A 72089-nucleotide genomic window follows, 5' to 3' on the forward strand; every position below is an offset into this window, starting at 1 on the left:
CAGATGTTAGTCATAGTGGATCTTGCAAAATAGTGGAACGGTAAGTCCTAATCCTATTGCTTATTTGTTGAAGTTCAAGGTTCCTACAGGGAGGTTTTCCATGTCTCTCGGCTTTCGAAGCCAATTTCAGGAGTATGATGTTAGTCTATGGGGAATGAAGGACTGGCTGTAATTAGTTGGGACTTTTGGGAGAGACTAGGCACTCTCAAATTGCCTAGTAGGATTTAAGGAATTTAGCCCCGAAACCCTAATAGGAGACGCAATAGCGGTTTGGGGCCACAATTTGTGGCCGCAAAACCGCTATTGCTGACAGCGGCTCGCAGCCCAAAAGCGTCACGCTGAACCCTACCACCATTACGCTATTCCGCTATGGTAGCACTATTGACAACATAGTTCAATCTCCTAGTAATTTTGTTCATACAGCTGCACCTACAGGCTCAAATTACCCCAAAATGGTTACCCTTCAGATGATGCTTATAAAACACTTGTTATAACATCAATTGATAAGTTAAGGAAATAATCTTGATTTTCACTATGGCTTCAACTAATTTGTAGGAAATACGGTTAGCCAAAATGATGAAAGGGAAGAATAAGATTTGGCTTACAGGACTCGCAATAATCTATTCAAATTGACCTCACAGGGCTATGCTCCTATATTTCATTTATGATTTAAGGATGCTTTTGAGGAAACAGAAGAATGTGGAATACTGGATTGTTCCGTTTTTTAGTCATGCAAAACTTACTTCCAATTACTCGGGCACTCTTCATGCAGGGAACTTACAATCCCACAAGACCTTTTTGAAAGTTTTGTGGCTCATCCAATGTTAACATGGTTCATTTGTACTGTTGTTCTTTATAAGCTTAATACCTATGATGTACTTTGACTATAAGTCCTCACAAAGCACTCTCCCCTTATGTCCACACCATGTTCTTGTTAATTCTTAATTTATTAATCAGGTATTCCTTAAATGATTGGCTTCTAAATTAACTGGTGTAAATTAAGACTATTTGATGTTTTAGTTGAAACTTAGGTTTGGCTGCAATAACCGATCAAGCTGGTTAATGCAACCATTTTTTTAAATAAAGATATTAATTAATCAAAGATCATTTTAATGATGATTTCAATAAATTTAAATTAACATAATAAATTCCCCCATCCTCAGTAGTGTTTGCATTTCGGTTCATGACTCATGAATTAAGTTTCAAGGTAACAAAATATTTGGATTGACCAACATATAAGTAAATTATCTGTTAACAGGATTGATATTAAACTTAAGAAAGAAGAATAAAGAAGAATATATGCCTTCACAATGCTTGTTCAAAAAGCAAACAGAAAACGGCACAAACATGAAGACAAGATAAAAGTGATATTTAACACTGATACACTATGATGCTACAATCTTCGCTCTAAATTAAACGACGCAAAGATAAATAAATAGAGCATGTGACCAATAGTGCTGGTGCCTATTAGAAGAAACCACACATTTTGATTATAGATGTTTGGTGTTGCAAAATACAAAAAACCAGTCTACATACTTTTCAGAGTTTAATTTCTCATTTCCATGAAGAGAAAACATCTTTTTATATTTCCTAAACTGAAAATTTCTTACCTATAATCATCATCAAGACATAATGTACAACTTTGTTAACCTTGTTTCACTTCAAGGCACTGCTGTTATTATCGGGAGCAACATAAAATGCCTTTGACGCGGCTATGGCAGAATCCCCTCTCTTGACAATTTTCTCAAGCTCCTCAACCTTCTCCAACAAGGATGCAACATTTGAATTGGTACTTTGAACCAGCTTGTTTGCAGTATCTAGAGAAGTACATAACTGAACAAAGAATAATAAACCACATTATTCACATAATAAGCTGAAGGTATTGAAAGAAAGAGAAAGATAACCAGTAGGAAAATCTAAATTTAACTCCTCTAAAATGAACAATCCCTCATCATTGGTTTTATCCCACTAGGTTTTATAGGAAAGGTTTTAAACGAGGCAGTGGCTTGTTATCCTCATGATTGTTACCTTGGGTTTTGGCTAGTCCCACAAGCATTTTCCCTATTTTTATTTTAATATACTTGTTAGGGTGCTGCAAATGATAGTTAGTAGCTACAGGATGCCATACAATGCTTATACACCTAATGCTTTATAAATTAAATATATTAATACCGAATAAAGTAAGCAATTTCACACACCAAAGGGCAGTCCGGTGCATAAAGCTCCCGCTTACACGGGGTCTAGGAAGGGGTCCCACTATTTGGAGTATTGTACGCAACCTTACCCTATCTTTTACACAAGAGACTATTTCAGGGACTTGAACATGTGACCTTTCGGTCACGCGACAACAACTTTATTCACACACTAATGGGAAAAAAATTGTTTGCATTCTGATCATAAACATAACAAATCATGGTTATATTATATTATTATAATTTGTCAACAAATTGATACTGGGTCTTATGTCTAGCTTGCACGACTTAGAGGAGCAAACCCCAAAAAATACGGATTTGGATCCTTTGCTGCTGCACCGTGCAGTCCACCCTAGAGCTATTGGATGTAAGTTATGACTTCATCTCTTAGATCCAATGGCTTTGTTGTGGACTTCACAGTGCATGAGCCACCTAATCCGAGGAGTGTCCGTGCTTCATAGGTCCAAACACGAAAAATACATATCAAAGGAACATTAAAATCCTCTTCCCCTCCCTCCCTTGATGGCCAGCAATAACAAACAACAATTAACAATAATAACAGTAATAACAAACAACAATTCACAATATTAATTTCTATCCAATATGAGTGAAAAAATAATCAGAGGAAAAGAAACCTTCAATGTGAGAGAAGTCCAAGAATGATCAGTGGCATTGAGCGCGGAATTAAGGTGATCATAGTTTTCCTGTAACAACATTAAACGTAAGTTAGAGAATTTGATTTTGGGGGAAATAAGAGAAAAAGGAATAAGAAAAAGAAGGAACCTGAAAGAGTTTGGTGAGATGAGGAAGTGGTTGGGGAAGAGCGTTGTTGTTGAGATCCGAAAGAGAAGAAGAAGGTGAGGTTTTTTCTGTTACTTCTTGTTCATTTTCTTCTCCAACGTCGCTGAGAAGATCTCCGATGCATAAAAGGGGACCTCCGATTCCTCTCATTTTTTCTCCCAATCTGTGTTTTACTAGATTGTTTTGCTGACTTATTACGATTAATTAATGTAGAGGATTTGGATTTGTAGACAAAATATTTTTCTATTATAAATAAATATGATTATGTGGGTGTTCCGTGATGACGAGAAACTAGCTTATAGCTCGTTAGATAAACTTATAAGCTTTGTTGGATGAAAACGTGATGAATTTAAACCTTTAAAATACCGATATTTTCATATTTATAACATTGACGACACCAAAATTATTGATGAGATATACACTCTTTTTTAAGGAGATTAGATGTACACTTGAATAAAATTAATTTTTCAACATGTATCGAATAAATATCGCACTAAGATGGAAAAATAAAAAACGGGTTGCATAAAGATCGAAAATCAAAAGAAACAAGGTTATGCTAAGAGGAGGAAATCACAAAAACAAACGAAAAAAGATCAAGAATGTGTCAAAATCACTTATTTAACTAAAAGAAGAAAAAAAAACATTTTTGGATGAGTGATTTCGGATTAAATTTGACCATAAATCGAAGGTGAAGAAAACACGCAAAAGGAGGGTTTGAATCGTGCTTACACTTTTTGTACTCTTTAAAAACTCCAAATAGCAACGGAATGTAAAGAGGTGAGAGAAAAAATGACACAGATAGTTTATCTTGGTCCACCCTCAACTCCGGGATTACTTCAAATCCCCATGCACATCCAAATGATTTTTCCAATATAATCAAATATTGATTACAACGGCAATACTAAGACAATCCTAAATTTCATTGTCCCAACCTAGAGGACTTTCTAATCTTAATCAACGGATATACAACGACAAGTTGTTTACAAAAGATAGTGTTTACGCAAAGTAAACATATATGGAGCACAATACACTTAGAGTGTATTAGGCTTTAATTATAATTTCGACAAAGCTCAATTAATACAATCAATGAGTTGACTTTTGTTCTTTAGAGAATTAAAGTCATTATCTTCGGCATGGAGATTTCGACATGGTTTGGGACTTAGCATTTGGAAGAGTTCAATAAGCTTTGAAGTTCGACAAAAGGCTATTCGGAGAGATATTTGGACGAAGCCAAGCGAGTTGTTGTCGAAGGGAAAGTATTTGAATTCAAAAAAGCAGCAGTTTTCTTATCGAAGACGTGTGGGACGGGCAATTTTCGATGGAAGAAGTGCAGTTCGTGGCGTTAGCTTTTTGCGGTTATTTTCACTATATATAAATAGTAGTTTTCATATGAAAAATAGGTCACAAATCACTTATAGAATTCTAGCACTCAAAGTACAAAAGTCTAAAGAAAATAGTCATAGAGAATGTATGTAATCCGATTTGTCAAACCACCTTTACATTAATGCAATGCAATTTACCTTTTCTTTAAGTTTCGGCGTTTTAAACGTTTAAGTCTTTTACTTGCATTTCCTTTACTTTTCTCTCGTCAAAAGATAGTTGTTTTCATACCCAACTCCGTCTTGTTCATAAAGTAACCTATGAATCCGATGAACGTTCACACATTTTCCGGAAAAAGATTGCATAACATGTCTTAGGACTTCGGTTTGATCCTCGCTTGTAATAATCAAAACTAGTCTTCTTGTTTACCAAAAACACCAAGAAACAAATTGGCACGCCCGATGGGACCCCGTTCGTGCAATTTTTGGAAGTAACTTCCATAACTTTTCGAATTATTTTCTAAATATTCTTGTGAAAACCGTTTTCTAGAAACTTGTAACCGTTTTTGGTGAACTTTTTCTCGGAAATACACTTGTGTGTGCATGCATTTAAGAAGTAGTAATGTTTTGAAAGTAATGGCTAGACCCACCAATAGTGGTACTTCGCGTCATCACAATCATCGCGGTCGTCCTTCACAAGCACAATCTACGCAGCATCCGCCTCAACGATGAAGTGGCGGTATGTCAACCATCATGGGGGCAACCATGGCTATGCCAGCTTCAATGGAAATGGGACTAACCGCTCCTACAATCGTTTCGACAACTATTGCTCCGTTGACACAACCGTAAATGGGGACCTTTGTGCCTCCATTCACTATTGGTGTACCCATGTCTACTAGTACCTATAAGTTGTAGATAAGCCGTTTTGAAAGAGTTCGGATTATGACTTGGTGAGTTCCTTATTTAGAACCCACCCTTGATTAGGTTTTATTAAAAATGCATGTTAATTGCCCCAATTATTTGTTAATGATTGTTTGTTGTGATGGTACTGGTATTGGGTCATGTTTTTAGAGTATTACTTTTCCCACCCTATGGCCTCCTCGCGCGCCCGTAAAAATTCCAAATACCCCCGGTCCGGATTACATTTTCCGAACCGTATTGTTAGTGTTTCCGGATTATACAATCCGGACCAATTCGATATGCATATTTTGTGTCTTTCTTTGATGTCAAGGGTCTCGTTGGCCGTTATACGACCCTCGCATAAGCCGCAAAGCAATTGCGGGGTCGTATGAGCGGTCAACAATGACCATGACACCACAAACTCTCGTAAAAAACTAAATACATACGAAGAAAATTGAAGAAAAGTGGTGAAGTGTTTTCCGGAAAACTTAACTGGACCAGATGCTATACGCTTTTTTGTGTCTTTCTTTGATGTCAAAGGTCTCGTTGACCGTTATATGAACCCCACACAAGCCGCAATGCAATTGCAGTGGTTCATAGGAACGGTCAACAATGACCATGACACCACAAACACTCCTACAAAACTTAAAAAATTTGAAGAGAATGGAAGAAAATAGGTGAAGTGAAGAATGATGGTGTTTGTTGAAGATGGAAGCCTATTTATAGCCTTAAACAAGTCCTAGGTCATTAATACAACCAATGAAAACGTGGTAGTAGTTGTAACCGTCCAACCACTAATCGCACTAATCCGGAAAATATATTCCGGAATTTAAAGGTTCATTCCGGATTGTATATTCCAGAACTCCTCGGTGTCATGGCCGTGGTCCGCACCACACGTTTTTGTCGGTGGTCAAGTCAAAAACGTGTTTTACCACGTTTTTTGACCGCATTAATGGTTTCCCAACCATTTTTCACCCACCCCTCCCTATAAATACCCTTCCAAACCCCACCATTTCTCACACCATCCCTCTCCTCCTCTTCTTCCTTCTACAACCATGGTTTTCCATCGTTGGCCTTTCATAGATAAGGGCCTCGTTGAAAACTTTCAGGGTTTGTATGAACGGTCAATGAGGATGGAACCGCGCCGCAACGAAGGGCGGTTCATCCGAGGGTCATGTGGGGGTATTTGTTTCTTCTTCCCGCCCTCCTCTTCCCTCCTCCTCCGGTTTTCCTCCAATAGCCAAGCTACCGCTATGTCCTATCACATAGTAGTGGTTAGGCTCTTAGGAGATTAGAATTAGGCTCTTAGGAGATTAGAAATAGATTTAGGATGTTATGTAATAAGCTTAAAAAGCTTGAAAATTATTGTAATGTATTGTTCATATATTAATAAAATGAGTTGTTTTTATGTTTCGTGTCTTTTTATTTATGTTTTTTTTATTTTATTCGCATTTTATTTTACGAATTGTAGAGCTTAAAATTGCAAAAGTTCTGCTAAAATACTATTCCAGCATTTTAAAATCCGGAACTATCCGAAGAATACTAACAATAAGTTCCGGAAAAACGAAATCCGGACTAGGGGTAAAATTGGAAAAAAATAGGGTGCGCGAGGAAAGGCATAGGGTGGGAAAAGTAATACTCATGTTTTTAAGTATAAGTTGGTTGCAAACTATTAAAATAAGTGAAAAGTTGTTTTTTTGAAACCGGTAACGAGTTACACTCTGGCGGTCCGAGTGTGTAATGGGCTACACAAATTGTGTAACGGGTTACACCTCTAGTGAAGGTGGGTGTGTAACGGGTTACACAGAATGTGTGGGTGTGTAACGGGTTACACGTAATGTGTGGGTGTGTAATGTTGAAACTTTAGAAATATTCCCTTTTATTTATTTGTAACCAACTAACATGTGATTCCAATACCGGTTCAAACACGACATCAATATGTTAACTTGAGTGCCATTTTAAGAAAAAATATTATATGAATGATTAATCTTTGGGTAGGAAACCGACTGATATGTATGAGATTGTATTAGGACATGATTAATATGCTACCCGAATAATTACATGTTAAGACCGGATCATTACGTCTTTATTACAAGTTTAAGAATAAGTGTTAATTATGTAAGTCGTATCTTTTGTTGTCCATGCTAGTGGGACACAGAGATTGACGCCAATGAGATGGGGCACTTTTCGTAAGGATGACCCGCACGACGACAAGAGGGGGTCCGATGTTAGCCTAATATGATATGATTTTTCACCGGTTAGCGTGGAATGTGGTTGGGGTTACTCCACTCAAGGCATTACCCCGTAAAATGAACTCATATAATTTGTTTATCACACACTAACCTTCTAACATAAATATGAAAATATGAAATGAGCAGGGACAAGAATTATATTAGTATACGGTTAGGGATCCTAGATTTTCCTCGATCGCTAAAAAAAGCATAACATAACATTAAATCCCAATTAGTCATATGTTCGCAGATATGGCGATCATAGGTTTCCCGAGATTGCTCGCAACCTAGGATAGGTAGAACTCATTGAGACATTTTGTCCGACCCTAATCCCTTTATTTTATTTTAGATATACACAGGGGCGGCTACACCCCGCTAGCCTGGGGTAGTGCCCAGTGCTCGCTTCTACTTTGTTTGCTAAAAGCCCAACCTAATAGCCCATTCCTACTTTAAAAAAATGGGCGTAATGGTGTTATTTTTTTCGCGCGTAGTAAAAATTACAACCCTTCTCCTTCGTAAATAGTAACCGTGCGACTCTCCCTCTCGGCTCTTTGTATCTCTCGTTTCACTTTCCTCTCCCTCTCTCTCTCAACTAGCAGCACCTCTCCCTCTCTTAACTCTCGCCTCTCTATTTCATTTTCATTCCTTCTCCTCTCCTCTCCTCTCCTCTCCAAGCCTCCACTCTCCTCCACCAGGTTTGTTTTTCTCTCGTTATTTTTTTTATTTGTTCTATTTTATTGATGCTTGTTATTTGTTAATGGGTGAATCAATCAAGGAGTTGATTATTAAAATTCCAAACCACAATTTAGAATTGTTGATTTATCCCCAATTTTGATTTTCCAAACCCTAATTTAGAGTTGTGCATTTTGTGTGATCAGTAGAAAATTATATGAAATGATGAGAATTAGAATTGTGATTAGATATTAGTTTGCGAGAAACCCGCAAAGACCATGTACAAACCTTCATTGGAGGAACCAGCTTTTGCTTGTTTACAATCTAAGTTAAATCATTGTTGCGTTCGATTAGTATATCCTTGTTGGTGTATCCTGGTTAAGTATATGAATGCTTAATATTAGTAATATTAGCTGGTTAAGTATATCCTTGTTGATGTTTATAACTTAGGCAGATGAACCGAACTTGATTTCAACTTTTTGTTTTGTTTTGTGGATGGTGAATGTAGTGTAAAGAAAAGAGCCAAACGCCGTAAGTGTAACCAAGCAAAGTCAGTGGGCATTGCATTGTGAAATTAGTTCAAAGTAAGATTGTAACACCCATACTAGACGTATCTAGAAAGTCTAGCATGTGCGTTAGTTTAGTACCGGATACATTAAAAATTTACAACAAAACAACTACGAATGAATATATATACAACCAAATGCGTTCGTACATAATATTACAACTCAACTTTTCTAAAGATATTATGAATGCATCCTTGATTATCCATCTCTTCCTGCAGCGGGTACGAACGAACACTTGTCGTAACATCCATTCAGCTACTAGCTTGCTAATCCAACCTCGTTTATCCGAAACAATAAGGATTGGGATGAGACATAATGTCTCAGTGAGTTCCCTAAATCCTAGGCTATAGGCAACCTCAAGGGGAAACCTACGGTCACCACGTGCCTACATTACAACCCGACGGCTGATTATACGTGTGTGGGGACTTGCATACTTAGACGGTCGTGCATAATAGGGCCGTCTTAGTCTTATCTTACTTGTTATAGGCTTCACTTCCTATACGTGTCATGGCGGTCGAGGGGAATCTAAAACCGCAATGCCAAGAATACGCTCTACGTATCAAGGCCTAAACATACTATAATCATGACACCATTCTAAACCGGACGGTTAGGGGAGACCTAAGACCGTCATCGGCATATTTTTTCTATTTGCTCTAATGCATAATACGATGTTTCTAACAACGTATCATATCTTGCTATCATACTAGTTTTGACGATCTACGTCTATGTTCTACTATTCTTGACGATCTACGTCAAGGCTCTATGACATAACATAAATATATCTAATAAATATGCACAATCAGATTCATTCATGAAGTTAGCGTTTAACAATCAAACATTATCTCGAGTTCATTTTACGGAAAGCCCCGAGTGGAGTAACTCCGAGCGCAATCCCTATCTATCCGATGGAAACCTATCTAAGGTAAACCAACGGCACTCCCGCAGTGACGTGCGGGATCCTTACGGCTAACCCCGTTTCACCTAATGGAAACCTCTTGAACCAACCTAGTGTGGACACAAGAGACACGACCACTACCTCTTGCTTACTAAGTGACATGCGGGTTCCTTACGGCTAACCCCGTTTCACCTAATGGAAACCCCTTGAGCCAACCTAGTGTGGTCCCAAGAGACATGGCACAATTAACTTAATGTCTTGGTCTATAAATGCATGAGTAATAAATCTAAGCTAGCTATCTCTTTTACCTCGGATGCCTATACGATCCGACTAGTAGGTAAACTATATGCTTGCATAACTTGCTATGTGAAGAGATATCTAATCAATTCACGTTTTACCATACTCGTATGGTCACTCTAGCTCCTATACGAAGAGAATACTTTATCTCACTTTGCACCATATCAAGCATAAAACTCATGTCTAGCATTCTATTTCTTTGTAAGCTATTCTAGTTCTTGACAAGCTATGTCAAGACTCTACTTTTATTCCCCCATCTTAGTTCATCGCTACCCCATCATGCTTAGCTCTCTAGTGCCATCCTTGTGATACATGCTAAGATTGCCATGATTAATGATGCAAGGATCAATTGACGAGGTGCGCAAATTTCCAATAATTTCTAAAGACCGAAAATGCCAAAACCCAAGACTTAAGCCATTTAGAAAATTCTATGATTTCATAAAGCCAAGTTTGTTCCAAGCTTGTAAAATAAGTGAAAACAAGGAAAGAACACTTTGAAACGATCGCTACGGACCCCCACGCGATCGCCCCCAAGCACCCGAGCGCAGAACAACGCGAACGTTGTCCCGTCCGGGGGCGCCCGGCGCCAGGTTGGGGCGCCTAGCGCTGGCTCCCTGACTTGTGAGCGCCTAGCGCCCTTGTTCGTGCGCAGCGCCGCGACCCCGCGTTTTCGCGTGTTCCGGCCGCGGGTTTTCGCCATTTTCGACCCAAAACTCGTCCAATTCGACCCCGTAATGCACCAAATACATCCAACAACATATATAGACTTATTTAAACATAACTCATGGCAATTTTAACATATAATCACCTAGGATTGGTTTGGGGTACTAAAGTTCCATAAACACTAAACTAACATAAATCATGATTTCTTCACAAGATTATACAAACCCAAAGGTAGGTATTCTATCTATGGAACTCACCTTAACATAATTCACACATGATTCCCAAGCTTCAAGCATTATCTTCACTTTACATGACCAAACCCTAGCCCAAAATCCAAGTTCAATCCTTTCTCTTTGTTGTTTCTTACTCATGAAGCTTCTAAGATCCTTGCTTGATCACCAATTGCATGATTTTGGAAAGCTTTGATGGCCTAGAGAGGGAGAGAAGGGCGACATCTTAGAGAGAAGGAGGAGATAAAATGTTTTCTCAAACCTAGAGAGAGAAAGAGCAATGGAAAATGAAGATTTTGACCCCAAAATCACTTATATACCTCCTTGCGTGCAAATACCGAATCACCCTTGCCTCGTGCGTGTTAAATCCGACACCGATGCTTAACTTGTATTAAGTTGACATCACATAATAAATATTTCCATCAACTTACTTTTCATAAACTTTCTTCCTCCGGCACGCTTGACTAATAATATTCGATACCGATAAGCGGGATATTACACTCTACCCCCTTAAAAAAAAAATTTCGTCCTCGAAATTTAGAAATCATCTACAATCATCGCAACTATAATCTGGCCTCCTTTGATTTTAGTTATACAATATCCGATCATAACCACTCTAGGGAGGTTGTAGAATACTTTTCTCAACAAAACATGTGATTCTTCCGCTTTCTTATTCTCGCGTATAATTGAACACGGTCTCTTCAATGTTACTATCTTCCTCAATCACGTAACTATCCGAGAACATAGTGATTAAAACTAACTCTTGTGATATGAGGATTGCTTGCTCGGATCTATGCCTTCTCTCGCTTAGCATGAACTCGCATCTAAGTAAATTTTCTCTATCTCGAATCACTCGGGGGATTTGCCTTTAAACCGGAGTTCTACCGATATCCAGGTTTGCCCCGCAAAGGCTTACGTGTATCTAACACATCTTATCACGGATACATAATCCGTCTTACCGCTCATTGCGACTTATGCTTCTTACCGATGCTACTTATCTTGATGATTCTACTTATCTCTAATCATAGTCTTATGAAACCTTTCTATTTCTTCATAATCTCCCCGTACCGCAATTCATGGGTAACTTATCTAGCTTGGCATGAAGAAGTGAAATCAACTACACCGATTCATCCGACAATCTATTAACTCCGTCCGGCGGTCCACATGCTCTTGAAACTTTCTAGTAAGTTCATTTGCACTTGCATTCTAAGCACAAATCTGTGCATCTCGTACGACATGAGTATCACATGGGTTTTGTCATTCATAAAATTCTATCTTCTAGTATTGGCATACTTTCTAGCGCCATTGCTTGTTATTTAATAACGATACTCATTCTAGCTTTTGTTTCTAAGAGTTTCTAAACTTTGGTACATAGGTTCTTGGAACGAATAGATGCATGACTAGAAAATATCATTTTAAAACCGAGTCTATACTAGTACCGCGTAACCACAGGGACGAGTCTCTATATCCGAAAAAAAAAGTTTTATGACTCTCCTTCACACTTGTCTCTAACAAGCCGGTTCCGAAGTATGTACGTCTTAAGGGAACTTACTCGCTTACGACGTATCTCATCGATTTTAACAATGTGAAATTTCATGTTTTTAAAATAAACATCGTTCCCAAGTTCCTCAATACCAATCTTATCTTTAAAAGTTATAAAATCGTGGCTTCGACACCATTCTAGAAAGTATCGTTATCATTTAACAAGTATGGTATAAGAGGGTATGTACTTCGTCAGGCATAACTCATCAATCGTACTCCATTAACATAGCATATACTCTTTCGACTAACCAACAACTCTTCTATGAATTAGACATCACCAAAAGGCAACTCGGTTAATTCATCCGTGTTAACTCTAGTCTTTCTCATCTTACCTCGAGTGAAGATGCTTTCTTTAAACTTTTACTTTAATCATTACCGGCTGCATAAGCATCTATTCTTACTTAACATAACGAGAACTCCTCGCTTTCCACATAATACTTTTCACCGAAATGGTATTTCTATCCGGAACATTTTTCACAAAGATTCTTACTACAAAATTCCATGTTCCATGGCTACCGTTCGCAACTTAATTAATTAACTTCCGTTGCGCTACTCCCGATTCCCACCGGTTGGCTTCAACCAATACTCGATCCGTTGAGACGAGTGAACTTTATTCTTCTATTATTACATCGATATCTACTTGAACTCTGCTCGATAATTCTATGTTGCATGCTACTCGCAACCTCATTCTACTCTTTCTGGGTAAGATTGAATCTCAAGGAAACTTACCTCTGGACATATCAATGTCACACTTACTCTTATTCCGGAGCAACTTAACTCAAGGAGCACATCTCTCGCTATTACATACCTACTATTCCATGGAACGCTCTTACATCCTCCCATGGTAGACTAATCTTGCATTCGGACATACTTCCTTATACATCTAACATTGTATCTTCACATCTCGCATACTATGTTTTGCTTATTCATTCCTATGCGTGCTCGTTTATTTTCTTTAAAAGAAAACTTCATAAATTAACACACGGGTCATTGACGTTGATGATTTTCTACTAAATAAAAACATACACTGAATCTAGGCTCCGGTTGTTACTCTAAATTCACAGACGAGTTGGTAACACGTATGTGTCATCAAATCTTAGTCCTAGTGAGTTTAGCCCAAACTACGCGAGTCGTAACAAACCGGTACCTACAAAATTTCATTTTGAATTTCAAAAATATCAACTTCAATCACCCATATGCGTATGTCTTTCTAAAATCATGTAAACTTTACAACTTAGCATCCTAACGAGCCTTCGCAAGTTCATCAAGCAAAACATAGTTTTGAGGGGTACTCTTAACTCGCGATATCCAAAATCCTCGTGATTTCACATCCGTGACTTCCATTCTAGATACCGGTGCCTCTAAACTCTTGGTCTAAACTCATTCTTATCTCTTGACACATTAACTTCCAAAGTCTCAAACCGAATCGATTTTCGTTGATGGTTGCCCATGCCTTTTCCTCTTTTGAAAACTTTAGGGGGTGATATGCATTCGTCACTCGATATAAAAAAAACAATTTCTCATTGCATAACAGATGGTGAAGACAACTCTCCAATAGTCACCGCATTCCCTAAAGACGAACTGAAAAATTTCGCTCCGGTTCGCTATTGATGAGTTTCTTCAAATTCTCAATTTTTTTTTTCAAAATATACTTTGCATAATTTTTTTTTTTATCTCAAGTAAATCAATGCACATCAGTCATTTCCAACATCTAAAATATATCCTACTACATATGCATGGCAAGCATCAACCTAATTCGATACAATTCTCGGCACTTTGGAAACTAATGCTTCATTCCCGTTAACATAAAACTTTCACTGAATCCTTTTTCTACTACGAGTAGCTTACTTCTGCGTTACCGCTTAACGTAGCTTCCCGAACACTAGAACCTCGTTCACTTTGAACATTCAAGTCCATAATCTCAATAACATAACGCTAATCCCGAGAGTCTACTAATCCCGTCAACTTACGTCGATCGCTTTCTATCTTGTAGCCTTGCGCTTAGTTTCGGAATACATTTCCATTCTAACTACGACCCTTACCGAAGCTTCGTGTCCCGCTAAGATATTTCGTATTCTCCACTTACGGGTATACGAAGTATCATCAACAACTTACCCACGTCGTCTAAGCGCCCCTTCTTAACATTGCCTTACATTCCCGAAGGATTCATACTTCTACTTACTTAGATCACTTGCCACCTACCGGCACGATCAACTTCTTACTAATTCTCATTCCGAGTTCTTACTTCGAGTTCACACTTTCCGGTGCATCTTCTTCACATACTTCGTCCCTCCAGTGGTCCTATTCGGCCTCTCGGCATCCATTCTAATCGTCGAATGCTAAATTGAGTTGATCAGGCTCAACTAACAACAACAACTAGAACATTTACCCGGAACCCAATGGTCCCACTACCTTAGTTGTAATTTAATGACCCAAGGCACGATCCGAATCGACCTGCTCGATACCAAATGTAACACCAATACTAGACGTATCTAGAAAGTCTAGCATGTGCGTTAGTTTAGTACTTGGATACATTAAAAATTTACAACAAAACAACTACGAATGAATATATATACAACCAAATGCGTTCGTACATAATATTACAACTCAACTTTTCTAAAGATATTATGAATGCATCCTTGATTATCCATCTCTTCCCGCAGCGGGTACGAACGAACACTTGTCGTAACATCCATTCAGCCTACTAGCTTGCTAATCCAACCCGTTTATCCGAAACAATAAGGATTGGGATGAGACATAATGTCTCGGTGAGTTCCCCTAAATCCTAGGCTATAGGCAACCTCAAGGGGAAACCTACGGTCACCACGTGCCTACATTACAACCCGACGGTTGATTATACGTGTGTGGGGACTTGCATACTTAGACGGTCGTGCATACTAGGGCCGTCTTAGTCTTATCTTACTTGTTATAGGCTTCACTTCCTATACGTGTCATGGCGGTCGAGGGGAATCTAAAACCGCAATGCCAAGAATACGCTCTACGTATCAAGGCCTAAACATACTATAATCATGACACCATTCTAAACCGGACGGTTAGGGGAGACCTAAGACCGTCATCGGCATATTTTTTTCTATTTGCTCTAATGCATAATACGATGTTTCTAACAACGTATCATATCTTGCTATCATACTAGTTTTGACGATCTACGTCTATGTTCTACTATTCTTGACGATCTACGTCAAGGCTCTATGACATAACATAAATATATCTAATAAATATGCACGGTCGATTCATTCATCAAGTTAGCGTTTAACAATCAAACATTATCTCGAGTTCATTTTACGGAAAGCCCCGAGTGGAGTAACTCCGAGCGCAATCCCTATCTATCCGATGGAAACCTATCTAAGGTAAACCAACGGCACTCCCGCAAAGGACGTGCGGGATCCTTACGGCTAACCCCGTTTCACCTAATGGAAACCTCTTGAACCAACCTAGTGTGGACACAAGAGACACGACCACTACCTCTTGCTTACTAAGTGACATGCGGGTTCCTTACGGCTAACCCCGTTTCACCTAATGGAAACCCCTTGAGCCAACCTAGTGTGGTCCCAAGAGACATGGCACAATTAACTTAATGTCTTGGTCTATAAATGCATGAGTAATAAATCTAAGCTAGCTATCTCTTTTACCTCGGATGCCTATACGATCCGACTAGAGGTAAACTATATGCTTGCATAACTTGCTATGTGAAGAGATATCTAATCAATTCAAATTTACCATACTCGTATGGTCACTCTAGCTCCTATACGAAGAGAATACTTTATCTCACTTCGCACCATATCAAGCATAAAACTCATGTCTAGCATTCTATTTCTTTGTAAGCTATTCTAGTTCTTGACAAGCTATGTCAAGACTCTACTTTTATTCCCCCATCTTAGTTCATCGCTACCCCATCATGCTTAGCTCTCTAGTGCCATCCTTGTGATACATGCTAAGATTGCCATGATTAATGATGCAAGGATCAATTGACGAGGTGCGCAAATTTCCAATAATTTCTAAAGACCGAAAATGCCAAAACCCAAGACTTAAGCCATTTAGAAAATTCTATGATTTCATAAAGCCAAGTTTGTTCCGGTTGTAAAATAAGTGAAAACAGGAAAGAACACTTCGAAACGATCGCTACGGACCCCCACGCGACCGCCCCCAAGCACCCGAGCGCGTAACAACGCGAACGTTGTCCCGTCCGGGGGCGCCCGGCGCCGGGGTTGGGCGCCTAGCGCTGGCTCCTCGACTTGTGGGCGCCTAGCGCCCTTGTTCGAGCGCGGCGCTGCGACCCCGCGTTTTCGCGTGTTCCGCCGCGGGTTTTCGCCATTTTCGACCCAAAACTCGTCCAATTCGACCCCGTAATGCACCAAATACATCCAACAACATATATAGACTTATTTAAACATAACTCATGGCAATTTTAACATATAATCACCTAGGATTGGTTTGGGGTACTAAAGTTCCATAAACACTAAACTAACATAAATCATGATTTCTTCACAAGATTATACAAACCCAAAGGTAGGTATTCTATCTATGGAACTCACCTTAACATAATTCACACATGATTCCCAAGCTTCAAGCATTATCTTCACTTTACATGACCAAACCCTAGCCCAAAATCCAAGTTCAATCCTTTCTCTTTGTTGTTTCTTACTCATGAAGCTTCTAAGATCCTTGCTTGATCACCAATTGCATGATTTTGGAAAGCTTTGATGGCCTAGAGAGGGAGAGAAGGGCGACATCTTAGAGAGAAGAAGGAGATAAAACGTTTTCTCAAACCTAGAGAGAGAAAGAGCAATGGAAAATGAAGATTTTGGCCCCAAAATCACTTATATACCTCTTTGCGTGCAAATACAGAATACCCTTGCCTCGGGCGTGTTAAATCCGACACCGATGCTTAACTTATATTAAGTTGAGATCACATAATAAATATTTCCATCAACTTACTTTTCATAAACTTTCTTCCTTCCGGCACGCTTGACTAATAATATTCCGATACCGATAAGCGGGATATTACAAAGATTAAGGCTTAATAGCGGTTTTGGCCCCCTATGTTTACATAAGTTGCGATTTTGGCCCCTAACTAAAATAATTTGATTTTGGCCCCCTATGTTTTGCCCCTTTACACTTTTGGCCCCCTAGGCCAATTTTGACCAAGTCAATGCCGACGTGGCGCCACGTGTGTAATTTTTTTATTTTTTATTTATATTTTTTAATTAATTTTTTTTTAAAAAAAATGTTTTTTAATTAAAAAATTTAAAAAAGTATTTTTTTTTATTTTTTTATAATTATAAAAAATAAAAAAATTACACATGTGGCGCCACATCAGCATTGACTTGGTCAAAATTGGCAAAACATAGGGGGCCAAAATCAAATTATTTTAGTTAGGGGCCAAAATCGCAACTTCTTGAAACATAGAGGGTCAAAAACCGCTATTAAGCCTAAGATTAATAAATCAATAATGAACATAACTCCAACATCATTTTAGAGCATCGATCTATAACAGTTACCGGTGACTAATGTGGTGTTTATAACTTATGACTATTTATGTATATTATGTCACATGTGAATTTGCGATAAATTTTTCGCCTGTGCTCTATATAAATCCCGGCTCCGCCACTAGATACACGAAAGTTGCTCGCAAGCAAGATTGTTCGTGTTTGGGAATAGGAGAAGAAGTTAGACGATTTATGTTTACTTGTCTTATATTAGTATAAGATTTGTCGGTTGTTATGTAATATGTACTTAGTGTGACTTATGTATGTAAACACAAATGGTATTTTATGTATAAGACGAGTAATTCTATTTTTTTTCCATTGTAATTCTAATGTATCTAGTACTATATCTAATGCTTATGCTAAATATTTTAGATAAATTTAATATGAGTGTTACAAGAGTTGTTTTCGAAGAGTTAGTTAACCAACTACGGTTAAGTGCCACCGAGGTTATTACGATAATTTTTTAGTGCCTCACTTTAGTGTGTGAGATGAGCAATTTTCTCTAATTTTAACATTAACTAACCACTCACTCCATTGTCAAAAGAAAAAAAAATCAACGACTCACTCAGGGCAAACCCCAATATCAGCTCTACACAAACACCCAAGCTACCAATTCATTCATCTGCGACTCCAAAATGGGAGGTGGTGAAGAAAAGCATCTCGAAGACTGTTCTGTTTCCAAGTTAGTTTCATTTCATTTCTTCTCTCTTTAATAATATATATTTCTCATCATTCATAAGACAAACCAATCTTATTTCATTCACTGATTCACTTAAACATGGTCTTAATTTTCTTTTATTCAGTAACGATTGTGAAATTGAACATTTGGTTATAAATCTTATAAATATTTGCCTTATGATTATTTGGTGTTTGCATAAACAGTTGTGTTATATGCTCAGTTCGCTGGGTAGGGAATCGGTTAGATTTGGTTATAGATATTATAAATATTTGCCTTATCTCTTCTTTGAGGATCTCTGCTATGGGGTTATAGAAGAAATCCTCTTGTAATACATTCTCTTATGTTTCAATAAAAAATACAATATTTCTATTTCATCTGGATTTGGGTTAGTGTTGTCAAATATCGGCCATGGCGGATATTGGTGGAGAATTTTTGGAAAACTGATATGCCCAATTTGTGATGGATTGCGGCGCCAGGGGACCATACTCAGATATGGCGGTGCCATATGTCGGCCGATATGTCGTATTTTTGGCTTTCCTCCATCAACAACAATGATTTGGGCTGTGAGTTGGAGTGAGGTTGGTGTCTCTTTTAAATGGTTATGTTTTGGTTTAGTCGGGATATCTCCAATGGTTATGTTTTGCTTTAGTCGGGATGTCTGCAGCTGCAGAAGGAATATCCTTAGTATGTGTTAGTGGGTTAAGCTTGACTATATTGTTGGATACAATTGGTACACTTCCTTTGACAGGTTCAGCCGTAATATATATGGACATAAACTACTATATGTTACATGATAAAGCTGTTGATCATCCTGTTGTGTTAAGGGACTCTCTGGTCATGACTTTTGTGTTTATCTCTTCAAGTGTTATCCTAATGTTTCACAGTGATCAGGGAAGACTATTTTTTATGGAAAATCATAGAGTGGATAGTGAACTCATTTTCGGGCTTAGCTATGTTGTTAGTGATACATTGAACTTTCTAGTATTGTCCAAGGGATTTTTGTTGGAGCTTGACCATTCCCAAGATGTTCTTGCTAGGTTGTTTATAGTGGATGGAATTAGAGTTGGTGATGCTTTATGTAATTGTTCATTAGAGTTGCTTATAGTGCATGACATTGGTATTGTCCTACATGAGGTTTTCTGCACTACCTCCACTGTTGTTGCTGCAATTATGCAGCAGAAGCTTCAAATGTTGGCTCTTAACCAAAATTGTGTTGCCATTTTAAGCTACTTATTTGGCTCTTTTCATGGTGCTGTTATGGAGATTATTGAACTTTTCACTCTTACCATCCAATTGTTACCATACACCCATGTTCCATATCTTAGCTTGCCTACTCCAAAGATGTCAGATAGTGCTTGCAATTCTGAATTTTCATGGTCGACTATTTCTCAAATTATAGACCAAATATTCCAGCAAATGGTGCAGGTGAAGCCATACATTACTGAGTTATACAACCCAATGCAAAAGGGGGGCTGGGTCCTTGTTGTAGATGGAAATAATCATGTTGTAGTTGTTATATTAATGCATATGCTACTTGAGTCAGATATTATTATCGGTGGTCACTATTTCTCATGTATCACGGTTTCAATAAACTTCAAACAATGGGATCCTGGGGGTTGTTATATTGAGAAAAGAATCGTCTCACAACTTGTTTTGTTTTTCACGGGAGGATTGGGAGCAATTATGAATTGTTTTTTTGTCCATCGTTTCACCTTGAGGACAAGTTGAGTTTGAAGGGGTGGGGAATGATACACCAACTCTAAGTGAAAGCCCAATCAAGTTATGGACGAGCTCGATAGTGATGAGGAGTCAGATAGCCCAACACTTGAGAAGAAACAAACCAACTAATGTTTTGATCTTTCTATTATTTTTTAGTTCAACAAATTAAGCAAGTTTGTTATGCTACACTGGCATTATATAATATGTACTTGAAACACTTTATGCTTATGATGAATGATAAGAAAATTCTACTTCTCTCTCAAATTTCCTCTTTCTTCTCCCTAATTTCTCAAGGAGTATACACTCACTTGAAGATCTTCATTCTTCTTGGCGATTTTGTTTATTTTATTAGTTTCTTTTATTACATTTTAAGTTTGTTTTTCTGTTATGTTGCAAATGCTATATCCGAATGTGAATTTTGTTTGTGATTTAACTGAACATGGAAAATTTGCAGTGCATTAGGCACTTGGGTATTCTCGGTAGCAGGAGCTTTGCTGGCAATTCCAGTAGGGATAAAGCGCAAATCTCTGGCACCCCTTGTATTTTTTGGCACCACCGGTACTATGCTGGATATTATTATGGGAATTACTGCGTGTGAAAGGGAACATGCCGAGCGACAAATGCAGCTACTTGAAGCTCAAAATGCTGCAGCTGAAACTTCATTGGAGGAGACACATACCGATTCATAACCTCTAAATATCTTGATGTTGTCAAATTTGTTTGGTCATGTAATTGTAACAAACTAAATGCAATTTTCTGGCAGCCTGACCTAATGTGCTCTCAGTTTATGTTTGTTGTTGCCCTTTATCCTCCAACAGTGTAAACAAAAAGGTGAATAACCGAATGAGAGATGTTCTTAGTTTATTTCTCTGTAGAGATTTCAGAAATTTTTAGTTCTTTCTTTTTCTAGTGTTAACAGTAATGGGAAGAAAAAAAAAGGCTTTAATTGGATTCTTCGTAGCATTGCTACCATACCATTAAGTGTGTATGTTTGGTTCAATTTTTTGATGAGTCAAAATTGATTTTGGAGGAATATAATTGATTTTGACATGTTTGATTCCTCTAGACTAAGATTGATTTTACACTTGAATTGATTTTAACTTGAAGCAAGAAATTGTAACTTTTGATTCTATAATTTATTTTTACACTTAAATTTATTGTTTAAATCACTTATAGTCAGAATCAATTCACCTAAATTTATTGTTTAAATATCTATGGATTTGTGGAATCAATTAGTTTACAGCTAAAGCTAACCCTACTTACAATAAGCTTCTAACACTCCCCCTTCAAGATGGAACATAAGTATCTGGCATTTCTAACTTGGAGATTGTAAACAATGACTTTTGCAGAACTTTGGTTGGGAAATCAATTAGTTGATGCTGAGATGATACATGCACCAGTTTAAGGAAGCCATATTGGACATACACACTCTAATAAAATGACAGTCAATATCATTGTGTTTGGATATGTGATTGTGTGTGAAACTGCTGGCAAGCTGTATTGCTGATCGACTATCACAGACCATTGTGGAATTCATGAGAATTTCCAAGGCACAGAGCAACTGGCTAAGCCGTAAGAGTTTAGAATTGAGGGTAGTCTCTATATGCTCCTGCAGTTATCTTACAGCTGCGATTTGCTTTTTGGATTTCCATATTCTGAGGCTTGAGCCATAAAAATGTTGAATCGAGTTTCTATAAACTTGACGGCTCCCTCAATCTTCAATAATTGTTCAAGTATTGCATAATGAGGTGTTCTTGGTTTAGCCGTGATTTAGATTAATGTATTGACAGTACTCTGTATGTTATGTCTTATAGGCTATATCAGGACGAGATATGGTGAGATAGATCAGTTTAACTATCAACCCTCTATAGAGAGAGAAAAGGTCTATAAAAAAATTGGTTTGAACCCAATGAAACTATTGTTAGTCAACAATTGACAGGTATATTTCCTATGACAAAGGTAAATCACATTGCGAGAATGGACCAACATCTCTAATCCAAGAAAGTAATGGTGGTCTCCAATATCCTTGAGCTTAAAATTGGCTTGTAATAGTTTAAGTTTTTACCAACAATGAGTATATAATCTGCACTATTCGAGAAGAATGAACAAATTTGAACCTGTATGCTTTGTAAAAAGGGAATTGTCGTGAGAATATTGAATGAATCTCTGAGCCATGATGGTTGTGGAGAGCTTGTGTTACCATTGTGGTGAAGCTTGCCTATATCGATATAGACTTGTTGAGATGTGAAGCTTGCCTATGTCGATATAGACTTGTTGAGTTTGCATACCAAGTTGTCTCCCTTAATGGGACATCCAAGTGCAAGATTCATGAACCACTCTTCGAAAATATCCCCATGAAGAAAGACTTTATTTATGTCAAGTGGTAACAATCACCATTTTACTGGACACCATAGCTAAAATAACTCATTTTCTTTAAGGGTCATGTTAAGGGCACTAGTTCGTAAAAACGAGTTGAAATTTTTACGTTAAAAAAGTATTTTCTACACTTTTAAGAGTCTGACTCCACAAGTTTCAAAATTTTTTTACTATATTAATCTCCTTAACTAGTGCCCTTTTGGGGGCACTAGTTAGCATTTTCCTTTCTTTAAAGGAAGTGGTAAACACCGCATGAAACTCACACACAATTGTAGGTTCGAATTAGGGTAACCTAAAAATATCGGCATATTGTCGATTGAACTCGATCTACTCTGAAGTGCAAATCTGATCACATCTTAGAAAATACAGGGTTAGGCTTGTTGCAAAGTGTTGTACCCGTCAAGCAGGAAGTCAAGCAGGAATTGATTTCCTTGAGACAAGAGTCTTGGATCATTGATTCAGGTGCAACTTCCCACATTTGTGTCACTAGGACCTTTTACTTATTTAAGACAATTATCAAATAGTGTCTGTTACTTTATCTATAAACAAAATATTTGTGTTCATGCTATAGGGACAATTAATAGCAGTACATTTCTTAATATTGATTAAAACTTGTCCCTGAGAATCAAGCTTTAGAGTCACAAGTAGCAATAACATTGTCATCAATATTCAATATAACGTCGATTACTAGCTCATGTGAGCTTTACTATTAGCAGCTACGTTTAAATGAGTTTGAGGCTGAATCATAGGATTTTCTTTTTTCCTAAGTCAAAAAATTGAAGTTCAAAAAATTCTGAATGATTTTTTTTTTTTTTTTTTTTACAATTGCCCTAGTGGGAGTATATCTTATCCAGTACACAATCCTTAGAAATAAAATCAACTTTAACCTGTCTGCACATTAGGATTCAAAAGAAAGATAGCCTTTCAATGATTTGATACATATTGGATTTTTTAAATCAGATACAACAGAAAATCATTCTCATTTCATTGAATTCAATGAAAAAATAAAATGGTAGTATACAATATACAAACTTTGAATTACAAAGGGACTTATATACAGCTGAAGTCATAGAACTCAACAACTAACGTACTTAACTAACTAACAGAAGCTAAACTAACTTATAACAAATTTCTAAAACGATCTAACAATATTTTAACCTTGGTTCTAATCGACTGTATTCTAGAATGTACAGTTTTGAAGATGCAAAATGAGATGTGAAAGTTCCCAAATGTAATCACTTGGTTCCAAAACAAGGCAATGTTGCAGAAACCAATTCAAATTTTCCATTTTCAACATCTAAGTTAGGATCAACAATGATCTCAAATTTCAGAGGACTGTTCTTTCCTTGCTTCAGCAACAATTTTAGAAAAATTAACCAGACATGATAAAAGTTGAATGGTTTAGTACAAAGATGCTTTCCCTCCAATTCCAAGCTCTTACCCTCCTCTAATGAACTGGCACTCGGAAATCCTTCCCGAGAAAGTCTCAGGTCATTAGAAAGTCTTACATTACAATCTTTATCCTTGCATTTACTTTTTAGATCTGGATTTTGGTTAAGCATTTGTTCTCTATAGCTCGGATAGACCTTTTCAGCCTTCATGTTCCCAAACAAGATTTCTGCTGCCCTGTTCTTGACGAGAACCGGCATAAAATATGATTCGTCCCACACATATAACTGCCAAAATTTGCATCAACAAACGAAGGGATTAGTTAAGCATGTTCAAGATTCCAATTTTAAAAGAATATCACAGTTAAAAATCAGATGCATAAAAATACTTAATTCCTAACTTATGACACGAAAAGAGAGACCACATATTCATATTATCTTACACTTGAGATATCTAAGATACTTTAAAGTGGCATAATGCATAGCAATTGATCAATTTGGCTATGGATAAATTATTTATTTCATTTATCAAAATGATTGACTATAGGCACGTGGAATTAACATCAAGAAGCTATCTTTCTAATTTAATGTGACTATAATAAATGCAGCCCACAAATAAACCTCAAGTCAAATAATGTTAGAATATGATCACATTCACAGTTAGGAGAAGCTAGTATTTACCATGAAAGGTCTATATATTGAGCATACTGCATGGAGGCGGGTTGAACTTTTCGAACAAACTAGTGGAAAAGCATTTTGCTCAGATCTGAAAAGGGGAAAGAATTATCACTGATCATAATGGAAGGCATGACAAGGCTTAAGTTACAATTATAATCAAAAGTTATACTCTGAAACTAAGGGTGAACCACATAGCTGGCAGCCAGTGCACAAGAGATCTTCCTCAAATTTGGAACATCTACTTAGGAAAATCTTCTCTTTCACAGTATCACCAGGAGTGCTGGCATTACGTAACGGAACAATTTCACATATTGATGCAAGGACAGTAGTCTTGCACGATGTTGTTAGCTGCGAGATCTCCATAAGTGAACAGCACTCCGTAGGCTCTCTCTCTTCAAAAACAGTCCAGTTTCTAGGAAGGTACTCTATTTGCTGTATACATTACATAGATTCATTAGTCTATCTAAAACATGCAGTACATGAAAAAGCATACTATTGAACAGAGTAGTGTCTGTAAGTGAAGCAAATCAGCTTATTGGTGAATACCAACTAACCAGATAGGTACAGGGATGTTAACATATTACATTAAAATGAAAGAATTTGCTAGCTTACACAATCGGGCACACAAGGTAACTAACATTTCAAAACAACAAACGTACACAAGGACACAACCCCACTCCTCAAATTTAGACAAGGTTGGCAAGTATACCAACTTGAAACTTGTACTCATTTCATCTCTTTTAAATACACCTATGCTATCGTGTTAATCTTCAAACAACAAAGGTCCTAACTTCCTCTAAACTGTATAATAATGTATGATAAAGGCAGCTTATAACAACATCAATCTTAAAGCATATCAGCAGCCATTAGATGTAGTGTGTGAAGTGTTAATGTTAATTTTTTCGAACTCCCAAGATATCTTCACAGTTTTCTTTTAGTCTGAGATGCTCTTTGATGCAGTGTGGAACTCAGTAAGTTGACTTCCTAGCCGGTTGAATCCCTCATCATTGCACTAGTGAAAAGTGTACTTGCAAAGACACTATAATGTCTAACTGAGATAAGGCTATTTTGCAAGGTTTTTAGTAAAAGGAGTAAAGTGGTAAGGGGTTTACTCCTTATTTATATAGTATTGAAAGTCCGACAGATACTAGTTTAGTTGAGTGATTTGATTGGCTGATCATATCAGCCTGACTTCTCGCAGTCAACTACGGGTGGCACAGATCAGCTAAGATCAAGGAGTGTTGCCGGCTTATGCTGTTAAGATTGTCAACTTATCGTATATGACTTCATAAACTCCGAAATCAATTTATCATTCTACCCCACAGAAAGTCTATTATATGACTAATAGAAGACTGGGGTCGTCATTGGTCAACAGTGTAACACAGTCAATCCCGCTACACAAGCGCTCTAGACTCTTTAGCTATTTTTGGCTAATGAGTGTCATGTCATAAAATTGTACTTCAGACTTGTTGCTCTCACATTTGCACAAAGTTGAACTCTGGATTAGCCTCAGTACACTCCTCACTCAAAATATTGAGACTGCACTTATCTACGAGTGCTTTCTATTACATATATATTAAACATGTGAGCCTACATATGTAATTAAGTATGTATTATGTACAATTCATTATTCGATATCTAAAGAAACCCATTTTAAAGTAATCCTGTAAGAGTCATGCATACAAAGTTTAGAAGCTCAAACCCCACAATTCCTTCATTTCATTATCCATATTCTTTATGCATCCATATATGTTTCTACTCTCTAATTTTCTTCATTCCTTTGATAAGTTGACATGTAACATAACAAGCTCTATGATGGTTATCACTTATCAGATTTATAGCTTCTCCCTTAAATTTCTAACAATTTCCTCAACAATAAATGAACTACGAGATCCCTCAAGCTCAAGCTCACTTAGCAGCACTTGAGTCACTTGCTTAATGTGCTAGTGAACAATGACAAACACATCACTCCTTCACAAATTTTCACAAAAAAGTTACTAGGAAAATCACCTAAATGCATTCCCTAAACAACAGGCATGACTAGAAATGAACAAGATCAACTTTGATCTTATAAAACAGGAAAATGTCATCAGAGAACAGAAAAATGAATGCACTCATAATCATAATATTATTAGAGTACATTAATAAGGCACACATCTAGATTCAACACAATGTAAACATGGAATAAGATTATCTATTCATTTATTCATATAATACAAGAAACATCTATAAAGGCAGATAGAAAGTGTACTTTAGTAGACTGCAAGTTGGTGTTGCAGATGGTGGGCCGAGACTGACGCACCCACTTTATAACCCTTCTTAGCTTCTCCTTCGTGGTTGTAGCAATACGACAACCCGCTATCAACTCTTCAACATCTGTTCAAAAAGTATATGGTCAATATCATATTTTTATTGTTTCCAAGATTGAAATCACTTCATATCCCTTCTTCAAAGAAAACATATCACTTCAGAAAGAAAGAAAAAACTCAATTCCTTCAAAACCAATATTCTCTCTAATATTAATCTTTTTAATAGAAGTGTTACATTTTGATATTTCCATTAGACTAACACTAGCTTGGATTTACCTCCTTTAGAGCAAGTAACCAAAATCAATTAATGAGAAAATCAACTATCGATATTTTGATACTTACACGATTTGTTATGGACGTGCATGTAAAATCATGTGTTTGAGAATATTTCATTTACTCTCTATCCTTTCCATTAGGCAGGTTCTATGGTCCACCTTAAGATGGACTAGTATCGTGATGACGATCAACTAGTATCGTGAAGACGATCAACAAGACCCTTCAAGTAGAAAATCATAGTCTTCTTCGAAATTACGGTTGAAACGTTGACCTAATCAGTGTTGGTTGGGCAAAAATGAGGGAAAAAACGAATGAGTTCAGCTTTTAGACACGCATATATTTTTTCCTTGTTTTTATCGAACCGACATTTATCAAATCATTGTCTTAATCGGGATGACGAAAAGAACCGTGAACTTCTACTTACGAAAGACGATATCTATCATAATTAGAATTTTAAACAATTTTCAAGTGTTGGTCCAATTTGGACCATCTATAAAAGTGGTTTACCTTAGATTTGTTTTCTTTCTTCTATTTGTTACATAAAGGTATGCGAGTTCTTAAAGGACCCTCTTCATAAATGGTCCATTGTAGACCAATACTCAACTATGCTATTCAAAAATAAAAACTCACAACCCTTCTCATATTTATGGCTAAGATGGCGACTTGATTGATGTTGGTTCAATACGAGCTACATATTTATTATCCGCTATGAAGCACGGACACTCTTTGAATTAGGCATGTCCCGGTATCGGACAAGTGCCATGTCATGTCCATGCCGTGTTTGGTGTCCGTGTACGTATCCAAGCTTCATAGATTATCGGATTATAGGTTATTTTAAGCAAACCGTATTCAATTAAGTCACTATTTCAACCATAAAAATGAGGAGGACCATTAACATCTATGACTATCACTAAGTCGATGCATGTGTCATTTGAGTTTTAAACAATTTTTAAGTACTAGTCCACGGTGGACGGTGGACTACTTATGAAGGTGGTCATAGTACAAAGAATTATAACTAAAAAAGAGTGAACATAGTACAAGAAAATAATACATACCCTTTGAAATAAGCGACTGAATAGGATGAACCAAACAAAGCAAAGAAGACCACTGAACAGTTTTAGCCTCAACCACATCACCATATCTAGTAATCATAAAATCTACCACATTTCAAAACAACAACATTAATCATCATGATCATAACATATTCAAATCAAATTAAAAAAATATTAAAAGAAGAATACTCTGTAACAAAACAACATCTCCTGCTGAAAGCAACGACGCCATTTGAGTCTGCCAAAGAGAAACTCCAAAATACGGCGTGGTTTCATCGCCGACTTGAATGTCTGTTCGTGTGAATTCTCTTCCGGTTTTGGAGGATTTGTGGTGTACGGGGAAGCAACGGTGAACGAAAACGAGAAGTTGAACGAATTCACCAATGTGACGAGAGGCTGTGGAGAGATCTATCAGAGGACCGTACCATCCAAATACTGAACCCATTTTCGAACATTCATTTGGCAGGTTGAGTTTATGACGTGTTGTTTGGGACAAATGAAATGGAGTAGAATAAGGCTGAGTTTGTTTTAGATTGTTAAAAAATATTTTTTTTCGAGGTAATGGTCACTTTGGTCTTGGTCCCCCAATGTATAAAAATTTCAAAATAGTCATTAATTGTTGTGTCCTTGATAATAGAATAATCTCTCAATGCTCAAAATAATTCTTTTTATATAGGGACTAAAATGACAATAAACATGTACTTATAAGAATCGATATGACAATAAGTAACTATATCGTAGGACTAATCCGACAATATTAATGAAACATTTTAACATCGTAGACTATTTTGAGTAACGAAGTGAACAATCAGGGACTATTTTGAAGTTGTGGTACATTGATGGACTATTTTGACTACTCATTACACATTCACGGATCAAAGTGACTATTACCTCTTTTTTTATTATTTTTGTCATTTTTAAGTGTTTGTATAGGATTTTTTTAGCCTCCGTGACAGAAAAAAAGTGTTCTTATAGGATTTCAAAATATTATTTTATCAAAAAATCTATTTTCAATCTAAAACGAGAAGGTGATTTTCCCTTCAGATGTTTAAACTCTAAAAAGAAAGAACTAAAGAACGGCTTTTTCACTTGCAAGATATCTAGTCACTTCAAGGCTGGTTGTCCTAATCTTTCTCTTTAAAATGATAAGTCCAAGAAGGACAACTTCAAAAATAAGGTCAAAAAATGTCTCAAGGCTACATGGGAAGATTTTGATGAGGAATAAGAGAATGATGAAGAAGCAAATCTTGCACTCATGGCAAACATTCTCTAGACCAAACTCAAACTCAGACGGTGACAATGATGATGCGGTATTTGTTGAACTATCACGTGCTAAACTTATACCTACCATTAAAGATTTCCTAAAGAAAATTCAACGTAAAACCATAAAATATAATGTTTTACACAAATATTTTAAAGAACTTCGTGAAATTTTCTTAATAGAAAATGTAAAGCTCACGTAAGTAAGCAAATATGATAGTTTGAACATATCAACCATAATTTACTTTACATGAAACTTTATCCTTAAAAGAGTATTTATATACAAGCATGTGTGATATTTCTACCGTATATTATATTTTTCGATAAAATAGTGAAATGTTAGTAATCAATGAACGCCGTTCTTTGTGTAATAAATAGTGCAATTATAAATTAAGTCACCTTTTAAATTTTTAAAATGAATTGAAAAAGTAAAATGTATGTAAAGGTGAGAAAAACACACAAGAATGGGGAGTTGAATTGTGTTGGTCTTTTCGACGATTTCTTTTTCTAACTATTAAATACAACCTGGATAGAATCCGACTCGAGTACGAATGCAACGGAATACAAAACACAAAAATAAAAGATAAGGAGTTAGAGAGATAGAAGACGGACACAAAACAATTTATACCGGTTCCTCCAACAACACAAGGGATTTCATGTAATCACTCGATTACAATTTGCTCAAGGACACGCCAAAAGACTTCTCTTGCCAAGCTGAGTTATGTTCACGGGGACCTCAACACATTGCTCTAATCGTGCAACCAAAAAGAAAGCATTCCTTGACCAAGATGTGAAATCTAGAGTCCAGAATGGACATTTAACAGACTAAAAAAATCTAAAATCACAAATGAAGATTCAAAAAAATAAGGGTTAAATATGTTTTTAGTCCCTATAAATATTTCAACTTTTCGTTTTAATCCCTCTAAAATTTTCCTTCGACTTTTAGTCCCTATAAAATTTTCAATCACTACTTTTGGTCCCTATTTTAAATCTAATTTTTGTATTTTTTTTTTAATGAAATTGTGCAGAAATGTGTAAAATATTCTAAAAAAATTTCCTAAAAAAAAATTATAATTTTTTAACAAAACACAAATTAAATATGAATTTTTAACCATAAAAAATATAAAAATTCATATTAAATTCATGTTTTGTTAAAAAATTCTGAATTTTTTTTTGGAGTGATTCTTATAATATTTTGAATTTTTCTGGAAAATTTTATTAAATAATATGAATTCTACATATGAGTTTACTTTAAAAGAGGGACCAAAAGTGAAGGTTGAAAATTTTATAGGGACTAAAAGTTGAAAGAAAATTTTTGAGGGACTAAAACAAAAAGTTGACATATTTATAGGGACCAAAAACATATTTAACCCAAAAAAGAAGAATAACAATGAGACAACAACATCAACAATAAAAAATATAAATAAAAATACTACAGCAATTGCCATGATAGATTATTCCATTTCATAAACTGAAATATAAATATGTCTTAGAAAACCAAATTTAAAGTACATAGTGGCCACCCAAAATCAAAAACATCATTGGGTCGCAGTCAAACCAAAACCAGAAAGTATGAAATGGTTTCAGCCTCTATAGAAGAACCAAAATACGTGCATGTATTAAGTAGATGGAAGGGGCCAACAAAAACAAGCCCCAATTCCAGTAAAGGAGATTCTGTTAGTAATAGGCACAAATGCCAAACCAATAACAGAAATCCTTAACCTTCTTGTTCATAAAGCAATAGCAAATTTAGGCTATGAAAGTTTCCCACCTATGTCTGTCACTATACACTATTCTACAATGGAGCAAGTCCATTCTATTTAAGAGAGTCTGACAGATTCACCACATTGAATATATAGTACCAAACACGATCCACCACTTTACAACAACCAACTTACCCAAAATAAGAGGTCATGTACAGCCTCACTCCAAAATCAAGAGGCCCGTCATCACCACCAACAGCATGAAGTGCTACTGGAATGGTTGAAAGAAGATGCACAGTGAGTGGAAAAAATGAAGGCTCAATTTCAGTCTGTGAGGTTTCAGATGTTGAATCAGGATGTTTGTCCGTATCAGATACAAAAGCATCCACTTCAATTGCATTATTTTGATTAGAATTATCCATTGTAACTATCAGATCATATGGACATGCTAGCAACACAGATTCTGACAATGCCCTCCAGTTGCCCCTCCTATATGCACGCTTATTAGGAGACATGCTAAGCACCAATGTGGATGTTGCATCAAGCCACTCTGCAGTCAAACCTTCAACTTCATCATAATATATGCGTTTCTCAACCTGATTAAGAAACAGACAATAACCATAAAAAATTGAATGAAGCATTTGTAACAGAAAAGCACGATATGCAAAATAAACTAAATTATGCAAAAACGTGTATATGATTGTATGTTTTAGTTAATGAAGCACATAATTAAATTCAGAATCCTGAAGCACATAATTAAATTCAGAATCAGCAAATTCTAAGTCTGGTTTCTCAAAGATGCAAATCACCTCTTTTTTATTTTTACAAACGAAAACGGAAACTAGAATACATCTAATCAGAATGAATGTTCCTACAACTAATGAACTCTTCATGGATACGAACCTATGCTTCTTTGTATGCCAATAGTGAAATGAAAATAAAATAATTATATGATGGTATAAAAATGAATAAATTACAAAATGATAGTATTTAACGAATTTACACAATAATAAACTCTAAAAATTGTAATTACTGACTACTACTAGGAAAAATGTTATATATGAGACAACCGTAAATACTAGTGTGCAACAGTATGCACATTTCTTATTCCAAAAATATTCATATAAAAAAAAACAATTATTGAACAGTTACTTACAGCTAGCTTTTGAATATAAATTGACATGAACTTTGGGCCTAGTCCTAATACTCTTGCTTCTGATAATATGACCTGCAAAATAGATGAGCTTATTTTAAGCAAAGAAATGTATAGCCAACCCTAGGACTACAACATGATAAGAACAAAAATTTATCCATCACCTATGAAAATGCTGTAAATGTAACAAAAACTACTTCATTCACCAAGAACGAATTAGTGTATCAAATAGTTGCAGATCACAATAGAAGATAACCATAATAGATGAGGATCTTAAAGATAGTCAGCTATAAAAAAATTATATTCATAATTGAGTGGACAATGGGTTTAGACCCCTTCGATTAGTCGGTCCTTGGGCCAGATACCGAGTTTTCAAACAAAAAAAATCCATATTGACATTAGATGGTTGAGCAGATTATGTGCATATAAAATCAAAATAGGACATCAAATCCAGACCGAACACAAATTTTAAGCATGCTCACATTTTACAAGAACAAAAATAAAGGTAAAATTTGCAGAAACTTCAAAAAGATAAATCATGTATTAGAGGAAAAAGGCAAACACAGCAAGAATGTGTTTAATGATTACAAAATCATTAAATTAAAATCAATAATATAAAACCATTGTTTTCAACTGTAATCAGTTACACCAATTATAGAAGTTAATTTTTACCAAAAACTAAATAATATAAATACATCATGAAAGAAGGACGCAAATTAAAATAATGATCATTAAAGCTGTACCTTCTTCTGCTTCAGGAGAAACCACATGTAAACTCTCTCACAGGAATCCTCAACAATTTTACTAGCTAGCTTTCTATCATTGCAATGAGCAGCAATATCTGCAAGTATTTCAGCGCTTGGAACCCTATGCTTCAAAGCTGCAGCCATTAAAGCCTCCCTACATTCAACAGATTCTGCAGCTTTTTTATCAAAGTTGATGCCTGTGAAAAATCTTTTTTCACTCCCACTTTCTTTCCAACCTGCTTCAAATATATTTCCTCAGCTTCTATCGTAGCTAGTAGCGTCCGATGAACAACAATATCTGCATACCGACGTAAAGGTGATGTAAAATGAGTGTATAAAGGGACAGCCAGTGCATAATGACCCCATTCATGTTCATTATCCTTAAAATCACCACTACAGAAGTAAGACGCCGACTGCATTGGTCTTGCAGCATAGGAAATAAGTATATCATAAAGCACAGGGTCATCCTTGAGCTTTTCCTTCATCTGCTCTAAGGACCAACGGATATGACCAGATGAAGAAGTGTCCAAATTTAAACCATGCTTCTGACAAAAAGCTGTAAACTCTCTCAGCTTCCGCACATTAGGTTCAGGATGTCTCCTCAATAGTGCAACATCAGGATATGCTCTACAAATAATTTCAGCTGCTGTTGTATTGGCCAAAAGCATATACTCCTCAATAAGAAGGTCTGATTTTTTCTGTTCAGAAAATGTACTATTATAAGGGATGCCATTCTCATCAAACAGGATAACAATTTTGGGGTTATCAAACCGTAGAGCCCCTCCAGCAAACCTCTTGTGTTTCAAAACATTTGAAATTTCATAGAGACTCTTCAAAGAAGTAATAACATCAGGCCAACCAAAACGGCCATGTAATTTAGGATAGCCATCTTCATGAAAGCTTGAACTCTCAAAATTAAAAGCTCCATCAATTATGTCTTGTGCATGTTCATATGAAAGCTTACAGCAAGATTGAATAACAGTAAGACCAATCCAACGGTCTACAACATCCCCAGCAGGATTTACATCCAGAAGCATGGAAAATGCTAGTCGATCCACTCCAGGATTAAGTGATCCAATATTTTCTGAGAATAATGCAGGCAACATTGGTAACTTCTTTTGCAATAGATAAACACTTGTTGACCTAAACTGGGCTTCAATATCTAAAGCTGTGTCCGGTAGAACAAAGTATGATACATCCGCAATATGGATGCCTACTCTATAATTTCCATTAGGCAGCTTCTCAATTGACAGTGCATCATCCAAATCAGTTGCAGTTGAAGGATCAATAGAAAAAATGCACAAATTTCTAAGGTCAGTTCGACTTTGCAATTCCTTCAATGGTAACTCCGAAGGACCATGCGGCAGGCAGGACAGAGCTTCAGCTGAAAATTCAGACAAACAGATTGCATTCTTAAACAAAATAGCATCTAGGTTCGGCTGAATTTCACTGCCTCGCCCAAAGCTGTGCAAGATATGGCCCTCAGGAAAAGGACTTTCTTCAAACCAATCAACAATTTGTGCAGCTACCAGATCCTTCTCAATTGCAGCATCACCCCTTTTCAGCTTTCTCTTAATGCTCTCTGGTAAATCTCTAACAAGAAGCATTATATTAGGAAACTTTGGATCAATTGGTGTCAGTTGGATATATTCATGCTCAGACACTGAATTCTTATTCTTCGTGGGATCTTTCTTGTTTATTTCCGTGGATAAAACCCATTGCTTCACATTAAGATGACCAACTAAACACTCTCGACGTGGAGACCTCTCAATAACAGCAACCACCCTGCCAGTTGGTCTTTTGGAAGGGAAAGAATTAACCAACAAACACATCTTCTCCACAGCATTCATAACTTCACTCTGTCCACTACCAGAATTAATCTTTATGGAAGCTGGTGAATCACAGTGAGGTCCATCATTGTTATCACGGCCGGTTAGTCCAATTAAACTTAAATGGTTAGGTGAACCCTGTGTAGTATTATTCTCATAAATGTATCTTTTTTCAGGAAATGGATAACTTCTATAAGGGGAGGAGTTGTCAATAGATTCTTCCTTGTTTTGACCAAGACAGCTTCTGTAATTAGAATACTCGTGATCAGCATCTACCTTTTCTATTCCTTCACAATTGTTATCTCCCACTATATTGTCTTCCACGAGAAGGTTACAACCTTCTAGTACTGCATTATTGTTGTTAGCCACATTTGGTCCTTTCATTTTTGTCCACAATGGCAAAGGATCAATCTTAATTGCAACAATATCGCCTTCCACCTGCACAGAACATTCATCGTACATCCATCAGCTATATACAAGCCACAACGGTACATTACAGTTATGCAGTATCAGCTATGGAAGAAGCACTGCTGCCCCGTCTAAAATCCATACCAATGAGAAATTGAAAAAGTTTCATTGAAAAAAAAAAGAAAAAAATAAACGGCGAAGTCATTGCACACTACTTCTAAAAAAAATAATTATTGCGATAGTTCTCAAAAAAATAATTCCAAACCATACAAAGAAAAAAATACACATTGCATAAACAAGAGATGAGCACAACCCAGCATATGGTACAATAATTAAATCTGAACAATTCTGACCCTAAAACAAAAAAAATAACTGACACAAGCAGAAATCCAGAGACTAAGATAACCAGGCAAATGGTAGGTTGATAACTACATTTTAACGGTCATAAATGCATAAAATTCATCAACCTTACATAATTAACGGACATGAAACTAACATGCAAATGCACTTGACAGAGGCCAGATATTTTTTTTTAATGATTTGTATGATACGTGATAACTTGAAAACAAAAAACGCAGTTCCACTGCTAAAATCAACAGATATCAAAAGTAGAAGACTATGTCCAGACTTACAGATCTATTCTGGGCTGGAGCCCCACAAATGAGAATATCTGTTGATACTCCATCAATGCTGCAGTAGGCCTACATGTACATATACAGAAAAAAAATTAATCACCATAGTAATACATTTATGAACTGTGTCTTAAATTTACGTATCACCACCCACAGAAACCCAAAAACAAAAATAACCATCAGATAGATGTCAGTTACCTCAGTTCTGTTGTGAGCATTCACACGAAAGGTAGCTTTGAAAACATCACCCCTCTGCAAATCAAAAGAAATTAACCAAACGTCAACCTAAAATAGTCGAAAATTCATATTGTTCATACATTTGCATTCGCGTGTATGCAAAATTAGAACATTACGAACCTCCAATGCCTTCTCAACAGCTTCAACGGACCAATGTGGACTAAAATAATTTCTTTGGCTAGAAAGACCGAATTTACTGTAACGAGCCGAGTCTTTCTTTTCATTAGTTCCCGATGACTCCAAGCAACCAACGGGCTCTGGCGAATTTTGTAAAACCATTGTCCTTAAATCTAATTGCATCTTCTGCATTTCAGCAAGTGCCACCGGACCATTATACGGAATAAGAGGGATCGAAATCGGGTCATCACTTGGTGCCACTGAATTGCTAACAGATCCAGATGGTTGAACAGATGTTCCATTTTTCCCCGAGCATTCAGGAGAGACGCCAATTGCTTCGTTTACTTCAGATGCTTAACCAGCAAGAAAACAAAACAATGAGGATCAGTGAAGAGAAAAATTGAACAGCAACGTTCTCATCGTTCATTGCATAAATAGAAAAAAGATCAATATTTTTCCACTATTGCATAAATATTTCTTTACTTTCATCTTTAAACAGATTCACATGAATAAATTACTCCATGTTTAACAGACACGGACACCTAACACGACACACATGACACATCCAAACCAGTAATAATCGGAGAAAATTAATTATTCTGTCTGATACTAACACGTGTCAGACACCAGAAACGCCTTTATCAGAGTGTAAGTGTGTCGGACACATGTGTATCCGACACATGGACTAATACCTGATGAAGGAGGATTTTGTTTGCTACGACGAGATCGGCGCTTCTTTTTCTTGTCTTTTTCAACCTCATCAAACCTTTCACCAACCATCGATCCTTCAACCGTAGTTGATTTCATAATTCTCAGAAAGAACAAGAAATTAAGAAACGTAAAAACTAGGTTAGAAAAAAAAACTGGTATCTTCCGATTTATAGATAAAAAAAAGTAGTAATTCGGAAGAACCAGGTAACGAAAGATAGAAAAGAAAAGTGTGAAACAAAATTTGTATTAATATATAAGAAAAATAAAAAGAAGAGAGAAAGAGAGGGTTTAAGAAATAGAGAGAGTGGAAGAAATCGAGGGAGGTGGGTATGGTATGATGAGGTCGAAAATGACGTTATGATTTTGGTCGGCGGAGGGGGACAATGGGCGCCGACTATGCTTTCATTTCTTTCTCTTTCCTTTTTTCTTTGTAAAATCTTTTCTACTTCTTTCTTTTACTTTTATTTTGTGTGTCTTTCCCACTTCCTACTCCACTTCGACCTCACACCTTTTTTTTCTTCTCTTTTTCGGTGCTTTCCTATTATTTAATTGGTTATTTCTTTCTAAAATATTCCTTTCTTCATTTTATTTTAGTAAAAAAACTAGTATAGTTACTGTGCTAAGCACGGGAAATAAAAAACTTTTTTAATCAAATGTATAGATTTTATATTATGTTATTTTAAAGTTATATGTGTGGTTATAATTTAAATTTGATATGAAAAAAATACATCTTAATTTTGTATATATTTTGAAATATCTAAACATTGCATATAACGATTAAAGTATTTGGATTACACCTTATATACAAAATATAAGAAAATTAAGATGATATTTTTTCCATATCAAATTTAAATTATAACCACACTTATAACTTTAAGATAACAAAATCTATACAATTAATCAAAAATGTTTTATTTCCGTGCTTGGCACGGTATAAAATCTATACATTTGATCAAAAATGTTTTATTTCCCGTGCTTGGCACGGGTCACTATACTAGTTCCTAAAAAAAAAAAAAGAATATAAGTTGAAAAAAGGCGACCACAAAGAGAGAGGAGACCATAAGTTTAGTTTTTATTAATCAAAAACATTCATTAAAAAATAAATGATGTGACAGAATACTATTGGACGACTTTGTAAAGTGGTTTACACGGTCAGTGCACCTTAATTGAACTCTGTTTTACTTTTAACCATTTGATTCTTAGGAAAAGAAACTATAATCATCCGGAGTTAAGTAAGAAACGAGTTCTCAAACAATTCGTTTTAGTGGGAGCTTATTAACCACTCGAGTTTAATCACACTTTGTTTAACCGTAAAAAAAAAAATTACTTTGTTTAATTAAACACTTCTTTGAATACTCAAGAGTGTTTAGATGAGATGACTCAACACGTGTCTATTCTAGCTTAACAAAGATCTCAAGTTCAAATTCGGTCTTGGACATGCCGAAACGTTAAAACTCTTTGTCGCTCACTTAGGTCTGCAAAGTTTGAGGGATTAGTCTCTGCAAGTTGCAAGATGTGCAAAAAAAAAAAAAACTCTTATTTGAATAATAAAATTTTCATATTATTAGGAGTTTAATTAGTTTTCTCCTTCGGTGTATAGTTATTTTACACACATACACATCATTTAATGAATGTGACAACTCCCGTATTTTCATATTTATTAGTTGATATAGAAATACATTATTGGATGCATTTTTTATGTAGGCTAAACTGCATTTTTCCACCCCTAACTTTCAAAAAGTTGCGATTTTGGCCCCCTATGAACAAAAACTACAATTTTGGCCCCTTAAAATTTAGCTCTTTTGCAACATTGATCTTTTGGCCAATTTTGACCAAGTCAACGGCGATTTGTCACCTCATTAAACGCGTTGGCAAAGCCAAGTGTTTATATCCTAGTTTTCATTTTTTATTTTTAAAGTCAAGCCCGAAATTACTTAAATTAAAAAAATAAAAAAATAGGGAAAAAACTCATTTCGGATTCAATAATCCGAAAACCCCAAAGACATTTTCGGAACAAAACACACGATTTGTCGCCCGTTAGCGGCAATTTTGGGTTTAGACGTTTGTTTTAGTTCTTTGTTTACACCTTATTTTTTGTTTTGAGAGGATTTTAGTATTCCATTGTACTAGCGGGATCTTGTTAGATTTGTCCGCGAGCTTTTGTGTTCCGTACATGTACAATCTCGACGAGTATAATATTTGCCGTTTCAAGAAAAAAAATCCATTTATTTACTTTTTTTTAATCAAATTCTGTTTTTTATTATTTTTAATTAAAATAAACACCGAGGAACTTTTTACTCGGAGTGTTTTAGTGTTTTAAATTTTAAATATTTGGCGCTTTTTTAATTTGATATTCAAATATTGCCGCTTAATTATGAATTAAAAAATTAAAAAATAACATACATTCCGAGTACAAGATCCTCGGAAACGCTAGTTATTTTGTGTTTGTCAAATCAATATTCCGAGGACATTTGTTCCTCGGAAACCCGGATTGCAACCAATGATTTTCCGAGGACCCATTTTCCTCGGAATAAAGCGACATTCCGAGGAGAAACAGACATTTTCCTAGGAGTTATGGGACTCGAAATTCCAATGATTTCTTGTAGTGCATGAGAAATGAATGTGGTGAGAAAAGTAAAACCCTTAACTTAGAAACGAGAGTTTGCTAGTACAACATGAGCAGCAAAATTGAGGGGACATTTTTTATGTCAATGGCAAACCAAATTGAGAGGAATTTTATTCTTATTAACCAAATCAAATAAATGAATAATTGAATTGATAAACTTGGTGTCCCACGACAATAAAGCTTGAAAATAAAAACTCAGTTCTTCTTTGTGTGAATAAAGGTTGGCAATAAACTTTGTGACAAACAATATTAAACTAAACAAATGAACCAAGCTTCCAATAATGTGATTGAAACAGATTGGAGGAATTGATGACAACATGCATAAATGTCGTAACCAACAACATTGCAAAAATATTGAAAAACAGTTAAAAGTGATCGTCAAGTAAAATGTAAATCATACGCCTCGGTATTTTCTACCGCCAATTAATTGAAGAGAAAATTCCGAGAAGCGTAAATCACAAGAAGACATGATAAATTCATTCATCTTCGCCATTGGGGTTAGTTAATACCAAAGACATTTCTCTTCATCTTTTGAACAGCTTTGTGTTTGATTTGTAAAGATTTTGAATAAGTCTTGGAATTCAATGCTTTAGCAATTAGTTCTCCTAATGGAGTATTCGAATCATCCCCGCTGCGCTTTGATGTAGTTGATTTCTTTTTACTAGGGCCTGCTCGTGAAAATAATTGAGGAGAGGATTGAGCAACATTGTCCTCTTTAGGTACTTGGATATCTTTCACATGACTATATGTAGCTTCTGGTTGCACTTCAAATTTACTTTCCTTTACGATTAGGTCAGATTCTGGTGCCGCAATTCCATGAGATATGTCGACATTATCCGAGTGTGCCTGTCATAAAGCATACTTATGATAAGTTATCAAAGGGTAACCAGGTTTCAAGAACATGAAGCAAAACATATATTTAAACTTTATGAATGATATTATTGTATACACACCACAACTTGATGAATGGTTTAAATTACCTCCCTCTTGTTACTTTTACCAACTTTTTCACCAATTATCACTAAATCCTTATAGTCATCACACCTGTCAATATGCAAAATGGCCTGCAAATGTAAAATACATTCTTCATATAATATAAGACCACTTGAAACTTCTTTCAGAATAATTGAAAATTCAGAAACACTTGTAAGCGTAGACAAACTAAAAAGGCTGGTTTAGATAAAGAAATTTGCAGTGATTGTGCATCTTTCAGAATAAACAAAAAAGCAGAATACTTCTTTGGTAAGATCATCTATTTTATATTGTATTTTTGTCTATGCACCCCACTTGCTTTAAATATACATACTACAAGTAAGTTTTCTATTGGTATTTCAATTAAATAAATAAATTAATAAATTGGACACATGATTAAAATTCAGCTTGTAGTTTCTACAGAAATCAGAGCTTTGTAAAAAAAAAGGAGTCCCAAAGGAATCTCCATTAACAAATTTCCACAAACCTAAACAAACGTGACAAGTAATGAGAAGTTGCTTAGGGCTGCTACTCTTACAAAAAAAAATTCTTTCAAAGAAGTGATTTTCACTACGGTAAACAACATAAAATAGATTTTGCTTTTTAAAATATTTCTAAAACTAATCAATTCTCCTATTACATAATCCATGGAAATAGTTTATAAACAACAAGTGCTTTTGTGCATTTATGCTATAAGCTACAAATTAAAATGTTTATCCAAACAGGACATATGTTACCCCAAAATCCTTAAATTCCATCATCCCAACCGACCTAAATAAAGTATTTTTTTTTTTTTCAGAAACTGAGTACGGACACAAAGACCAACTAATCCGAGAGATCAATCCCACCGTTCGGTAGTAAGGGGAATTTTTGGCACTCATTGTATTCAAACTTGAGGCTTGGAGATTTCATACCGGTGAACTTTTATTTTATTTTAAACCCTAAATTATAAGGTAACAAAACAACTTTCTAAGCATACAAATTATAGCAAGAGAATCACTTATAGCAGTTAATTCATAATGAAATTGAAGAACAGTGAAAGAAAAACGCAAAAGCAATGAAAATAGAAGCATGCATCAAATTCATAATGAAATTGAAGAACAGTGAAAGAAAAACGCAAAAGCAATGAAAATAGAAGCATGCATCAATACACGTTTATGTTTTTTGAAGGGATGAATCTCAACGATGTCATTTTCATCCATCTGAAACTGTTGCTATCACCGTTCTTCTCAAAGTCTCTTGATTAGGGTTTCATTTGAAAAAGAAAAAAAACCTATCAAAACACGATCTGAATCTCGACTTGTATTTATAAATTGAAAAAAGGCGACCAGAAAGACAAGAAGGAGACCGCAAAGCCTCTGGGAATCTTGAGACCTTCAAAATTAAATTTATTATGGATATTTAAAAGTGAATTTTACACTCCAAATTATAAAATTAATTACAAAATATTTATATTTAATTATCATTGACATTTAAATTATAAAAAACATTTTTTTTAAATGGTGATTCAAAATAGTATATATTATAAAAGGGTTAGGATCAAATGACACCAAGGTGTCAAACTAAATATGACACCAAATCTTATTCATTCAATTTATTTAATCCAAAGGCTTAAAACAATCACTAGAACAATTAAAGTGATCAAATATTTCTTGATTTGTCTTGCTATATCTTTCCTTTAATAGTTTATTTTGCACTCAAGTTTGAATTTATTTTCTTATGTATGCCCTTCATTTCAATTTCAAAAAACTTATGTTCTCTTCCGTCCATCACTTATGGATTTCTTGTCAATTTTTTTGTATCGTATGATTTTCTCAATTCTGTATAGTTGTAAAGGTCTGAAACTTAGTCCACTTTTTATGTGAATGCAAACCGACGGATAGTAATAGTTCACGAAAAAAATTTCAACAAATTTATCCGAAAAAAACTTTCGTTATTCAAAAAGAACATTTGCATTGTTGCAAATAAAGTTTGCACAAAATATCAATTTAAAAAAGAGCAATACTATAGTTCACGAAAATTGACATATTTTAGCACGACATTGCACGACTATGTACGTGTCATCACTGAATTTATTTATATTAAATGAATTTATTTATATTAAATTTTAATTAAAATCAAATTTAAAAACTGTAATAGTGTTTTGTGGAATACACAGGTCATGTACATTTGACGACGTCAAGTGTCGTGCCCCTAAGCATTAGTTTTTAAAAAATTAATAAGAGTGGTTTTTTGAGGAAAAAATTAATAAGAGTGGTAGCAATAGAGAAGTGATCTGGAAAGAGAAATACATGAGTATTTTGAAATTGAAATGAAGGGCATACATGAGAAAATATATTCAGAATTGAGTGCAAAATCAACTATTAAAGGAAAGATACAACAAAACAAATCAAGAAATATTTAATCACTTTAATTGTTTTAGTGATTGTTTTAAGCCTTTAGATTAAACAAATTGAATGGATGAGATTTGATGTCATATTTAGTTTGACACCTTAGTGTTATTTGATCCTAAGCCATTATAAATATATTTATATACTTTAAAATAGATTAAAGTGTAGATTTAATTGTTAAGGGAGGGGTTGCAGTTCAAGCATCTCATAGGAAGGGGAGTATAAATTTTACTTTTCAAGGGAGGAGACTGTATATTTTAGAGTAAATTACACTCCCCTCCCCTCAAAGATGCTTGAATTACATCCTCCTCCCCTCTTATGTTAAATTATACACTTTCCTCCTCTCTTATTCAAAACATATTAGAAGATATTTCACTTCCCTCCCTTGAAAGAAGCTTCAATTACATCCCCTCCCCTCTTATGTTAAAATCTATGCTTTAGTCCCTCCATAATTTTTTTTTATTTCTAATAATCTAGCAAAAAAATAATTTAAGAAAAATAACTATGTGGGTGAATATAATTAAATTTTGAATACATATCTTTCTCTATTTTTTTATTCACAATTTCATTAACATATAGTTTTAAACCCTATTATAAAATATGAAACAACCCAAAATAAAATTAAAATGTGTGAAAAATTACTAAATTCGATTAATTATGGTTATTTAAAAGTGAATTGTATACTCTAATTTATAAAATTAAAAACAAAATATTTAAATTTAATTGTCATCGACATTTAGTATATAAAGAAACGAATTTATATTTTTTAAATGGTGATTCAAAATTAATATATATTATAAAAATATTTATTTATGTTAACATAGATTAAAGTGTAATCCATATTTAATTATTAAGGGAGGGGATTGTAATTCAAGCTTCTCTTAAGGGAGGGGAGTGTAATTTACTCTTTTTATTAATCAAAAAAATATTTTAAAAAATAAATTATGTGGCGGAACACTAGTGGACGACTCTATAAATTAAAGTGGTTTCCACTGTCAAAACATCTTAATTAATTTTTTTGTCAACGCTCTGGTTTTAGGGAAAGAGACTCATATAAATTACATTCTTGTAAGTAAATTTGCTCACGTGAATAGCTGAAAGTGAAAAAGCAACCTCAAAATAATGTATTCCCTTTATATATACTAGCGTTCGGACGCGCACTCCATCTTTCCATTTTTTTATTATGCTAACATGTGCATGGGCAGATCTACATGCGAGGTGAGGGTGTGCACCTGCACACACCCGTGGCTCACTACTTCTCTCATAAAGAAATAAAAATATGAAGAAAAGAAGTGAAGTTTGTTTGGCAATTAACATGTTGGAAGAAGAAGTGGAAGGAGTGGAAAATAAGACCGAAAAGAAATAGAGAAGATGAAGGGTGACGACTATATTCTTTAAATAAATGACGAGCCACAAATAAGAAAATTGCTCTTCTCCCATCAAGATTTGCTCACTCCCATACAAACCGACGAAAATACCCGTATCGTAACTTAAGTCACGCAGGTGTTAAAGCCAACGTGACTTAAGTCGATTGAACTCCAACGTGAACTAACTCACGCTCATTACAGGCCAATGTGACTTAACTCACGTTTGGGTTTAACACCTTGATGAAAGGTCATCTTACATTTATTCTTAGCATATTTTTAAGTCTATTTTAGTAGGTTTTACCGGCAAAGTAGAGAAGTATTATATCAATTGTCTATGATTTCGGGACATTGGTAATATTTTCTCATTGCACAAAGATACAAACATGTGGTTGTTCTACCGTCCATCAAGAAAGGGCGATTAGAAACCTTTTTCCCTCAAAGCGGTGCATCGTGGCATAGAAACCGAATGATGTGTTTAGCACATGTGAATGAAAACCATTTTATGATGATATATTTGAAGGATAGTTGACCAATTCCTTCCACTTATCCACTATGGAGACAACACCTTCGACAAGATGCGGAACATGGGATGAAGGGCGGCGAGTTATGAGGTATTAGGAGATGATGATTTGTATGTTGAAAACCTTGATCCTCAAGAGAAGGTTGTTGGTGATAAGAAGGTTGGAGATGAAGTCGAGATTGAAAAGCATGAAATCCTAAATCTTGATGAATGTAGCATAGATCTTGGGATAGATTAGTTGAAATATATATCATTAGTTGAAATGTGTTATATTATAAAGTCAACTTTTTTTGATATAATGATATATATGATTATTTTTTGATATATTTATAAGCTCATTGTCTTTTATATTATTTTATATATTGAAAAATTGTTGAATCCACAAATACAAGAAATCATACCATGAAGTTTGCTAACCTTCGGATAGTTCGGCAAATACAATCCGAAATGCGGTTCGGATGTTATTTTCCAAACAAAATGTATTCTAGGAAGAAACAAAGGCGCGCGAAAAACCAATAGGGTAGAAAAAGTAAGCCTTAATTTATATCGAGGGAGGCTTGGGCTTGGCTCTAAAAACCACATTTGAATATACTTGTCTCTCTCTAAGAGCTGCTAACCGATTTCCATCGCTCTTTTTTCTCAAGGTATGTTTTTTTTCTTCCTTCTTTTCCTCAAAATCGTAGCTTTACTCAATCAAGGTAATCGTACTTATTTTCGTGTTGTACCATTAGCAACAACATTGCGACAATGAGAATATAGTAAGGAATAGTTCCATATTTGCGAAACAATATGGAACTTTGGTCTGGGCAATTATATTATTTCAGTAAAATAATTTTCCATATTGGATGCTGATGTATTCAAAAGAAACTTTGATTGAATGATAGTGTAAAGTTGAGTTTACATTGCAAGTGTATGTCCATTCCACTCTTTGAATTTCCTAATCTCTCAAAAATTGAATTAAAAATAAGTTTCAATAATTTTTCGTCCTTCCTCATACATGTGTTTATAGGTTTTTTTCAATGGAAACCCTAATCAAGAGACTTTGAGAAGAACGGTGGTCGTGACAGCTTTCAAATGGATGAAGATGACATTGTCGAAATTCATCCCTTCAAAAAGCATAAACGTGTATGCATGCACGCTTCTATTTTCATTGCTTTTGCGTTTTACTTTCACTTGTTCTTTAAATTTCATTATTATGAGATAAGCGCAATACATGGCTTTTATTTCTTGTCACTAAATCTTGTTTTGTTTCCTTATAATTTAGGGTTTAAAATAGAATAAAAGTTTGATGGTGAAAGCTTCGGACCTAGATGTGGGCTTCTCTCTAGGGCTCACGTTGAATACCTCGAGTGCCGAAAATCGCCCTTGCTATGGAATGGTAGGATTGGTTTCTCAAATTAGCGTCTTTAAGGATGCAGGGGCAACATAGGTCTTGTTGGGATGATGGAATTAATCTGTAACTTATAGCATAAGTGCTTTTTATGTATAAACTATTTCCATGGATTATAAGGAATTGATACTTAATAATCTAGAGTTTAATCTTAGAGTTTTATTTTAAAAATTGATTTTTTGTTTACCAAAAAGGTCTAACACGAACTCAAAAAGAGTTATCTAGGAGAGTTTATGAAAATAAGTTGAAACTGGCCTATGGTTGATTGTTTCAATTTGAAAATAATAGTTGCTTTTTGGAATAACTTTACTTCTTGTTTCATCAATGAGCGATATTTTACGGCATAACCGTATTTTAATTTTATAGGCCATTTTGCACGACGTGATTGTCATTGACGACAAAGATAATGACTACGATGACCTTGTTATAATCGGTGAAAAAGTCGGTAAAAATATCAAGGCGAAGACAATTGAAGCCAAACATCAATTTGTGGTTGGTATAGGATGTTATTTGCCATTTCTTGCACTAGATTGATGATAATATTATCTTTTCTTACTTGTAAATATTTTTTAACATTTTGCTTGGAATCCTTTTCAGAATGTGTCAAATGACAAATCTTCATATGCTAAAAATAATGATGAGATCGACTCCTCTCAACCTTCTTGGTCGTTAGAGCTCACAAAATCCAAAATCAATAATGTTGATCACTCATCTAGACCAAAGTTATCTTCTTCTCGATTATTTTCTCAAGTTGAATCGGTTGCATCACAACACAATGATCATGATTTGAATCTTTCATTTGGTGTAGAAGCATCCAAGTCCGAGAGTTTGTCAATAAAGTCTACTAGCTTGGTTGACGATCCAAATGTCGGGAAGCTTCTACATGTGCAAGAAACCGGCTGCCACCAAATCAAAAAGTGATAATAATGATCCTCGACGAGGAAATTCATAGATGAAAAGACGAGGAAATTCCAAAGTTTTAAACAATTTGACACTATTAGTAATACGTTTGACCATTACTATGTTCATGAGAAATCCTCAACGAAGCCGGTAACTTTATATTCTTGTTACTTTAAAAGACACACTTTGTTTATTGTCTTCTTTTATTTATATCAGTTTAAGATTAACCTATTTCTTCATCGGCGTACAAAGAAGTGGGCTAAAATCATCCGTAAAGAGTGGAAGATTTTGGAGGAGGGTTTGCGGGTTTGTTTGTTTAGAATTTCTGTTTTGAAGCTTTACCATGTGGGTTCGAGATATCACCATTTCTTTGACTTTTTCTTTTTCTTTTATCCTCATCGATTCAATATTTGTTCGAGTTTATGAATCAAGGATGGATCTGTTGAGGGCTGTTATTATTGGAGCGAAGGGACTCCTTACCATGATGGTCTTTTCGTTTTAGTTCTTTACTTTTCGAGTAATTATCCTATCGTACCGCCGGTAAGTGGTTGAGGAAACTATATCGGACTTACATTATGTTGTCGTCACACTTTTTATAGTATGATTAATTGGACTTTTTTATGGCGGGTAGTCAATTTCAAATCATGTGCAAGAAATCCATGGGTTGGTCCCCATAGTATATGCCTTAGTCTACTTCACACTCATCCAAGCTATGAGACGGAAACATGGATTCCACATGTTTCCACAACTCTACGAGGTTACGGTTTCCATACAAGGTCTAGTATTGACCGCAAATCCTTCCCTAAATAATTGGGACACTTTGGAAGAGGAGTATCTCCTAATAATTTAATAAATGAAGCTTGATGTTACAACGAGGAGGTGTTCATTAGTACATTGCGGGAAATGACATATATGTTAAGATGTCCGCCAAAGGTTTGATTCTATTTTTGGTTCAATTTTTTCTATATATATATATATAACAAATTTTGTTGTTGTTGTTGTCATCGTCATTGTTGTGTATCTTTGAGATAGATATTAAAAAGATAGATCATACGTTCATATAAAAAACAATATCCGACAAAAAGGTGACAAGTTGACTCTACATGCTCATATTTAAAAAAAAAAAAACAAGACATATCCCTAGGGTCAACTATAATTCTCCTTGAAGAGAGATTCCGACGAGTCGAGAATCTTATCCTTGACAGAGACCAAGACACTCACACCCTCGACCGAGTGACACAATTTCTTTTGACCTCCTGCCCACCTAACCAGCCTCTTCTATGAAGGATCCTATAATCCGACCTTAGAGAATATAATGATAAGTCTACACTTTACGAAATGATCGGACTCTCTAAATTTGGAACAACTCTCCCAAAATCACAATCCCACACTCAAAAAGATAACCCCCATATCCCTATCTCACAATCATATCAATCAATTTAACTTCTTTTTGAATAGAAACCTGAAACGACATGAAAAAACGAATCCTTAAAGGAATAACACTCAACCATGAATTATTCTAAAAATTTGTAGACTACCTTCCCGAAGATTCCCAATAAGGAGATCTCCTTCCACCATTTTTAGACACCTCTTAAATCCACCACCCGTCCTCCACGATGATCCCACCGATACCCATTTTCATATACCGGCTCCGGTTATATCTTTCCACAAAGCCTCACCTCCGACAATCAACCTCCGATGCCACTTTCTCAAAAAGGCAAGATTAACCAATCTTAGATCTCTAATACTCAACCGTCCTTCATTTTTAGACTTCAAACATCTGACCATCAAACCCAAAGAATCTTACGTGTATTATATTAGGAGGATATATCTATCATATACATATATAGCTTTTCATATACATATATAGCTTTTCATGACCATGTTTAGGATAATAAAAAGGAAATCATATGTTGAATTCCTTAGCAATCCAATTTATCAAATCACAACAATCATACTACCTTGTCCCTTGGATACGGTAAAATTTAAACTGCTAATTTTGGTTTCAGGAATTTAAGGACTTTGTTGTGGATCATTTTGTCGACCGAGCTCATGATATTCTGAGGGCATGCAAGTTTAAGGGTGAAAAATCGAAGAGCTTCAAGTTTAAGGGTAATTTAAGAGGACTTATGGGAGAGCTTGTTAAGAGGACTCATTTCGCACCTTATCAAGCATAAGACTCATGTCTAGCATTCTATTTCTTAATAAGCTATTATAGTTCTTGACAAGCTATGTCAAGGCTCTACTTTTATTCCCCATCTTAGTTCATCACTACCCCACCATGCTTAAACTCTCTTGAGCCATCCTTGTGATACATGCTAAGATTGCCATGATTTTTGATGCAAGGATCAATTGATGATATGTGCAAATTTCCAATAATTTCTAAAGACCGAAAATGCCATAAACCCAAGTTTCAAGCCATTTATAAATTCTAAGATTTGATAAAGCCAAGTTTGTTCCAGTAGAAAAATAAGTGAAAACAGCAAAAGAACACTTCAAAACGATCGCAACGGACCCCCACACGACTGCCCCCAAGCACCCGAACACAAGACAACGCGGACGTTGTCCTGTCTGGGGCGCCTGGCGCCAGGAGTAGGGCGCCTAGCGCTAGCTCTCTGACTTGTGGGCGCCTAGAGCCCTTGTTCAGGCGCAGCGTTCCGTAACATGCATTTTCGCGTGTTCCGGCCGCAGGTTTTCGCCATTTTCGACCAAAACTCGTCCAATTCGACCCTGTAATGCACCAAATACATCCATCAACATGTATTGACTATATTAAACATATTTCATGGCAATTTTAACATATAACCAACAAGAATTACTTTGGGGGTTCTAAGTTTCATGAAAACTAAACTAACATAAATCATGACTTCTTCGAAGATTATGCAAACCCAAAGGTAGGTAATCTATCTATGGAACTCACATAATATGACTTGCACTTGAACATCATCAACACTTCACATAATGAAACCTAGCTTGCTTCCAAAGCTCCAAGTATCACAATCCATACTCTAGCTCTTCAACCCAACTTCAAATCATCTTTCCTTTAATTCTTGACCAAGAAGAAACCTTACCAAGCTCAAAACCATGCTCCATTCATCACCCTATCTTCTTGAGATTCTCTTGGTGATGAGAAGTAAGGAAATCAAAGCAAATCCCAAGCTTCCAAGTAACTAAAGACCTTGAAGGAATCTTGTACAACATGATTCATGATTTTGGAAGAAGTTTGAGAAGGATTGAGGAAGAGAAAGAGAGAAGGAGGGCGTGTGAGTTCTAGAGAGAAGGGAGAGCAAATCCAAACTCCAAAACCTAGAGAGAGAAAACTCATGAGAAATGAGATATTTTGGTACCAAAACCAAATAAATATCCCTTTCATGTGAAATTACAATTATGCCCCCGCCTCTAGCGTGTTTAATCCGACACCGATACTTACCCGTATTAAGCTGGCATAACATAATAAATATTTCCATTAACTTACTTTCCACAACATTAATCCTCTCGGCACGATCGACCGGTAATATTCCGATACCGACGGGCGGAATATTACATCATCACTCAATGCCTTTCTTGCGGTTTTTTTTTGGAATTGTAAAGCTTTTGAATAAGTCTTGGAATTCAATGCTTTAGCAATTAGTTCTCCTAATGGAGTATTCGAATCATCCCCGCTGCGCTTTGATGTAGTTGATTTCTTTTTACTAGGGCCTCGCTCGTGAAAATAATTGGGGAGTAGCCAACCCTATTCTAGAGTCCATTTTGACTTGCAAATTTGAGCCGTCCTCTTTTGTTACTAAGATATCTTTCACATGACTATATGTAGATTTTGGTTGCATTTCTAATTTATTTTCCTTCAAGATTATGTCGGATTACGGCGCCGCGGTTCCACTAGATATGTCGACATTATCCGAGTGTGCCGTCATAAAGCATACTTATTTGAAATTTTGTGATATCAAACGGTAACCGGGCTTCAAGAACATGAAGTAAAACACGTAATTAAACATATCCTTAAAAAGGATCTGGAAAAAAATGATAATATTGTATACATACCACGAGTTTATGAATGGTTTCAATTGTCTTCCCCTTGTTAGTTTTACTAACGTCTTCACTAATTATTATAAAATCATCGTAGTCGTCACAATCATCGATGTTAATCACATCATGCCAAATCCCCTACAATATCAAATTACAATCACATTTTATCAGAAACAAAAAGGATATATTATGGGACACATTCATAAGGCTTAATAAAGAAAATAAAAGAGCATAGAATTATATTAAAGAATTAGAAAACAATAGTTCCACATCAAGAACCCAAAAAGGTTAAACTAGTCCACCATAATTGACACCGAGGATGATCGAACCCTATATCTCGAAGAAGAGCACACTCCAAGAACCTAAGTCATCACGACCGGACCGACCCAAGTGGTCTTATATAATTGTTCTTGTGATAAAGCATATTAATCTACATTCGTATATTCATACAAAAAGATACCAATTCAGTTATCATCCTCATATGATTGATAAGAGCCATGACAGTCAACATTGATTAAATCACATGATACCAAAGAGTTAGAATTAGAAGACTCAATTCCACTTACCGGTCGAAACCTTTTTCCAACAAGTTCAAAAAGATAACATCAATCTATTGCAAGAAACCAAAAATAACATCGTATACAAACAACAACTTGATGAATGGTATAAATTACTTCCCTCGTACACGTTCGGTTCTAGGACTTCAATTATAGAAAAAATAATTGAAATGACATCTATATCAAAAACATATTCAAATGAGTTGTTTAGGGCGGCTACTCTTACAAATGATTTTTTTTTCAAAGAAGTGATTTTCACTACGGTAAACCAACATAAAATAGATTTCGCTTTTTAAAATAGTTTATAAATAATAAGTGCTTTTGTGCGTTTATGCTATAAGCTACAAATAAAAATGTTTATCCGTACGGGATAACCCAAAATCCTTAAATTCCATCATCCCATCAGACCTAAATAAAGTCTTTTTTTTTTTTGGAAACTCGGTGTATAGTTTTTGGAAACGGGACACATGTATAATTACAATATCAAAACATACAAGATTAGTACCACTAACCATAGTCCTTTGTAACCTTTTCTCATGAAAAATTGAAATCGAAACCAAATTCAAACAAAAGTACACATATATAATTTTCTGCGGACTAGGTGTCGACTGTCTCATTCTAACCTAGTCCCGGTGAGCATATACCTCGGTTGGCGAGGACGTTGCGGTTGCGGGGGCGGGGGTTCGAATCTCGGATACCCCACTTATTAACCTTTAAGGGTTGAATTTCTTATAGATAATGGCCTTCTAAATAAAAGCCAATCATTTACTTGCACAACACAAACAAGATTGAAGTACATTAACATTAAGGTTGGAACTTCAAGTTTAAGGTTGGAACTTCAAGTTTTCGATAATCCCCTTCCAAAAAGCATGTTATTTCGTAAATGCGTATTAGCTTAACATCATCTACTCTTACAAATGGTAGATCAGCTAAGCTATTACCACGGTACGGTTAATTGTTAGTTTGTTACGAATCCATTCAAGCAATACTGTTATCTACACGGTGAAGCGCGAAGGCGACGATCACGACAATGGTGGTAGCAATGATGGTCGAAGTTCTAATGCATTATGCATCACAATCATTAGATTTCAACCAAGTGCAGGTAATTCTTCAATGGTTTCGGGATATAATGGTCATAGAGAGTTATCTACCGTCGTGATCGTCGCATTTGTCCACTTTAGCTGTGTGGCTAAAGAGTTTCACAAAATATGGAACAAATAATCGAGCATTGGACTTTATTTTCCGTCGGGCGTCGGTGTAAACTAGTATACACTAGATTTATACGACGGCCATTAAAATTTCACCATTTTACTACATCAATTCACTTTCATAACAGTATTTTAAAATTAATGAATGTCAATGTAAAATTAAGTTACACTAACAGTTATTATGTCCACTATTTTGAATTTGTTTATGGAAAAAAAGAAAACATGTAAGAAATAAGATTATTTTTTTGTTTCAATACATAGTGTACTAATATGTATATTAGATTATTGTAAAAAAAAATATGTATATTATATTATGTATTAAAAAAATGTATATTAGTTTATGTATGCCTCCTAACAGTTTTTGTTAGGAGTTGGTGCTTTTCTTTTTTTGCCAAGTACTATATTTAATAATTATATGTAATTAATATATATGGTTTTTACTCGGAACAGCAAAAGTATTTCAAAATAATTTATTTTTATGTTTTTCAGAAAATACTAATAAAGTAGTTTATGAAGAAAGAGAAAGCTGACATACCAAAAACATCACTACAATTCGTCGGAAAAAAAAAACATCACTACAAAATGTAAAATCAAAATTGGTGATTAACCGTGTGAGTTTGTCTCAAAAGAAGAAGAAGGAAAAAACGGCATCATCTTGTCCAAAATGACAGAATCAATATACGAGATAAAAAAGATTGTTAGTAGCTCTGAAAATACTTTGTATTTTTAGGAGTTTTACTAGTGTAAGTATACACTACTTTAAATAATAGTATAAAAAGATCGAACCTACAAGGATCGAGACGTTAGCACTCTACAACTTTTCGGCGGTAAACTTGTTTGAGAGAAAATAAAATAAATCATTTTGGTGTCACAACAATAAAAGGAAAATATTAAAATCTATAATAGTTTAGGATACCAGCTAAAAATAGTTAGAAAGTCTCGAGAATAAAAGTGTGGTTTAGATCAATGATTCGATTATGACATGGTTTTGCAACGGTAGAGAGATAAAGCTTTGTATAGCTTCCTGGCAACTTGGTGGTTTTAGAGGTTTTCCAACTCAACGATCTTGTTAGACACGATTTGACACACCTTCCAGGGTTCTATCACGGTATCTAACATAAAACATTACTAGGTTAAGTCTTAGTGGCTCTTCATTTATGGAGAGATTGACCCTTTTGCTTATGACAAGAAATCTAGATATCTTTGCTCTTTTCACTTAAAGATCTTGGCCATATCAAGCAGTCTTTTAAGTTCACATCTCCTTCAAGTTTCAAGGACATAATTCATAGTAAACAAACAACTCTATTTCTATCCCCTTCCAGTTTCAAGGAATTGGGCAATAAATGTAAAAGTGTTCATGTTTTACTTTCAAAGATTAGCGTGAAAACAATTTTTTTAAAAGAAGTTTGAAGTTGTAACTTTCTAACCTTATGCAATATAATCATAACCTCATCATATCTAAACCACTAAAGGGGTTTAGCTCATGATGAGCTTAACCACAAATACATAAAGTAAAGAAGAAATGGATGAAGATATAATAGTTATATTAATATAGAAACAAGAGTTAGAAAATGATTACACTCCAAAAAAAAAGAGGTGAGCATTTTGCACCACCAAAGTAATCATAACTCTACTCCACTAAGAACTAGCACTCATGCTCATCTATGGAGGAGTTGAGATGGAGCGAGAACTCTAGTGGCTGCTAACCGTAGCCGGAACATGGCTGCTCAATTCAAACTAACAAATTTTGGACCTCTAACATCAACATATGATTGTCCTTTTATAGTACAAGTCCAACCATTAAAAATTATGCCCTTTGATAATTTCTCCTATCATACGTCCTTCCTTATCCTTTTGGTACTTGGTATATTCTTTTATTCCTCATACAACAATCATTAGGCGGCTCATTGAACTTCATCGCTAATCAACCGTAGACAAGGGACCTAAGGGTTCGTACACCCGTATTGGACGCCCTAGCACGATACAACTCTAGATTCCTTCGTAGCCTGCATCTTTATACATCGCCATCATCCTTCTTAATTAACATTGTATCCTCTTGTATCCGTACACCGAGATGTTTCACAAAACAACCATAACAAGCGTTGCTAGTTCAAAATAAATAACAATTAAAACAAATTAAAATCATACCAGCATTACTAGTTTAAAATAAATAACAAATAAAACAAATTAAATTCCTAAATAGTCACTAATTAGACACTATAGGCAATGCAATCACTCCATATCTCATGAAATATGCGATATAAGTGTAAGGTAATAACCAATAATTTTTTGTTGGTTATCATTTGTATTATTTTTTTAACAATTGTTTATTTATACACATTTTGATCTTTGATATTATGGACGGTCACAATCAAATGCGGTCTAATTAAATCATGGTTATGTCGAGGACGTCGAATACCAAGTAGCACAAACTATGTCATAATCATTGAACTTTTGCACAAGTTCAGTTATATACATATCTTCAACAATCTTCCTAAGATGAAATGCATAGGCACACTTTAAGTTTCCATCCAATTTGGCAATGCAAAGGAATGTAATTGATGATATGTAACATTATTATACTTTGATTTGATTCAAACAACATAGATCATGATAAATATATAAAAATAGATTACACTTTATCGGCATTTTGGCTTTTGCTAATTATGCATACTAGCGGCGTCAACTTTTTTAATGAATAGTAGTTTTTATGAACTTTTGATTACAATCACACATATAGATATGTTGCACTTTTATAGTGTAATAAATTATATTTATCTTTTTTCAACGACACCAACAATGTAGCAAATATAATATAAATTTTTATTTTTCTCAATGACATCAACAACAATATAGAATTCGTATAAACAAATTTTTTAGGGGTATAATTGAAAGTGAAAAGGTCACCCCAAACCATGCATTCCATTTATACAAGTAAGATAAGAATTTTGCTTTTAATTTAGAAATTTATTTGTTATGAATATAAATTTAAAAAGATAAAAATAATAAATATATCATTAAGTTTAAATTAAAAAGCAAATTTTAATATTAAATAAATCATACACTTATCTTTCGTCCTCATCTATAAATATTCTCTTAAACTCACTACCAAAAAAAAAAATATTCTCTTAAACAAATGTATAAAAGATGACCCTTAGAGTCATGCATGTTAATAACAAAAAACACTACCAACTACATGCATCATACAACCAAAATATCTTTTCATTTCTTCATGTATTAAATATAACTTAATGAGTCATGCATGTCATATGATAATAAATATTATATGTAAATCAAAGTGAGTGTAAATTCTAACCCGTTACATCCGATCTTTTTTTAGTACAATTATAACCCCTATTACATATCTTTCCCTATTTTGAATGTTTTTTCTTATAGAATGAGCATTATAGGTTTTTTCTTTTCAGAAAATTACATATTTTAAAGATTTTATTTTAAATAGTTTGCCTCTGTTTTTTTGTTAATCTTAATATCATATTATAGAATCATTTTTTTCATTGCTATTGATTATTAATTATTACTCCCTCCGTTCCTTTTTAAGTATCTTTTTAGGGTGAATTTTTCGTTCTTATTTAACTGTTGTTTTGGTATTTTAAGAGTACAATTTGTCAATTCTACCATTTGTCAATTACTCTTATATTTTTTCAATAAAACTAATTAACGCTATATATTTTGAAAACTAAAGTTTTTTTTTTTTAAAACAAAGTTCGTTTGTTTTGCTTTAAAACAAAATTTGTTTCTTGTTATCTTCAAATTTAAACAAAATTTTGTTACCTATGAAATTTTGTTACCTATGATAATGGTTCCATGAAGAGTTAAAATTCTTTAAATAAGATGAGTAGTACTCGTTAAAAAATTCAAGTGCAATAGTTAGAAAATTGAAATTTGTTTGTTACGAGATAAGATAAAGCACACAAAAAAATAGAAATTTGTTGGATTTTTTTTTTTTATAAACTGATTGCCTACCAAGAGCTTGTTGAAGAAAGAGAGTAGTAAATAACAATTGTTTGTTACATATGAAATTTATTGGAAATATAAAGTGGGTGAAAAAATAGGAAATTATTAGTGGATTAAAATGAGGGTATAATAGGAAAAAAATGCAAAAAAACATTTTGCTATTTTTGTGTTAAAATTGTAAAAAGACACTTAAAAAAGAACCATTTGGAATAATGACTATAAAAAACATTGGATAAATATCAGTCATTAATGAATGAGTAACTAAATTATATTGTTGCACAATTCATACATGGGTCAACAATCAGTCACTAATTAATCATGTACATAAAAAAACGAACACATTAACACCATCTTTATGAATTTGTAAGATTTTGACATATTTTTAGTTCACAACTATTTAATATTTGGTTACAGCTATCCCAATGTTATCCCTAAAAAAAATTATCCTAATGTTAATAAATTAGTTAAATTGAGTGTTTTTAATGTAATTTAGAAAAATATAAGAATAATTTTTTTTGAGAGAAAAAAATAAGAATAATTATAATGTAGTAATTTTAATTTATTACTATAAAAATAATGCATGTGATACCTATTTATTTTGTATAAATTGATATAAAAATATAAATGTTTGTCAATGGTACGTATAAAACACGGGACAAATGAATGTCATATTTATAGTATTTTGACATATTTTTAGTCTGTCACTTCATAATATTTAGTAACAACTATTCAAATGATTTTTTTGAAGGAACAACTATTCAAATGTTAATAATCACTTAAATTGATTCCCAAAAAAATCGATTAAATTGAATTTTTTATGTATCATCTAAATAATAATAATAATAATAATAATAATAATATAGTAATTACAGTTTAATGTAAAAAATCAAGCACTTGTTACATATTTATTATTTATGAATTTAAAGAAAAAATACAAATATTTGTCAATGATAATTGTAAGAGGACTCCATTTTGTTGAGTTCAAGGCATGCAAGGTGTGTATCGAAAAACATTTGTTATGTAGACATTGTAATCTCTCTGGAGCCAATGGATATCATTAGCTCCTCCATGTATCACTTTACAAACATTGACATCCTCCAATATATGTTTCATTTTATGAATAGAATCATGCAGCTGTAAAGTATCTATAACAAAGTCATTATTGGAAAACGAAATTTGCATGAGAGATACAATGCCTAGAAATGATCTGGACTCGCTATGTTTCAAATCCAATCCAAAAATTTCGTGTCCTTAGCATGTCAATCAATGTTTGTTAATTTGTTTCTCTGTTCTTACAACTACAACCTTACTAATATCAACTTTGTTGGGGATTCCTTCATCGGATTCAAAAGGATCCTTAGTGGAGTTATTAACCTCTTGGTCTAAAATTCGCTTGAATACTTTGTTTCAATTTTTTTTGTAATTGTTAAAAAATGAGGATAACATACTCTAAAAAAATGAAGCATATATTTGAGTTTTATTTTCAAAAACAAGTGGTATCGGAGCGGTGTTCATGTTTGATTTATTGGGATTTTATGTTAATATATTCTTCGATGAATTTACTTTATTATATTTGTTCATCGATTCCAATTTAGATGAAGTATTATCATCTCGCCATTGTCATCGATGCATGATGCATGTATAATTTTTCCAATTTTTCATTATTTTTCCATCGATGCCTGTTTGTCATTGCCTATTCCATGTGACTCGATTCATGTGAATCGAATTCCAATCAATGATTCCTGCATGTTTATTTTTACGTAAATCGGTGTTAAGAAAAGAAAAAAATTATATGGTAGCATCATGCGTTGTTGCTGTTTTTTCTTTTTTAATGAAACATGTGGATGATTAATCACTTAGTTCTTTTATGAGTCGGTGTGGTTTCTTCTTTTTTTCATCTAGATTGATGTGGTTTCTATATTTTGTGTCATCATCATGTAAATAAGGAGATTACGTAAACAACTTATCTTATATGTGTATGGTATATCCAACATAAAGATTAATTATGAGTATGTTTTGGTAACTTTCATATTTCTTTTAAATCAAATATTTGAATTTTGACTTAGTTTCCAAACCTTGTAGAATTTTATGGATCATAATGTGTGTGGAATTTTTGGTTACTTTCTCGCAACTTTCATGGACCATAATATGTCTTGGCTTTCATGTTAATTCATTTCATGTGAATTTGGATAAAATCATATTGATAGTTTTCACATTCAGCGAGTGAATCCTTTTGTTTGCTATAAAATTATGGTTATTAAATTTTTTGGGTCTGTCTATAAAGTTTTAGTTATTTTTATAGATAAGGATGCATATTCATAGATAACTAATGAAGTATTTGAATCCTGTTTTGTAGCTCGTTAGCACACTTTGGTTTGTTTTTGGTAGGATTGAAATGATACCATATTTTATTTATTTGGATCCTATTGAATTTGGTTCACATATATGTATTTGTGCACTATTTGGATTTAACATATATGTATTTGTGTACTATTTGGATTTTATAAAAGATTTGAAGTTTCTTTCCTTCCAAACTATGAATTCTGTGAAAAAAGTCAATGTTAAACTGAGTGCACATGAAAGCATAGTTTGTAATTTATTTCTAAATGACCTTATAAGTTTTGTTTAAAATAGATTTATGTATTTCTGGATCATGAATTCAGCTTTATCATGAACTCAGTTTGGCCTAATGATTTTATATTCTTATTATATAGTTTGATTTCTTTTGAAATTAAAATTGATTCAACGAATTTGTACATAAACTTAATTTTGAGAAATAGGCAAATAAAGATTAAAATATATTTGTTGCCTTTTGATAATGAATCTCAAAATATTATGAAAGAACTTTGTAGTACATGATTTACAGATTTGATTCTTCTAATTTTGGAAAATATGGAGTCTAGAGCTGTTTGTTTGTTTTTTAAGCATATAAAGATTTGTTTTCTTTATGTTGGAAATAATTGGTTCTAGAATTATTTGTTCCTTTATTTAAAGAATTATTAATTGTATATGTGAATCAATTGTGCCATGAATATTTTGGTTTATATAAGATTCAATTTTCTTTTGGTTTGAAATTGAATATTTTTCTTATAGCATGATTATGATGTTATAGTTTATTGTTATTAAGTTTTCTTCAATAATATTTTGTCTTATCATGCATTTTGAATATATTTCATGCTATGTTTGTTGTTGCTTTTATGCGATATATGTAAATGTATTGTCATACACACATTGATGTGATTTGTGACTTGCATCTTCTTTCAAATTCATGAGTTTTTCTTCACACTTAAGTATTGTCATACACACATTGGTGTGATTTGTGACTTTCATCTTCTTTCAAATTCGTGAATTTGTCTTCACACTTAAGGGTTGTTGAGTGACCTTATCGTTACTAAGCAACATAATGGACTAATTCAACCTACATTATGTCGGTAGTGCCTTGTAAATTTAAGACCATTCCCATTTAATTTAATGTAAAATGTCTAGTAATTGCGGTTGTTTTGGTTGAAACAACATGTTGCCAAAGTAACCTTTGTTGTGTAGATTTGATTCAACTGAACTTACAAAAGACGCAGTATGGAATTATTCATGCGAGTTGTCGTCGGCCCTAAGGAAGGCACAACTTGGCCGGATAGTTCCGTGCATATGGTAATAAATGTGTGGTGATTATAAAGTAATTTTCCATGTGAATAATAGGATATCCTAAGGTGACTATTATTTGACAGGACTTATCACCTCATTTAATATATATTAAGATTATCTAGTAAGCAGTTGAGTCGGTTGAAACAATAATGTTGCCCAAGTAAACTCTGTTGCGTAGATTCAACTCAACTCGAAGTTACAAAAGATGTAGTATGTAATTATTTATGCGAGTTGTCGTCGGCCCCAAGGAAGGCACAACTTGGCCGGATAGTTACATACCCGTGATGGTAAATATGTGGTGATTATAACGTAATTATCCATGTGGATAATAGGATGCCCAAAGGTGACTATTATTTGACGGGACTTATCACCAATGTTTGATCATTACATTGAGAGTACTGCTTGCAGTTAATTCTTAGCAATCCAAAGATTGTGTTTTAATGGTGCGCTTGGTATCTTGTTAAGGTCTTTTACATACAAATAAAGAAGCACGTTTCTTTAATATTTCTTGACATGTGTGATGATGTTGTGTTAGTGTAAACTTATTTAAATATTTAAGAGTTTACCTTCACATATATTATGATAAACATATGACAATCATAAGAATTTATTCTTTGTTAAAGTAAATTGTCATTGTTTGATCATTGTTGTGAAATACCACTAGCAATTAATATTAATGTTTGAAGATTTAATATTGATGGTGCACTAGGTATTTTGGTGAGTACTTTGGCTACTCTTGTTCTCTTTAAGTTAATATAGTTTATGTATCTGTTAATTTGAGTTGAAATTTTATTTTTCAACTCTTAAAAGTTTTAAACTTTTAGAAATTTTAGAATGATATTAATATTGTTCTCGGATATTGACCTTAGATAAGGGTGGTGAAACTCACATTCTCTAACAAAATTCAGCACCTAATGTGAGAATCAAGTTTGATAAGTGAGTATACACCAAATCTCATAGGTCATGTGTGATCATAAAGATAGAATATCATATGTATTAGAGGTGTTATTTAAGATGATAAATTTTTTGTCATATTTTCTTTGCTTAAACTACGGTGCTTTTAAAGCAATACGAGAGAAAGGCAAGCTCTCATTGGAGAGTGTGTATTTCATTAAGGTTATTAGGCAATGAAAAATGTTAGGAGCACATTATGTAAATATTTAATCTTGCCGAGAAACTATAATTTCGACTATCGGGTGACTTGTTCGAAAATTCAGCATTTAATACTCTCTTTGCACAGTTAAGTTTATAAGTGTTAAAGTTAGAAATGATCCTTTGAAAGATCAATTCATAAAGTGTGCAAATAAAGAAAAGCTGAAGCAAGAGAAGATAAAATAGTGTTCATTCGTAAAATACCTCAAAAGATAAGGGAAAATGAAGAATGGTAATCTTGAGTGACTTATGTCCAATGATGTTGAAAGATATGTCAATTAAGAATGGACAAAGTCGATAAAGATTTCTTTATTCATTTTTAAACCAATTTTAGATTGTCGTTACAAGCATATTTTTGTATTTAAAAGACAGTTTGGTGAATCATTAATTTTTGTTTTAATTTCTCTTTGAAGAAATCAAGATATTTTGAGTTTTATTTTCAAATGATGATTCAAAGTGTCTTTTAAGTTCAATTATTAGAGTCAATTTAGTTATGACTTGTGACATTCTATATTGTTTAGGGTTTTGAATACTATTAGTTTTTCGTCCCACAAATTAAGAAAATTTTGAGACATAAATTGTTAAGTTTTCTTGAGGATATTGAGTTTGGGGGAGAGATATTGTAATAAGAACAAAATTGAATGAGGAAGAATTAGTTCTAAACTAATTCATATAGTTACTATTATTATAGTATATTTGGATCCTCATCGGGACATTACTTGTTCTTCCTCTCCATCAAGTTAAGAATTTAATTCATGTAGATCAAACTCAACACCCTCAAGAACTAGGGATTCTAGTGTCATTAAGAATTGACTGAAAAGAGAAATTCTATTTAGTTTAAATGAAAGACTCTATTAGGACAGTCATGATACTAGTTTGCTTATTATAATTTTGGAGCTGCATAAGATGGATTTCAATATAATGTTTCTTAATGATGACATTAATGATACAATATATATGGTGCAACCGAATAAAGCTTTTGTTTCAATTGATACAAAGTTGATAGTTTGCAAAGTCATGAAATCCACTTATAAGTTAATAAATTTGTCTCTTTAGTGTTACCACATATTCTCATAAAGTAATTCTCTCATTTGGTTTTTGAGATAATATTATGGAGAATTGTGGATTTAGCAAGTTCAGTGGGAGTAAGTTTATATTCCTAGTTTAATATGTCAATTTTATTTTATTTAGTCAACAATGATATATGTTTGTTATGTGAAACCAAGGAAATCTCTAACAAAAAGTTAGTGATGAAAGATCTGGGGACACCTCTTTTGTATTAGGCATTTCAATACTTAGAGATTTTTCTCAAGGTATTATTCGGACATCGCAAAAGATTTATATCAATAATGTTGAAAATAAATTGACATAATCAGTTATGGGTGACTATAATCACTGAGAGAGACTTTTCGGTCTCAAATATTGCCCATTAGAAAATTTATGAATTCAGAAATTTAAGTATTTTCCTAAGCTTTGCCCATAGGATTTTTATGTATGATTTTATTATACGCATTTGGAAATAGCGTATATAATAAGATTGTTTGGAAGATATTTGAGCAATTCAAAGTTTGAATTGTTGAAAAAGCAACCATAAGGATTATTAAAGAGAACGGGAGAGTTTATGCTTATATCGGAGATCGACAATTTGGAGATCATTTATGTGTCGACTTTGGCTTTTGGATGTAAGTAGATAATACACATCCTAACTCAAGAAATGACTGTAAGTATTTATGTCACGTCACTTGGTTGCATATTGTTAAGGTATTGAAAGATCACTAAAGTTATATAGTGACATAATTCAGTCTTATAGTTATTCAACAACTTTATAAAATTTCTTGCCTTATAGATTATTATTGTTGTTAAATGATAGAACATGTAGAGACAAACTTTATGCTAGTTATACCACTAATCAAAGACATGACACATAAGGTCTTTCATATGGTTGTTGTCATTAAGGATGTCTTGGATTAGTGGGAGTCTCTTTTATTTTATGTTCTATACTTTTGTTTTGGTATTGATACAAACTTTATGTTATGATTTTACGAAATAAAGTTCATGAGGTTATGTTTATTATAACCATTTACGTATCATTTTGTGCAAATATTGAATTTGCAAACTTCAGTTTTGATCTCACTAAAGTTTTCAGTTGGATCAGTTGGAAATAGACATGATTTAGAGATCATATTGCATGAAATTTCCATGCCACTCATCCATGTCGATCTATGTCATCAAGTGCATTGATATGGTGGTCGTCGGGGTTCCGTCACGTTATACGTCGGTGGCGACGACCGCGGTGGTCCCATTATTAATGTATGAGGTGGACCAGATTGTAAAGTTGAAATCTAAAGATAAATAGCATTCGGTTGCGCGCCTAAAGAATTCGATATAATTATTAAGATATGTAGCCCAAGTGGGAGGTTGTTGGAATATTTTATTATTTATTATATTTCAATATCATTATGTGGGCAAATATCGTAACAATAATTATATTAGCTATTTATCAATTGTGAGCCTTAGTTGATTAGTGATCAAATTAAGTAATAAGGCTATTAGATTTCTAATTGGATAATTAATTAAATATTTAATTAGTTGATATGGACTCAATATGGGTGGATGTCCGGATGACCCATTAACGGAATAATGGGAAACCCTAATGGCCATCCAATATAAAAGAGGCTATGGTCCCCAATACACCGTACACGACAATACTCTCTCTTCTCCCCATCTCAAGAGAACTTGAGGCATAAAGGTACCGGTTGAGGAAGAACCAAATTAGCCGTTGCTAATCCCTTCGTTTGTTTCAGATTACCCCTCTATTTATCGCCGTTATTGAGAGGGCTGCCATCAAAAGCCGGTGGCGGATCTTGACTTAAATATTTGGGGGTGCCAAACTTCTATGAAATATATATTAAATGGTTTCATCCAATAGCAATAATTAACTACCGGCCTAGTGGTATGAATTGTTTGAAAGTAGCAGGAGAATGTGGGTTCGAATCCCATCAAAATCGTTTTTTTTAATACAGCTTTTGTTTTTTTTTAATACAGCTTTGTAAAAGTAAAAGATAAATATGTGAAAAAGAAGCCATGCGGGAAAAAGAAGCCATGCAGGTGTCGAACCCGCGACCTTTACAACATTGTGGCACCCCTCAACCACCGCGGCGGATGGAATTTGTTGGACAAATTACATCTAATATACTATATAAGCAAAATCTGGGGATGCCGTGGCCCCCGCCGGCCACCGAAGAGATCCGCCACTGTCAAAAGCTTCATCCAGGTATTCCTAATACCTAGTTCTTAATATCCTTGATAAATAAGACATGTCGTAGATCCGATCATAATCATGTTCAATGTTTTGTTTGCTTCCGCTATTGATTCATGATTATTGAACATGAGACCTAAATTTCCAACGAGGTGGTATCGTAACGGTCTTCATGTTTGAATTATTGAGATTGATTGCAAATTTATGTGTTGCAAAATTTATTTGGACGAACCCTAATTAAAATTTGGGGATATAGTTTTATTTGATTTTTTTTTTTGCAATAAAGTGTTTATATAATGAATTTTATGAGAACCGTAACTTATGTTTGTTGCGATGAGTATTTGGGTATATTGCTTCATCGTGAACATTTATGATATATGGTTTGTGGATCCTGCATATATGTGTTTTCAAGTTAATTGGTTTTTTTCCTTCACTTTGGACTTGTCTTGCTTTTAGTGCCCAAGTTAATTTCAGTTTTGTTTTGGTTTTCTCGTTAAACTTTTGTACCATGTGGAATTGGTATATTCCTGTTTTTGTTTTGTTATGGGAATGATATTATTTCTCTTTTTAAGTCCAATATTTTTTTCCTTTCCGTTGATTCAAACTTTCGGTTTGTATACACACGATAACATCGGCACATGTAACATATATATTAGTGATTTCCTTTGTTTGCCTTCGGTGATTAGAAACCATATACATGCGATTTAATAACTAATGGTTTCTTTGCTCAAAAAAAATAACTAATGGTTTCTACTAGCAATAATGAGTGAATTGGAATAATCTTGAATTAAAATATGTTTTCTTTGGTTTGCTGTGATTGGCTTCAATGTCTCTATACATGAAGTTTTGAGATTTTTACGAAATCTTGTACGTAAAAGGTTGAGTTAATATATCAACTTGTGTAACCTTATTTTAATTTTCTATGAAGTTTAAATTGATTGACAAATATGTCAAGTTTCATTTCCATAGCAATGTTTTTTTTGGTTAAGGGGAACATAAAGTTTTGATATATATTTGGTCATCATATATCATTTGTGAAAATTTGTTGTCTCTTTTGAATAGTGTTTAACAACACATCTTAAAACATTATGAAAGAATTTTGTAGAGCATGATTTAAAGATTTGATTCTTCTAACTTTGGGAAATATGGAGTCTAGAGCTATTTGTTTATTTTTTAAGCATATAAATATTTGTTTTCTTTATGTTGGAAATAATTGCTTCTAGAATTATTTGTTCCTTTATTTAAAGAATCATTAAGTGTATATGTGAATCAATTGTGGCATGAATATTTTTGGCATGATTCAATTTTCTTCGATTTAAAATTGAATATTTGGTTTAGAGCATGATTGTGATGTCCGAGTTTATTGTTATTAAGTTCCTACAATGACATTATTTTTCTTTTTCTCCAATCATGCATTTTGGACATATTTCATGCTATTTGTGTTGTTGCTTTTATGTGATACCTGTAAATGTATTGTCATACACACATCGGTGTGATTTGTGACTTGCATCTTCTTTCAAATTCGTGAGTATATGCGCATATCATATTTACATGAGTCTTGAATGTTGCATTGATTTATGAATGTGGTGATAAGTGTGTTTGTTGAATGCATACTTGTGATGATTAGAATTGTTGGAGAGTTAATTGTTCATGCAACTATTTGGGAATTGAATTGAACTCCTTATGACAATTTATTATCTATTGATTATGATTAATGTAAAGCTAACCTCCGGTGGTTTTTGCCGCCTACCTGTCCGTATGGATGGGTAGACGCTGTGCAGGAGTAGTTCGTTTGTGGTGAGTGCTCGGATAGTGGGAGCTAGCTCCGCTATTGTTTGGAGTCGTAGGTTTAGGCTATGATTAGGCGTCGGTGTCCTTTTGTTTGTTGGATTTTGTTTATTTGTTGAGATTTTCCCACTTGTCGAGACTTGGAAGATTTTTACTTGATGATGTATTGTTGACCACGGCATGTATATGTTGGAGTTATTTGATTTATATCCGCCGCGACCGTTGAGATATTTTTATATATGCATGATGATTTAGTTTTTGTTGAGACGTAGCGTCTATTTCTTGAATATTTGTTATATTCGCGTGTTTTACGCTTTAATAGAAATAGGGTGTTACAAGTTGGTATCGTAGTCATGGTCGGTCTTGTCCGACTAGCATTCGTTGATTTTCCTTTTGGTATACGAATGGTAATGAGTTACCTTCGCACTTGTTTTGTAGAGCCGTTGTTCTTATCTTTGTTGGTTTGGTTTTGGTGTGGAAGTGAGATGGCTGGTGGTAGAGATGATGCAGCGATTGCAGAGGCTTTGGCGGCAATGGCCCAGGTGTTGGCTCGGGCTAATGTGCGGGCGGCGGTTGGTCATCGTGATCCCGGAGAAGCCGAGGAGCGGAGGCTTGATCGTTTCTTGCGAAACAGGTCCGCCGACGTTCAAGGGTAAGTATGACCCGGATGGAGCTCGTGAATGGGTGCAGAGCATGGAGATGATCTTTCGTGCTATGGTGACTAGTGAGGATCGAAGGTTAGATTGGCTACTCATATGCTTGTCGAGGAGGCCGAGTATTGGTGGACCAATGCTAAGGGAAGGCTTGAGGCTGTAACTTGGGCTAGGTTCAAGAGTGAGTTTTTGAGGAAGTACTTTCCCGAGGATTTGAGGACCAAGAAGGAAGTGGAATTCTTGAACTTGAAGCAAAAGAATCGTTCGGTGGCGGAGTATGCGGCTAAGTTCGAGGAGCTTTTGAGGTTTTGTCCGTACATCAATGTTGAGGGCGCGATGGTTTCCAAGTGTGTGAAGTTTGAGAGCGGTTTAAGGCCCGATATCTATCAATATATGTGTATTCATAAGATGCGAGACTTTGCCACTTTGGTGCATAAATGTCGTATGTTTGATGACGTCGGGAGAGCTAAGGCTAATCATTACAAGGCTCGGAATGAAAAGAAGGGGAAAGGTCATGGATTTGGGAAGCCGTACAACAAGAACAAAGGAAAGAAGAAAGAATATGGTGGAGGCTCTAAGCCAAATGTTGCCGAGGTGAGATGCTACAAGTGTGAAACTTTGGATAATTACTCTAGTGATTGCAAGAAGGAGAGAGCTGCTACAAATGTGGGGAAGCAGGTCACAAGGCATTTGAGTGCAAGAGGGAGATTACTTGCTACAATTGTGGTGAGAAAGGTCATATCGGTACTAAGTGTACCAATCCGAAGAAGGCGGCGGGAAAGGTGTTTGCACTTTGAATGCGGAAGAGGTGGAGCATCATGATAATCTCATTCGAGGTATGTGTTTTATCAATAGTACTCCTTTGATTGCAATTATTGATACCGGTGCTACTCATTCTTTTATCACGGCTAGTTGTGTTGAGCGTTTGGGTTTGGTTGTGACTCCGTTGTCGCGAGGGATGGTCATTGACACCCCGGCTAGTGGTTCGGTGACTACTTCTTTAGTGTGTGCTAAATGTCCCGTTAGTTTTGGTAACGTTGATTTTGAGTTGGATCTTGTGTGTCTTCCGTTGAAGCATGTGGACGTGATTTTTGGTATGGATTGAATGTTATCTTTTGGTGTTAACATTAAGCTGTTTGACCAAAAGTATAACATTTTCTAAGCCGTAGCCGAGGAAGGTGGGAAGTTCTTAACCGCGGAACAAGTGAATAAGTCTTTGGACGGTGAAGCTAGTGTGTTCATGATGTTTGCTTCCTTGAAAGAAAGTAATGAGAAAGGGGTTGGTGATTTGCCGGTAGTGTAAGAGTTTCCGAAGTATATCCGGACGACATTACCGAGTTACCGCCGGAGAGGGAAGTTGAGTTTGCAATTGATTTGGTACCGAGAACGAGCCCGGTTTCGATTGCGCCGTATCGGATGTCCGCATCAAAGTTGGGTGAGTTGAAGAAGCGATTGGAAGAATTGCTTGAGAAGCGGTTTATCGTGCCGAGTGTTTCTCCGTGGGGTGCTCCAAGAGGTTGTTGGTTAAGAAGAAGGATGGAAGCATGATGTTGTGTGTGGATTATCGGCGGTTGAATAAGGTGACGATTAAGATTCGGTATCCGCTTCCGAGGATTGATGATTTGATGGATCAGTTGGTTGGTGCGGAGGTGTTCGGCAAGATTGATTTAAGATCGGGGTATCATCGTATTAGAGTAAAGGCGTAAGATATATCCAAAATCACGTTTCGAACGAGGTATGGACACTATGAGTATTCCGTGATGCCATTTGGAGAATCTAATGCGCCAGTGTCTTCATGGAATATATGAAAAGAATATTTCACCTTTTTTTGGACCGTTTTGTGGTGGTGTTTATAGATGACATTTTGGTGTATTCAAAGTCGGAAGAGGAGCATGCCGAGCATTTGAGGATTTTGTTGGGTGTCTTGAAGGAGAAGAAGTTGTTTGCTAAGTTTGTCGAAGTGTGAGTTTTGGTTGCGGGAAGTGAGTTTCCTTGGTCATGTGATTTCTAAAGGTGGTATTGCCGTGGATCCATCGAAAGTTGATGCGGTGTTGCGGTGGGAATCACCTAAGTCTGTTTTTGAAGTTAGAAGCTTTCTTGTATTGGCATGTTATTATCGGAGGTTCATAGAGGGATTCTCTAAGTTGGCGTTGCCATTGACGCATTTGACTTAGAAAGGACAAGCTTATGTTTGGGATGCCAAGTGTGAGAAGAGTTTCCAAGAGTTAAAGAAGAGGTTGACTTCAGCTCCACTGTTGATTTTGCCAAATCCGAAATAATCGTTTGTTGTGTATTGTGATGATTCTAAGATGGGTCTTGGTGATGTTCTTATGCGAATCGTCGAAGTTGTGGCTTATGCTTCGAGGCGGTTGAAAGTGCATGAGAAGAATTATCCGACTCATGATTTGGAATTGGCGGCTATTGTGTTTGTGTTGAAGATTTGGAGGCATTATCTGTATGGTTCTAAGTTTGAAGTGTTTAGTGATCATAAGAGTTTGAAGTACTTGTTTGACTAGAAAGAGTTGAATATGAGGCGAGAGAATATGGTTGGAGTATCTTAAGGATTTTGATTTTTGTTGAGTTATCCTCCCGGAAAGGCAAATATTGTTGCCGATGCTTTGAGTAGGAAGTCGTTGCATATGTCCGCTTTGATGGTGAAAGAGTTGGAGTTGATTGAGTAGTTTCAAGATTTGAGTTTGGTTAGTGAGTTGACACCGGAAGGGTGTGAGATTGGAAATGTTGAAGTTGACGAGTAATATTGTGGAAGAGATTAAGAATGGTCGAAGTAAGATTTGGAACTTGTAGATCGAGTGGTGTTGGTTAATCAAGGCAAGGGTGGAGACTTCGGATTGGGTGAGAACGGTGTTTTGATGTTTCGTGATCATGATTGTGTACCAAGTGTTCTTGAGCTTAAGAGAAGGATTTTGGAAGAAGGTCACAGAAGTAGTTTGAGTATTCATCCAGGAGCGACTAAGATGTATCATGATTTGAAAAGGTTGTTTTGATGGCCTGGAATGAAGAAGGAGATTGTGGAATTTGTTTATGCTTGTTTGGTTTGTCGAAGTCTAAGATTGAACATCGAAACCGTCGGGTTTGATGCAACCGTTGTTTGTGCTAGAGTGGAAGTGGGATAGTATCTCTATGGATTTTGTTGGAGCGTTGCCGAAGGCTGTTAAGGGTTTTAATTCGATTTGGGTGATTGTTGATCGGTTGATGAAGTCAACACATTTTGTTCCTATCAAGACCGGTATATTGGTGGTGAAGTTGGATGAGATCTACATTGAGCGATTTTTAGGTTGCATGGTATTCCTTCTAGAATTGTGTCGGATCGGGATCCGAAGTTTACTTCTATGTTTTGGGAAAGTTTGCAAGTTGCTTTGGGAACTAAGTTAAGGTTGAGTTCTGCTTATCATCCCTGCATCGATGGTCAAACGGAGAGGACTATTCGAGTTTGGAAGATTTGTTGCGAGCTTATGTGTTAGAGCAAGGTGTCGATTGGGTTGAATGTCTACCGTTGATTGAGTTTACTTACAACAACAGTTTTCATTCTAGTATTGGAATGACACCGTTTGAGGCTTTGTATGGTAGAAGGTGTAGAACTACCGTTATGTTGGTGTGAGACAGGTGAAAGTGTTCGTTAGGACCGAAAGTTGTGCAAGAGACTATGGAAAAGGTTAAGATGATTCAAGAGAAGATGAGAGCGTCTCGAGTAGGCGAAGAGTTATCATCATAAGAGGAGGAAGGACATTGAGTTTCAGGTTGGTGATCATGTGTTTTTTAGAGTGAATACTTGTAACCGGTGTTGGTCGTGCTTTGAAGTGTCGAAGTTGACTCCTTGTTTTGTTGGACCGTTTGAGATTGTTGAGAAGGTTGAGTTTGTAGCGTATCGGATTGCGTTATCGCCATCTTTGTCGAATCTTCATGATGTGTTTCATGTGTCTCGGTTGCGGAAGTATGTGTATGATGAGTCTCATGTGATTCAAGTGGATGATTTGGAAGTAAGAGATAATTTGACCGTTGAGACTTGGCCGGTTAGGATTGAGGATAGAGAGGTGAAGCGTTTGCGTGGCAAGGAGATCGTTTTGGTTAAAGTGCTTTGGGTTGGACCAACTGGTGAGAGTGCCATTTGGGAGTCGGAGAGTAGGATGAGGGTTTCGTATCCCGAGTTGTTTCCGTCGAGGTAATTTTCGAGGGCGAAAATTCTTTTTAGTGGGGGAGAGTTGTAACGGCCCGATTTTTCGCTAGATTTATTTTGGCTTAAATTCACTTTTCACCCCTATGTTTCAAAAAGTTGCGATTTTGGCCCCCTATAAAAAAAATGGATATTTTGACCCCCTAACTTTTGGCCCTCTTTTGATTAGGCTGATTTTGATGGAGATTATGACAATTTCTCGGTCTACGATGGTGTGAAGTGGCATGGGGATAGAAGGATGCCGATAAGTGGAGTCCAAGCGGCATGATGTAACTTTTGTCCCCCTAAAGAAGGATCCACTTATCGAGTTTGGACTTCACTTATCATGTCGGTTGGACACCATGCAAGTTTGGACTCCACTTATCGGCATCCTTCTATCCCCAT

General features: G+C 35.0%; 4 protein-coding genes across 4 annotated transcripts; 1 reads left to right on the forward strand and 3 right to left on the reverse strand.

Moving 5' to 3' along the window:
* Positions 1-1445: 1445 nt before the first annotated feature.
* Positions 1446-3216, reverse strand: LOC146922465 (histone-lysine N-methyltransferase). The gene is made up of 3 exons (XM_085715377.1): positions 2976-3216; positions 2828-2896; positions 1446-1833 (listed from the first exon to the last, which is right to left on the reverse strand). The coding sequence occupies exons 1-3, from the start codon at positions 3141-3143 to the stop codon at positions 1657-1659; spliced, it is 414 nt and encodes a 137-aa protein (XP_085571503.1). The 5' UTR covers positions 3144-3216; the 3' UTR covers positions 1446-1656.
* A 15117-nt stretch (positions 3217-18333) lies between these two features.
* LOC146922466 (uncharacterized) lies at positions 18334-21080 on the forward strand. The gene is made up of 2 exons (XM_085715379.1): positions 18334-18497; positions 20668-21080. Exons 1-2 carry the CDS (start codon positions 18451-18453, stop codon positions 20900-20902), a joined length of 282 nt encoding a protein of 93 aa, XP_085571505.1. The 5' UTR covers positions 18334-18450; the 3' UTR covers positions 20903-21080.
* Positions 21081-23553: 2473 nt separating this feature from the next.
* On the reverse strand, positions 23554-28837 carry LOC146922467 (uncharacterized). The gene is made up of 6 exons (XM_085715381.1): positions 28482-28837; positions 28296-28397; positions 26907-27031; positions 24825-25087; positions 24659-24743; positions 23554-24265 (listed from the first exon to the last, which is right to left on the reverse strand). The coding sequence occupies exons 1-6, from the start codon at positions 28735-28737 to the stop codon at positions 23825-23827; spliced, it is 1272 nt and encodes a 423-aa protein (XP_085571507.1). The 5' UTR covers positions 28738-28837; the 3' UTR covers positions 23554-23824.
* Positions 28838-30993: 2156 nt separating this feature from the next.
* Positions 30994-37520, reverse strand: LOC146922468 (Ribonuclease II/R family protein). The gene is given in 8 exon segments (XM_085715380.1): positions 30994-31851; positions 32412-32483; positions 33152-33372; positions 33375-35421; positions 36024-36092; positions 36222-36275; positions 36381-36730; positions 37070-37520. Coding segments are annotated over 8 exon segments (3333 nt in total). The 5' UTR covers positions 37185-37520; the 3' UTR covers positions 30994-31446.
* Positions 37521-72089: the final 34569 nt, after the last annotated feature.

This window comes from Medicago sativa, chromosome 5 (assembly GCF_051527215.1).
Source record: "Medicago sativa cultivar Bolivia chromosome 5, Bolivia_mono, whole genome shotgun sequence".
In the NCBI taxonomy this organism is placed as follows: Eukaryota; Viridiplantae; Streptophyta; class Magnoliopsida; order Fabales; family Fabaceae; genus Medicago; species Medicago sativa.

Coding starts and splice junctions, on each gene's coding strand:
- LOC146922466 (XM_085715379.1), top strand. CDS start 18,451: ATGGGAGGTGGTGAAGAAAAGCATCTCGAAGACTGTTCTGTTTCCAA. Junction 18,498..20,667: donor GAAGACTGTTCTGTTTCCAA/GTTAGTTTCATT, acceptor GAAAATTTGCAG/TGCATTAGGCACTTGGGTAT.
- LOC146922465 (XM_085715377.1), bottom strand. CDS start 3,143: ATGAGAGGAATCGGAGGTCCCCTTTTATGCATCGGAGATCTTCTCAGC. Junction 2,897..2,975: donor ATCTCACCAAACTCTTTCAG/GTTCCTTCTTTT, acceptor ATGTTGTTACAG/GAAAACTATGATCACCTTAA. Junction 1,834..2,827: donor GGACTTCTCTCACATTGAAG/GTTTCTTTTCCT, acceptor TTCTTTGTTCAG/TTATGTACTTCTCTAGATAC.
- LOC146922467 (XM_085715381.1), bottom strand. CDS start 28,737: ATGGGTTCAGTATTTGGATGGTACGGTCCTCTGATAGATCTCTCCACA. Junction 27,032..28,295: donor TCAGTCGCTTATTTCAAAGG/GTATGTATTATT, acceptor CTTTTTGAACAG/ATGTTGAAGAGTTGATAGCG. Junction 24,744..24,824: donor GGTTCACCCTTAGTTTCAGA/GTATAACTTTTG, acceptor TCCCCTTTTCAG/ATCTGAGCAAAATGCTTTTC.